The 72089-nt window shown below is 41.8% G+C and overlaps 1 protein-coding gene across 1 annotated transcript; it reads left to right on the top strand.

The window, feature by feature from the left end:
* Positions 1–26225: 26225 nt before the first annotated feature.
* LOC142204429 (uncharacterized) lies at positions 26226–64753 on the top strand. The gene is made up of 14 exons (XM_075275740.1): positions 26226–26810; positions 28260–28850; positions 35415–36005; positions 43560–45645; positions 51755–51853; positions 53512–53630; positions 54637–54695; positions 55596–55747; positions 56869–56928; positions 58184–58349; positions 59766–59930; positions 61099–61190; positions 63014–63093; positions 63880–64753. Exons 1-14 carry the CDS (start codon positions 26226–26228, stop codon positions 63946–63948), a joined length of 4914 nt encoding a protein of 1637 aa, XP_075131841.1. The 3' UTR covers positions 63949–64753.
* Positions 64754–72089: the final 7336 nt, after the last annotated feature.

Genomic DNA, 72089 nt, shown 5'->3' with positions numbered 1-72089 from the left:
GGTTATGTGCACCCACAATTTTTACTACTGGTATATAGTGCCATTGTCTGACTGGGAATTCAAAGAATATATGGGGGTTATGTGCACCCACAATTTTTAATACTGGTATACAGTGCCATTGTCTGACTGGGAATTCAAAGAATATATTGGGGTTACGTGCACCCACAATTTTTGCTACTGGTAGATAGTGCCATTGTCTGACTGGGAATTCAAAGAATATATGGGGGTTACGTGCACCCACAATTTTTAATACTGCTATACAGTTCCTTTGTCTCACTGGGAATTCAAAGAATATATGGGGGTTATGTGCACCCACAATTTTTAATACTGGTATACAGTGCCATTGTCTGACTGGGAATTCACAGAATATATGGGGGTTATGTGCACCCACAATTTTTAATACTGGTATACAGTGCCATTGTCTGACTGGGAATTCAAAGAATATATGGGGGTTATGTGCACCCACAATTTTTACTACTGGTATACAGTGCCATTGTCTGACTGGGAATTCAAAGAATATATGGGGGTTATGTGCACCCACAATTTTTAATACTGGTATATAGTGCCATTGTCTGACTGGGAATTCAAAGAATATATGGGGGTTACGTGCACCCACAATTTTTACTACTGGTATACAGTGCCATTGTCTGACTGGGAATTCAAAGAATATATGGGGGTTACGTGCACCCACAATTTTTAATACTGGTATACAGTGCCATTGTCTGACTGGGAATTCAAAGAATATATGGGGGTTACGTGCACCCACAATTTTTAATACTGCTATACAGTTCCATTGTCTCACTGGGAATTCAAAGAATATATGGGGGTTATGTGCACCCACAATTTTTAATACTGGTATACAGTGCCATTGTCTGACTGGGAATTCAAAGAATATATGGGGGTTACGTGCACCCACAATTTTTAATACTGCTATACAGTTCCTTTGTCTCACTGGGAATTCAAAGAATATATGGGGGTTATGTGCACCCACAATTTTTAATACTGGTATACAGTGCCATTGTCTGACTGTGAATTCAAAGAATATATGGGGGTTATGTGCACCCACAATTTTTACTACTGGTATACAGTTCCTTTGTCTCACTGGGAATTCAAAGAATATATGGGGGTTATGTGCACCCACAATTTTTAATACTGGTATACAGTGCCATTGTCTGACTGGGAATTCAAAGAATATATGGGGGTTATGTGCACCCACAATTTTTAATACTGGTATACAGTGCCATTGTCTGACTGGGAATTCAAAGAATATATGGGGGTTATGTGCACCCACAATTTTTACTACTGGTATACAGTGCCATTGTCTGACTGGGAATTCAAAGAATATATTGGGGTGACGTGCACCCACAATTTTTAATACTGGTATACAGTGCCATTGTCTGACTGGGAATTCAAAGAATATATGGGGGTTACGTGCACCCACAATTTTTAATACTGCTATACAGTTCCTTTGTCTCACTGGGAATTCAAAGAATATATGGGGGTTATGTGCACCCACAATTTTTAATACTGGTATACAGTGCCATTGTCTGACTGGGAATTCAAAGAATATATGGGGGTTACGTGCACCCACAATTTTTAATACTGCTATACAGTTCCTTTGTCTCACTGGGAATTCAAAGAATATATGGGGGTTATGTGCACCCACAATTTTTAATACTGGTATACAGTGCCATTGTCTGACTGGGAATTCAAAGAATATATGGGGGTTATGTGCACCCACAATTTTTAATACTGGTATACAGTGCCATTGTCTGACTGGGAATTCAAAGAATATATGGGGGTTACGTGCACCCACAATTTTTAATACTGCTATACAGTTCCTTTGTCTCACTGGGAATTCAAAGAATATATGGGGGTTATGTGCACCCACAATTTTTAATACTGGTATACAGTGCCATTGTCTGACTGGGAATTCAAAGAATATATGGGGGTTACATGCACCCACAATTTTTAATACTGCTATACAGTTCCTTTGTCTCACTGGGAATTCAAAGAATATATGGGGGTTATGTGCACCCACAATTTTTAATACTGGTATACAGTGCCATTGTCTGACTGGGAATTCAAAGAATATATGGGGGTTATGTGCACCCACAATTTTTAATACTGGTATACAGTGCCATTGTCTGACTGGGAATTCAAAGAATATATGGGGGTTACGTGCACCCACAATTTTTAATACTGCTATACAGTTCCTTTGTCTCACTGGGAATTCAAAGAATATATGGGGGTTATGTGCACCCACAATTTTTAATACTGGTATACAGTGCCATTGTCTGACTGGGAATTCAAAGAATATATGGGGGTTATGTGCACCCACAATTTTTAATACTGGTATACAGTGCCATTGTCTGACTGGGAATTCAAAGAATATATGGGGGTTATGTGCACCCACAATTTTTAATACTGGTATACAGTGCCATTGTCTCACTGGGAATTCCACAAATAATTTGGGGATTCATTCACCCTACATCTCAGGCTCTTGCCATATTCACCCAGGTTGTCAGTGCTGCACCAGCTCGTTCCCAGACAGCTCGGCCCGAAAAACACGTTACCTATATAGAGGATTTGGACAATGAAGACAACATGTTCTAAATCTAATGTCTGCACCTTCTCCAGAATTAAAATAAAGGCAGCGTTTAACTTTCAAATAGCACTGCACAAAGGAAGAGCTTATCAGCTTGTCTCATGACATGCTACTGAAAAGTTTCATTTGTGTATCTTAATGTAAATATAGTTGTATAAGCTTTTTGGGTTTTAGGCACTGCCAAGTTATTTATTACCACCCGCTCCCTTATAATGATGATGACGCCAAAGTCACTGTGGGTGTTCAGAGCTCACAGCTTTGGGTGACATTTGTCTTGCTCTCTGTCGGTACCAGCTGTCTTTTTGGATACCGTAAAGTTATGTTGACTTTATTAACAGCTATAGAAGCTTTAGCCAGGTTGTGACGGTGTGTAACCCTAACAACACTAAGTGGGATACACATTAATAGTCAGTCTATGTACGCTAAACGTATCACTGAAGTAATTTTTTTTCCCTCTCCCCTAATATAAGAAAGGAACAGACATTAGACCTAGACCGGGGTTCGAGGCTTGAAAAAATCCAGTATTATTTGTTCTTCATGATGTGAAATATGTGTTGAAAAGCAACCCAAGATGAAGTCAGCCATGTGTGCCAGTGTGTTACTTGGCATGCCTTTGCTGGCCCCAACTGTAAGGGTCACTCTCCATTTCCTCCATTTTCCACTCCCCTTCACACCATTTGTGGTGAAGCAATGGGATGCACTGAAGTGCACCCTCTAGCCTCGTGTGGGATAGGGACATCAGATGCCACTCCAACCCCCTCGTCTTCCTCCGCCAGCCAACGGTGCGAAGATGAGAGGAGTGTGCTCTGAATGTTTTCTGCCTAGCAGAGGCTAGTTCTCACTTACGAAAATGGCCCCACTTTGACCTGTATATCAGGCACAATGGTGTAGGTTTCAAAGAAACATGGCACCAACAAGTTGGAAAACGTGGGCCATGCGTGGACCGTGTTTGAGTCTGGCAAGCTCCAGATCTGCTACCAGGTTCCAGCCATTATCACAGGCGCAAAAATGCCAGGCCCCAGGTGTAGCAGGGAAAAAAAAAAGCCATCTCAGCCAGGATGGCATCCCTGACCTCGGAGGCACTGTGCTGTCTGTCCCCCAAGCTGATCAGTTTCAGCACGGCCTACTGACATCTCCCCATGCCAGTGTTACAGTGTTTTCCGCTAGTAGCTGGGGTGGAGGTTGCAGCTTCGTAGGGTTTCAGTCTACTCCTGCCATGAATTTTGGCCTGGGAGAGGAGATAGGCCACCCCAGTTTGCACCCGGGGAACAGACTCCACCACATTCACCCTGCCTGTCATTAAAGATAAGCACTGCAGCATCCCTGACCACAGGCGCTTGTCCATGTGTCGGTGGTCAAGTGGACCTTGCAGCAAAGCGCAGAGCTCTGGGCCCGACTGATGTTATGGGACACATGCAGGCGCAAGGCAGAGACAGCACACCAAGAGAAGTAGTAACGGCTAGGCCCAGCATAGGGAGGTGCCCCAGCTGCCATCTGCTGACGGAAGGCCTGGGTCTCCAGAAGCATAAACAAACACCAACATCTCCAGGGCCAGCAGTTTATCGATGAGGCTGTTACAGGCTTGGGCATGGGGGTGGGTTGTATTGTACTTCTGCCTGCAATGAAAAGCTTGGGAAATGTGGAGTGGCTGGGAAGAGGCGCATGATGGTGCAGGCCAAAAGGGCGCATGAGGGTGAACTCCCCAATGTGTCAGAGATAGGTGTGTAGGTGTCCTTGCATCATATACTTGCACCATATTTGGCTTTGGAAGTTAATTTTGTGCCAAAAAGTGGTTAAGACAGCGATCCCTCAGCTACTCCCGTTACACTGTCTATTGAAGTTACCATCTGTGGAAGTGGACCACCATTTCTAAGATCCCAAAGGAAGCAGGCAAGAGATGTGCAGTTCAGAAAAAAAGATGAGAAAATAAGTTTAGGCTGTAGAGCACAGAGGGATCGGAGAGGACAGAGCTGGTGTCGGCCAGGTATTCCCACAACATGCGCCTATACTTGTCCCTCCTGGTGACACTAGGCCCCTGAGTGGCAGTAATTTGTCCAGGGGGGCCATTAACGTGTTCCAGACCTAGGAATAAGTCTTCCAACAGGGTAGAGTTTTGCATGCCTTTGCTTCTACCCACTGTTTTTGCTGCTTAGCTTCCCTCCACATCTACTCTGCTTTCACCCCTAAACATCACCCCAGTTTATGCCTTTGCTTCTACCCAGGTTTTTTGTTGATTTAGCTTCCCTCTACATCTACACTGCTTTAGCCCCTAGACATCACCCCTGTCCATGTGGGGTCGGTGGCCTCGTCATCCACCAACTCCTCTTCCAATTGCGCACTGCCCCCTTACTGCAAACCGCACATGACCACAGCTTGCCTTGATGGCAACTGTGTCTCATGATCCCCACTTAGGTCCAGACAAGTCGGTGGCGGGTCCAAAACCCCAAAATTGGAAGGAAATGGCAGATGCTGCAGTATTTCTAACACCTGTTCCTGGTGCTCGGGCCTGGTCTGTGTTGTACCCTGCACCCTGCTTAACGCATCTGCCATATCCGAAGTTGTGCTGAGCGCATGCTAATGTTTCGTGTCCAGTGCAATGGATGGGATGGGATTTCACATAAGTCTGCCACCCATGGCCACTCATGGTTGAGCAACTGAGGGAGTTGACTTTGACGAACCCGAGGGTTTTGGAGTTGGAACTACATCAAAGGTCTGTGCTGCTCACACACTCTGCTCAACACATGATATGTTTAGTGCCAGCAGTGTGGAGACGTCGCACAACAGCCGTTGTTCCAGCAGGTACAGGCGTTGTAGGAGTGCATAGAGGCTAGCAGCGGCAACTATACACTTTAAAAACTATCCGCACAAGCGCCACACTTTCACCAGTAGCTCAGGAACATTGGGGTACCTTTTTCAAAAGATTAGCAGCAATGAGTTAAAAACGTGGCCCAGGCATGGAATATGTTGCAGGCTGCCAAGCTACAGAGCCAATCCCAGGTTACGGCCATTATCACACATGACAACATGCCTGGGCCCAGGTGCAGTGGCAAAAACCACATTGCCGTCTCATCGAGGATGGCATGACTCACTTTGTAGGCAGTGTGCTGTCTGGCCCCCAAGCTGATGAGCTTCAGCACGGCCCGCTGACGTCTCCCCACACCAGTGTTGCAGCGTTTCCAGCTCGTAGCTGGGGTCAATTTAACAGCAGAGGAGGGTGGTGTTTCAGCCCTCCTCCCAGGAATGTTGTGTGGGGAGACAAGTCAGGCCACCACATTTTGCGACCCGGTCCACGCCTCAACTACATTCAACCACTGTGCCCAAATTGAAAGGTAGCGTCCCTGTCCGCATGCACTTGTCCATTCGTAACTGGTCACATGGAACTTTAGGGCTAAGCGCTGAATTTAGGGACCGCCTCATGTTTGGGGGAAAGTGCTGGTGTGGACGGCACAGTGCGGTGGCGCAGTAGACACTCTGCCCAAAAAGGGCAGAGTGTCCCCCAGCCGGGATTCCAACATCTCCTGGGCCAGATTTCTTGAGATGAGGCCGTTGAAGCCTTGGGCATGTGGGTGGGTTGCGCTGTACTTTAGCATGAAATGAAAGGCTTGGGAGATGGGGAGTTGCTGGGAAGAGGCGCATGATGGCGCGGGCAAAAGGAGAAATGGCAGGAAAAGGTGAGGATAAGGGTGAACTCCCCAAAGTGTCAGAGGCAGATGTGGAGGTGTCCTGGCTCCTGGTCTGGACTGCAGCGCCAGCCCTGTCAACAGTGGAAGAGGCAGTGGCCGCCAGGCCAAACGACGATTATCCTGCGCTTGCTCTCACCCACTGAGCCCAGGGCTTGCCTTCCAAATGATGGCACCCGCAAGAGGTGGTGAGATTCCTCTCCGCAGATCTCCAAACCATCTTGGACTTGCAAATTGCACTAAATTTGTCATGTAACTGACATGTATATGATGAGTCTATCCATTGTCTGTTCATTTTGGTGAAAGTCAGCCTGTCAGCTGACAGACAGCTGTGCTTGTCAGTGATGATGTCACCGGCTGCTTGTACCCCCAGTTTTTGCTGCTTAGCTTGCCTCCACATCCACACTGCTTTTGCCCCTACACATCACCCCTATCCATGCCTGTGCCTCTAGCCATAAGTCTGCCACCCATGGAAACTCATGGTGCAGAAAGTGAGGGAGCTGACTCTGAGGAACCCTTGGGTTTTGTAGCTGGTACTCCATCAAAGGTCTCTGCTGCTCACACACCCTGCTGAACATACGGTATCTAGGGTTAGAGCGTGTGGTGACCTCGCACAACAGTAGGTGCTTCAGGCAGATGTAGGCCTTGCTGGAGTGTATTGCGGCTAGCTCCAGGTACTGTAGACTTGGGAAAGTGGGTGTCCAAGTGCCGCACTTTCACCCTTAGCTCAGCTAATTTGGGGTATGTTTTTAAAAATCATTGCACCACTACATTGAACATGTGGGCCAGGCATGGAACGTGTTGGAGGCTGGCAAGCTCCAGAGCCCTCCAACAAGCTAAAAAACCTGGCCCCAGGGGCAGCGGGGATAAACAAATTGCCATCTCATCCAGGATGGCATCCCTGACCTCAGAGGCAGTGTGCTGTCCGTCTCCCAAGCTGATGAGCTTCAGCCCAGCCTGCTGACGTCTCCCCACACCAGTGTTGCAGCGTTTTCAGCTCGTAGCTGGGGTAAATCTAACAGCGGAGGAGGAGGAGGGTGGTGTTTCAGCCCTCCTCCCAGGAATGTTTTGTGGGGAAACAAGTCAGGAAAATTCTTGAAACGGGAGAGTTTTGCATCTTTGCCCTTGCTGCCTATGGACATCCCTTTGCCTCTAGCCACCATTTTCCCTGCTTTGCTTGCCTCCACATCCACACTGCTTTTGCCCCTAGACATCACCCCAGTCCATGCCTTAGCTTGTACCCCCAGTTTTTCCTGCTTAGCTTGCCTCCACATCCACACTGCTTTTGCCCCTAGACATCACCCCAGTCCATGCCTTAGCTTGTACCCCCAGTTTTTCCTGCTTAGCTTGCCTCCACATCCACACTGCTTTTGCCCCTAGACATCACCCCAGTCCATGCCTTAGCTTGTACCCCCAGTTTTTCCTGCTTAGCTTGCCTCCACATCCACACTGCTTTTGCCCCTAGACATCACCCCAGTCCATGCCTTAGCTTGTATCCCCAGTTTTTCCTGCTTAGCTTGCCTCCACATCCACACTGCTTTTGCCCCTAGACATCACCCCAGTCCATGCCTTAGCTTGTACCCCCAGTTTTTCCTGCTTAGCTTGCCTCCACATCCACACTGCTTTTGCCCCTAGACATCATCCCTATCCATGCCTCTTCCCCTAGCCATAACTCTGCCACCCCTGGAAACTCATGGTGCAGAAACTTTGGTTGCTGACTTTGAGGAACCCTTGGGTTTTGTAGATGGAACTCCATCAAAGGTCTGTGCAGCTCACACACCCTGCTCAAGATATGGTATTGTAGGGTTTCAGCGTGTGTGAATGACGGACAACAGCCTGTGTTTGGACAGATGTAGGCCTTGCTAGAGTGTTTTTAGGCTAGCAGCGACTCCTGTGCACTTGCAAAAGTGGGCGCACAAGCGCCGCATTTTCAACAGTAGCTTCGGTACATTTGGGTATGTTTTTAAAAAACTTTGCACCACTAGGTTAGACGTGGGCCAAACATGGAACGTGTTGGAGGCTGGCAAGCTCCAGAGCCGCTACCAGGTTCCAGCCATTATCACAGGCGTAAAAATGCCAGGCCCCAGGTGTAGCAGGGAAAAAAAAATGCCATCTCAGCCAGGATGGCATCCCTGACCTCGGAGGCACTGTGCTGTCTGTCCCCCAAGCTGATGAGCTTCAGCACCGCCTGCTGACGTCTCCCCACACCAGTGTTTTAGCGTTTGCCGCTAGTAGCTGTGGTGGAGGTTGCAGCGTCGTAGGGTTTCAGTCTACTCCTGCCATGAATTTTGGCCTGGGAGAGGAGATAGGCCACCCCAGTTTGCACCCGGGGAACAGACTCCACCACATTCACCCTGCCTGTCATTAAAGATAAGCACTGCAGCATCCCTGACCACAGGCGCTTGTCCAAGTGTCGGTGGTCAAGTGGACCTTGCAGCAAAGCGCGGAACTAAGGGCCCACCTGATGTTGAGTGACACGTGCTGGTGCAAGGCGGGGACGCCACACCGGGAGAAGTTGAGACGGCTAGGGACGGCATAGTGAGGTGCCACAGTTGCCATCAGGTCCGGGAAGGCGGGAGTTTCAACAAGCCGGAACGCCAACCTCTCCTGGGCCAGCAGTTTAGCGATGTTGGCGTTCTAGGCTTGCGTGGGTGGGTGGTTAGCGGTGTATTTCTGCCGGCGCTCCAATGTCTGAGAGATGGTGGGTTGTTGTAAAGAAGCGCCTGATGGTGCCTTTGATGGTGCAGGAGAAGGAGATAAGACAGAAACAGGGGAGGATGAGGGAGAAGTCAACAAAGTGGCGGAGGCAGATGAAGTGATGTCCTGGCTCGTCCTCTGGAGTGCATCGCCAGCACTGTGAGCAGAGGCAGTGGCATGAACGGCGGGCGACGTTTGTCCTGCCGTTGCTGCCTGCCACTGATTCCATTGCTTGGATTCCAAATGACGGTGCATTGAAGTGGTGGACAGGTTGCTCTTCTCAGGGCCCCTACTCGATTTCGAGAGGCAAATTGTGTAGACGACACTATATCTGTCCTCGGCGCATTCCTTGAAAAAACTCTACACCTTCAAGAAACGTGCCCTCGATGGGGGAGTTTTTCTGGGCTGGGTACAAAAGGGAACATCTTCGGACATTCCGGGTCTGGCCTGGCTTCGGCAAAGCAGCTGACCTCTGCCTCTGGACATGTCTCTGCCTCTAGCTACCCTTTTTGGTGCTGCACCTGCCTCAACATCCACACTACTTTCCCAGCTTGACATCTGCCTTGTCCAGGTGGGGTCGGTGTCCTCGTCGTCCACCACCTCCTCTTCCAACTCCTGTCTCGCCTCCTCCTCCTGCACAATGCGCATGTCAACTGGCTGCCCTGACAGCAACTGCGTCTCATCGTCGTCGATGAGGGTGGGTTGCTGGTCATCCGCCACCAAATCGACCGGAGATGGAATGGAGGAGACTCTAGTGTTTGAGCATCTGGACACAGATACTCGTCTGTTAGGTCCGTGGAATCGCGAAATGGAGGGGCAGGTTGCGGTACAGTCAAAGGAAGGGAGAACAGCTCTGGGGAGCAGGGACAGTTGGGGTTATTGTTCTGAGAAGATTGGGAATTTTGGGTGGAAGGAGGACAAGACTGTTGGGTAAGAGGAGGTAGAGGCTGACTGGCTGGTGGACAATGTGCTTTAAGCGTTATCCGACAGCCATTGCAAGACCTGTTCCTGGTTCTCGGGCCTACTAATCTTTGTACCATTCAGCCTAGTTAATGTGGAACTTTTGTGCAAAGCGCAGAACTTAGGGCCCGCCTGATGTTAAGGGACACACGCTGGTACAAGGCTCAACTCACCCTAAGTGCCAAAAACACTGCTGGTGCAAGGCTCTACTCATGCCAAGGGCCTCAATCTCTGCTGGTAGCTCAGCTTAAGGTCATGTAACTTTGTTTGGAAGGGCTCATGTTAAGGGCTAGAAAAGTGAATTTTGGAAGGTCTTACCACATCTCACACACACACACACACACACACACACACACACACACACACACACACACACTCAAAATGACAGTTAAGGGTGAGGGCTTTTGGAATTCCCATTGCCTATTCCATTTGTGGTTGTCATGGGGAACGTGATTTAAAGGGGTGGTTGTTACTGTTTGTTGAGCTTAAATTGGGGTTTGTGTCCATCCATTTGGGGAGTAAAGAAGGTTTCCAGGTATTTTCCCACTTTGATAGAGGTTTTTTTGAATGTGGAAAGTGTGTAGTTGTTAGGCAGTGATGTTGGGGTAATAGAGGGTCTTTGGTGTGTTAGATGCCCCCAGGCATGCTTCCCCTGCTGTCCCAGTGTCATTCCAGAGGTGTTGGCATCATTTCCTGGGGTGTCATAGTGGACTTGGTGACCCTCCAGACACGGATTTGGGTTTCCCCCTTAACGAGTATCTGTTCCCCATAGACTATAATGGGGTTCGAAACCCGTTCGAACACACGAACATTGAGCGGCTGTTCGAATCGAATTTCTAACCTCGAACATTTTAGTGTTCGCTCATCTCTACTAAAGATACTTTCACCTTCATGTTAGTAGAAGATACAGAATAATCTTACTGCTTTGTTTATCCAGATGGGAAAAGTCTATGAAAACTTGGAAGGTTACAAAGATGTCGTCATTTTGGGCATAAGGTAAGATTCTTCTTCTTGCAGGAGATATATTTTGGTCTGAAAAGCACTCAGATGTTCTACACAATTGTAGAACTTTCACCATTAACTCTAATGCTAGCTCTTCAACCCGAGCAATGGGTGTATCCCATACATGCTACAGAAATAATAATAGTTATTACCCATCAGTCAGAAAATAGGGCAAAATCCGCTCACCTGCTACCAAGTAGCACTTTCTTCTTCCTGGGTCCCATCTCCCAGCCGCTACTATGTTGTGGGCTTGGCTACCTACAGATGCAGCCACTCGACTACAGCACCTCCCCGTAAAGGAGAAGACATAGAGAGGGCACAGAGCCAATGCCACACAAAGTCTTTAAAGAGAGAGAGTGCCAGTAAGATTAAGACCCACTGACTCTGCACCATCAATTGTGAATGTAAGTTAGGGTTAATAACCTTAAGCCTAATTCTAGCCTTAAAGGGACCCTATCATTAAAACTCAATTTTTTCTGCCTAACATGTAGGAATAGCCTTAAGAAACGCTATTCTTCTCCTACCTTTAGATGTCTACTCCAGGCCACTGTTTGGTATATAATCCTGTTTTCATCTGTATGCAAATGAGTTCTCTCGCAGTACTGGGGGCGGTCCTCAGCGCTCAAAAAGCACTGGGGGCGTCCCCAATGCTGCAAAAGAACTCTCCAGCGCTGCCTCATCTTCTTCAGGAACGGGTCTTCTTCGCGTCTTCTTCCGGCAGTGGCTTCAAACTTCTAGGCCTAGGGCAAAGCTGACTACGCATGTCCGCCAGCCACAAGATAATTGCCGCTTACACAGTATTGTAAGTGACCATTTTCTTGTGGCCGGCGGGCATGTGCAGTTGGCTGCCCGAGGCCTAGAAATTTGAAGCCACCGCTGGAAGAAGACGCGTGAAGAGGCCGTTTCTGAAGAAGATGGAGGCAGTGCTGGAGAGTTCTCTCGCAGCATTGGAGACCCCCCCCCAGTGCTGTTTGAGCGCTGGGGACCGCCCCCAGTGCTGCAAGAGAACTCATTTGCATACCGATGAAAACCAGATTATATACTGAAAGGCAGCATGGAGAAGACATCTAAAGGTAGGAGAAGAATAGCCTTTCTTAAAGCTATTCCTACGTGGTAGGCAGAAAATATTGAGTTTTAATGATAGGATCCCTTTAAGAAAGGCTATTCTTCTCCTACCTTTAGAGTCTTCTCCGTGCCACCGCTCGATAGATATTCTCGGTTTTCGTTGTTATGTAAATGAGCTTTCTCTCAGGACCGGGGGCACCCCCTGTGCCACTTGAAAACGCTCCGGTGCTGCCTCATCTTCTTCTGGCACGCCTCTCCGCCACGTCCTCTGCGATGTCTGCTTGCATCAATTCTGTCTTCTGCATCTGAATACAGCGCATGCGCAGTCGGCTCTGCCACGGATAGAGCTGACTGCGCTTGTCTGCTTACACGAGCGTACTGCATGCACAGTAAACTTCCAGCTGTCATAACAACCAATGGGCCTCCTTTTCTTATGATGATGCCCCCCCATCATAAGAGACTATATTCAATATAATTTTTGGGTGAACAAACATGAATGGCTATCTATTTGTCATTTATATATTATTTTGGCAGGGAAGGGAGCATCATAGTGGACCATGAGGTGATTTTAGAAATTGAATATGAAGACATTCTATCAGGAAAGTACGATGATATCTCAACAATAGTGGAAAATGAATTGAAGGCTGTAGAACTAACTAACTGCACGGAAAACGGTAAGTGCATCAACGTCGTCATCTACGTGTTAATATGTGGGTCAAACATCTAAATACAACCCGAATATTTTTGATGGAATTATAGTCTGTCTCAGATTACAAAAATCTTTAGCTGTCACATAACTGAAGGGAAGAAAACGGCAAGGACAATGGCAAAGTGCGTATAGGCAGCACCCAGGTAGTAGACGGATGTCGGGTGCTAGTTCCGGGTGGGGCTGACCACCTCCCAACTAGACAACGTGTAGGATCAGAGAAAAATACATCCATACTCCATATGTAGTTATACTTTTGAATTTCACTCATTGGTGTATAAAGTACGTTTCGTTTCAGGTATACAACCTTTCATCAGGTAGTTGTAAATAGACAGCATGGAAGAGATCGTTTACAGATGTCGTAGTGAAGACATATGGAAGACAATAGAAATGTAGTGCATTTCAATTAATATCGAATCCAGAGTGGTAGGGTTTCACCGCGAGGTCGATAAGGACACTTGTGTGGCATCTTATTAAGGGTTAGACTGCAGGTATACCACACAAGTGTCCATAGTGACCTGGTGGTAAGTTCTTCTAAGGCTCACCGGCCCTACCGCTCTGGATTTGATATTATTTGAGATTATTCAGATTACTTTTAGACAGAGATTGACATTATTGATAGTGTTGAGCGATTAGGATCGGGAAAGATCGGATCCCAATCGACAATCGAGCAAATTTTCATGATCAGGATCGGTCGGAAAATCAGATTTAAAAACGGTCCTGAAATCTCAAGATCGGCTCAACCCTAACTATTGTAGAATATGATATGGATTTATGACTGCATGGAAGACAGCAAAGGATTAGGGGTCAGCTTCATTCAGAAAAAAAAGAGCTCTAAATAGATAAATAGATTTTGTCAAATTCATCAAAAAAATTAAGCTTTTAATATATATATAGATATAGATATTACAATTCTGCCCATCTGTAGCCACCACTAGAGGGAGCTCAGGTTCTCATTGCATGCAGATTTATAACATAGCACAACAGAAGCTGTGTATAGCGATCTTCAGCAAGCCTCCCTATGAGGTAGTCGCACTGACATTATGGATGGATATGTGTAGGGAATTTGGAGTTTGAAGATCAGAGGTCTGACACCTATGAACATGTGACACTATCAGTATCGGTATCTGATGCCATCTCTCTGTCCTGGCCGTGTACAGTTAGACTTTTAATACTTTGTTCTTATCCCCACAGATAACTCCACCGGGTTCTGTTTTGATCCAGACTCTGTAACTGTAGCAGGGGGAGAATTACCAGATATCAGTAAGAATAAAACCACTTACATTTAGGACTATTTGTGATATGTTACTTGGTATAAACTTTTTGTTACTTTTCTTTACAGATTCTTATTGTGACAGTAAAATCACTGAAGGGTTTCAGGAGTATTACATCCCAATGTTGATGGATGAAGGTCTGACCTGCGTTTCTCACTGCGATCCGATATCCGACAAATTCTATAACTGTAATGAGGGTCGATGTGTGATACAGAAGGGGACAGGTCCACAATGCTTGTGAGTGTACAGCTAGACCTGGTGTAGTATATAGTGTGACATTACTATCTTCTACTCACATGATAGGAATAAAAAGAATCTTTGGTGAAAATTAGACATCTAATGAAAGTCTCATCAGAATTGTATTAAAGGTTATTGAAGGGTTAAAGTGATTGTCTTATAAATGCAAGCCTTGTCCATAATCTGGATGTCACATAGGGGAGTCCTTAATATATGTAACATGTAATATGACTGTAGAATTAGCATAGCAAGGCTGAATCAGCAGGAGCCGGATCTGGTACAATGCTTACCAAATTGGCAATTTTGGAAAGCATTGCTTTACAAGTCAGTATCATTTCGACGGCTTTGCATACCTTTATTACTCCTGCTATGATCTTTCCAAACACATGAGGCTTAAAACGGGTTATCTTATTTGCACACACAAAAAAAATTAGAACACAAAAGTACAAAAGTAGAAAATTATTATGAAACACAAACACATTAGATATCCCTGTGTCTGACAGTGCCCGGTCTACTGAATATAGGGGATCTGCAGTGCTCCTGTTCCGTTGGGAAGGGGTTAATAGGAGCACTGCAGATCCCCTATAGACAGCCAGGCTGAATTCCAAGTGGGGGAAGAAAAAAACCCAGTCCTCAAGCTCAGGGAAGGAGCAGACAGACAACCAAAACACCCCCTCCCCTTCCCCTTCCCCAGTAACCACTGCACCCAAAAACTCCGACGATTTTAATTTTTGAAATTTTCCAGTAGCTGCTGCATTCCCCCCCCCCCCCTCAGCTTATACTCGAGTCAATAAGTTTTCCCAGTTTTTTGTGGTAAAATTGGGGGCCTCGGCTTATACTCGGGATGGCTTATACTCGAGTATATAAACGGTATGTAAATTACTTAAACATCTATGAAAATACAGTATATTGGCCTATGCTGCTGACAATAAAGAGCCAACATGTGCCCAAATGATGTATGCTCAATCACATATACTGTAGTGCCAATGACTACAGAGAGCCCAACAAATTGTTATATTGTGTTACCGCCAAAAAACCTGTAAGTACAAAAGGTACCTTAGAGCTAAAGCTTAGAGGAAGCCCCGACATCTTTACTGACAGCTCAACACTAACGAATTAGCGATTTAGTGGACTTTGTTGTGATGGGTAGGGTTGAGCCAATCTTGAGATTTGAGGATCGTTTTTAAAATTCGATTTTCGATCATTTTCCAGCCGATGCCGCTTATGAAATCTGCTCGATCGCTGATTGGGATCCGATCTTTCCCGATCCTGACTGTTCAACCCTAGTGATGATACATTTGCCTTCAAGGATAATAGTTATAATTTATAAAATGTTTATCCCAACACAGTTGTCCAAAGACAGATTTCTATGTGTACACCGGCCCTCGATGCACTGGGAGAATACTAAAATCAGGAGTCTACGGAGGTGTTGGAGCGGCCATCGTCATCCTCTGTATTATTATTGCCATTGTGTTATTCTTCTTGTTCCATGGAAAGAAGGAGAAAAGTTGGTAAGTTCTGCTGTAATATAGTTTATCATCTAAGACTAGATCTGTACCTAGTCTACGTTCGGGGTTTCCATCCCTGAATCCACTAGAAAAATGCAGAGAGAAAAGTCTTGCTCTGCATTTTTTTTGGCGGAAATCCATTACAGTCTATGGGGTTTCTGTAGGTTAAATTTTGGTGCTCCCAGTGATGATAATTAGCCTATAAGTTTCCCTTATCAAAGTGCAACTCCTGGAAAATAACCTCAGCATGGAGAAGCCACTCTCATCACTTTTACAAGAGCGGCTGTAAATGACAGTGACTGCAGAGCGGGGTATGAGAGCAACATGAGATGCAAGAACATCGAAACAGCTGTCCTTGGCTGAGGGACTACCTGGTATAATCCCAACATCATTGCAAACAAAGGCCTCTGAGAAGGTCGGCATGATGTTAAAGGGAGCGCCCTCTATAGGTTTGCTTGACTGAGGCTCTGTCTTCCTAATTACATCATGGAAGATAGACTTGCACATTCTCAGTGAGCGCCCTCTATTGGTGTGCATGCCTGAGGCACTGGCTTCCTAATTACATCATGGAAGTCAGATTTGCATATTCTTCCCATATTCCTTTGCACAGTGGAGCGCTCATGGCTTAATAAGACTCCACACACCTTAATGGTGGTCTCTCCCTATGGAGTGACGATATCCCCTCAACCCCTTTAGAATGATGGACATGTAAATATAGAATGAGTATGATTTTTCTGTAATATAGGGGACCAGCAGATTTTCATTTGGTTGACTACTTATGTTTCATATCTTTAGGGACCGGTACAGCATAGATGATAATAATAAATGGTACGGTAACAATGAAAATGAATGGAGCATTGAGCGCGGATTCACCAATGTGAACCTGCAGGAAGAAGATAATGAGGAAGGTGAGTGTAATATGACTAGAAGTGCTATATCTATATACATTGTGTATTACATCCTGTATTTGCCAACACTCCTACCAATGGACCACAAAGGAGCAGCTGTACATCAGAAGGGGAGATTCCTACGGTAATGGTGGCGCTACCGCCCCCAAGTATCTCAGTCTATAAATGGTTGGCCATATGGTTAGAATACTTGTGGCCTCGGCTCTTCTTCATACCTCACTGTTACTTTCCTCATTTCTTCAGATTCACCCGCAGGCAGTCAGTCCAATAGAGAGAAATTCACGCCGAGACTGGAAACAGTGGACACATCTCTTAAGGTACTGTTTATAGGCTTCATTTTACTTTTGTTATTCCTACCTATTACTAATGTATATCTGCGAGGTGTCCTGTAGCTAAACCAGGGGAAAGATTATAGTGGTCTACAATACAGACAGTAATTCAGTGTTAGTACAAGACAAGTAATGGGTCAGCTGGTACAAATTCCAAATTCCTGACATCCATGGTAGGTGTGGAACTAGGGTAGAAAGGGTCCCATAGCAAGCTATTGACTGGGGCTCTTGAGACACACATACTATAATGCTCTCTCACCATCTTTACTGGCCCCACACATTATAATGCTCCTTTTAAGGCCCCACACACAGTAAATTGCCGCTTTTTCTGGTCTACACACAATATATTTCCCTTCTTACTGGCCCGATACAGTAACTACCCCCTTTATTGACCCCATACAGTTTTACAGCTCCTTTTACTGGTCCCACACAGTGATTGCCCCCTTTCTGGCTCTCAATTACTATACTGCCCATTTATAGGCCCCCAAACAGTAACTGCCCCCTTTACTCGCTTCTACAAATTGACCTTAGGTCACTACCTACTGGATTATTCCAGAAAGTAATAGTTGATATTCATATATATATATATCTTCTGGATTTCAAACTTTAGGATCTTTGCAACAAAATATGATTTCCGGAATTCTGGTTTTCTTCTCTATTCATACACATAACATAATTTTATTTTTTTTTTCATTAATATAGATTAAAATCCAGAGGCCTGAAGTCTCTTATGCGTGATACATCAACAATATAAACAAGAAAGCTAAATAGGCCATTTGGGGAGAAGATTATAGAATCCAAAGAGCTCTAGATGTATCATCCTGAACTGATGGACTGAGATGTGAGGATTATGACTGGAGAAGACATGCCTTTGAGGGTGAAATATAACTCGCCTGGTTATGTTGAGAAAGAACAGTTCAAAAATAGAACAACAACCAATATGGCTGCTCTTTAGATTGCAAATTTGCACTTTGGGGATTCGAAGACCTCCCTTTGGATCCTCTCCAATATTGTGCATTCTACGTACCTTATTGAAAGATGGGCAATCCAACCAAAGCTGTCTACATCTAAAGACTGTACAGGTTTCTTCTTCAAAACTCAAAAATTATGGATGAAGTCATTGTCGTGGAACATATGGAAAACCTCACAGGCATTAAGACAAACTGAAGGTAGTTGGTGGGGTTGAGCCGATCTTGAGATTTCAGGATGGTTTTTAAAAATCCGATTTTCGATCATTTTCCAGCCGATCCCGTTCGTGAAATTTACTCGATCGCCGATCGGGATCCGATCTTTCCCGATCCCGATCGCTCAACCCTAATGTTAGCTCTTCCCACAATGACTGACCAGTAGCCAAGCATTGTGGGAAATAACCTCCGACCTCGATCCCGCCGGAAAAGATCGGGATTGGAATTCCGATCACGATCGTGAAATTTATTTGATCACCAATCTGAATCCGATTTTTTCTGATCCCGATTGCTCAACCCTAGTAGTCGGTGACTTTGTGCTCATGGTTATCGCTACCTTTTCTACAAACTATTTATGCAAAATTTTAGAAAATTTTCACAATGCGCAATTGTTATGTTCTATAAATAAATGTCAACTATAAATTATTATTCTTAATGAAAATAAATTTGCTTTTGTTATTAAATTGAAATTGAGTTACGAGGTTGAAGAACATTATAATTACAAGGGGTTATCCTATAAAAAAATATGTATCCTCCATCCATAGGATAAGGGATACATTTCTGATTGGTGTAGGTCTGACTGCTGAGACCTATGCACAGAGCAAGAGGTGTTTCACCTCACTTGTGACGACTGATAGACCCCTGGTGGACTCAGATGAACCCCAAACCCCATAAACTTCTGGCTAGTTCCAGCTCTTCAAATGACGTGAATGGGAGTAGGGGCACATCTGCATCCACCAGAGGTCCACAATATGGGTAAAACTTACCTGTTCTCAGGATTGGTGTGAGTCTTAGGGCTAGTTCACACGGGGTTCCGCGTGAACACATTCCGTCGCAGCTTTCCGCTTCGGATTAGGACCAAATGAATGGGCCTAGTCCGGAGGGTGGTGTCAAGAGGCGGACGCAGTGGCTGAATCAGTCGCGGAATTCGCCTGAAGAAAGGGCAGCTTGTGGAAAAAAAATGACCGGCTCCCATTGATTTCAATGCGGATTCCGCGTCAAAATCCTGACCATTGTCCCCCATGTGAACTAGCCCTTAGTGGTCAGAACCTCGATCTAAATAGAGGATAAATATTTTTGTAGCAAAACCCCTTCAATGTAGATTTGGAAAACAATTGATTTGTAGATGACAAGAAATGCAATACAAGTTCTAAGATTTAGTAAAATAACCATAAAATATTATGCGATCATTTATACTATGTAACATAATAAGAGACAATTTCCTAACATCACTTTGTGGGCTGTTAATAAAATAACATATTGCATGAGAATGACGGTGACATATCTCATCAATGCTAGCAGATAGTGATCACTTTATATTATTCATGTTTGATATACTGACTACAGTTATTTGGTAGAATGTCCTAATCCAAACGTATTCAAAATACCTCCTATAGGTAGTCTATATGGCTGATATGGGGCCAATTGGGCGGGGGGGCGGGGACAATTTTAAGAACAATCATATTGAGGTGCCTTCACGAATTAGTGAAAGTTCTGAAGTCATGCAAATCAGATGGTGTACCAAGACCTTGTCTCGAGGACAGTAATGGCATCAAAAAGTGTTTCGATATTTTTTCCTTACGGTTTTATGTTTTTGAAAACTTTATTATTGCCGTAGTAATAGCTGCTGATTGACAGCATCCATCTATAAGGTGGGGTATAATGTTAGCCGCTAAAAAGGTTCATAGACGTGCTCCGGTCTCCATTCTTCAGGTCCACTTGGGAACCCAAAAAACAGAAACCCAATCCACTTAAAAATGGGATGGGGACCAAATTACCGAACTTAATGTAAAGATGTGATTGCCATAGGTTCGCCATCATGGTCCTAGAGCTTCCTCTACAGGTGACACATCACAAATGGGCTAAGCGGAAGTGCAAATATGACTCGGCAAATTTTGATGTGAGTTTGTGACATTACAATAAAGTTCCAGTCGCATAATTTCAAGATTTCCTCTAACCTTTCATGTGGGCAGAAGATTTAGCTCTCTCACTGGGCTACTGATTTAGGTCCATACATTCTCCTGGCACTGGGATGGTAGCATGGCATATGAGCAATATATTTCATGTTACTGTCTGAGAAGAGGAGTTAGTGCAGCCTCCTCAATTCGCTGACCGATGGGGAGCACCACACCTCAGACCCCCACAATCTGATATTGATGATCTTTCATTGCATAGTCTTGGAAAACCCAACACGTGAAAAACAATCTTTCCTTCCTCCTTGGAAAGATTTATTATGCCCTGATTTATTACTTCCCCTTGATATGAAAATATATTACCCTTCCTATTATGAATTGCGTTATGAAGCAGGTACGAAGATCAATGTTATATCAAGCCGAAGCCTGGAAAAGTCCCTCATTTCTTATTCATACGCTTCGGGATTACTGCAACCCTAATGTTGACGGTAAAGAAATATCTTCAGACATGGGGAGAGCGCTGCTCTGTTTACTGGCAACTGCAACTATACTGACAGGTAAGGACCTACAGCTTCCACTTTAAGCCAATGGGAATATGTTTCATATGGCCAGATGTTATGTACCATGAAAGGTGTCAATTAGGACGTCAAAGGCTAGATCAGGAGTAACCCGGGACACTGGACATTACAGGACAGAGGATTTTTTTGCAGGTCTCGTATCGTGTTTTGTAGTGTGAAAATGACTGGTCAATATCAGATTATATAATAAATCTATTACAAGGGGACAGGTCATTCAGACTTCCATCAAGCATATGCTAGTTCTGTCTGCATATGATCGTGTACTGGGTACGGCAACCATTGAGCAAGACTTTTGGTCCCAAATGGTTAGACTTTGTTGTGACCTTGCTTACCAAAGAAAGGTGCTAAGTTTATGCTCTAGTCATACATTGTGGCAAACAATGGTTATAACCCCACATTATGCAGTAAAGACTTCTGGGAAAGTCGGGCATGATGTTCAGGGTGCTTCCCACAGCGGGCAGCATAACAGAGGCATTGTCTCCCTGTTTACATCTTGATAGACAGATTTGCATATTTGCATATTCTTCCCATGTTCCCTTGCAGTGGAGCAACGATGGCTGTATAAGTCTCCACACACCTGAGAAGGTGGTCTCTCCCTAAGGATAGACGTTATCCCCACAATCTGGTCTCTCGGCCTCTCACTTCTACCAAATCAGTTCTCTCTAGGCTGCGCTGATGAAGTCCAAACAGACAGAAATGGTGCCGTCCGTAGCTGAGAAACTGATTTGGTTATAACCTCGCACATGCAGTGAAGACTTCTGGGAAAGTCGGGCATGATGTTCAGGTTGCTTCCCATAGAGGGCAGCATAACAGAGGCACTGTCTTCCTGTTTCCATCTTGGGAAACAGATTTGCATAGTCTTCCCATTGTGGAAAAAGTCATGAGGAGGGGATTTATTATTCCTATTATGTTAGAAACTGCACAGTCCAGTCACATGAATGTGACCACCTGTAAAAATCCAAAATAACCACCTTTGGCAGAGCGGACCGCTGCGAGACGTGCAGGAAGAGAGGGGATGTTGTGATGATGTCACTGGGATGTTGAGCCATGCCGACTCCAGTGCCGTGGTCAGTTGCGCTAGGTTACGCGGTTGAGCATCCATGGCGCGAACAAGCCCGATCGTGGTGGTCCCACAGATTCTCAATAGGGTTCAAGTCTGGGGAATTTGCTGACAAGGGAGTACGGTAAACTCATCCTGTTGCTCCTCGAACCACGCACGTACACTGCGAGCTTTATGACACGTCGCATTGTCCTGCTGGTAGATGCCATCATCCTGAGGAAAAACAATTCACATGTAGGGGTGAACATGGTCTGCAAGGATAGATGCATACTTGTGCTGATCCATCGTGCCTTCCACAATGATGAGTGCACCCAGATGGCTGATGACACGTGCCTTCTGCCATTGGTTATTTAACGTTGACATCAAAAGTAGGCGGTGGTCACATTAATATGACTGGACTGTGTAATATAAAAAAAAAGTCTAAATTTTTTGCAATTTTTTTCTGCTTTCTTTTCCTTGGCCTGAAGATTTATTATCATTTACAATCTCTTACGACAACGTCAAACTTTTGTAATAGACTTTTCTCACCAAGGGACTCAAAGTTCAAAGAGCAGTGTGGAGTAGGGGAGTTAGTGACATCCATACTGGTATCCACCCCCAACACCCACAGGGGTAATTTTTTTTTACAGGATTAAGTGCAACTCCAGGGAACAAGGGATCAAGACTGGAATGGGAAATGCCTTGTGTCTTGATAAAAATAGAAACTATAGAAATTTAAAGTACTTTTTCAAAAAATTTCCTAGAAATATGATTCTAAAAAAAAAAAAAAAACAGCCTGGCAAGAATTCAACATGAATTTTGAACAAGAGAATAACTTTGCTGGTGACATATTATATAACACAACACTAAGCAAAAAGACCTGGGAATTGATTTGGCTGTATCAAACGATCACAAAGTAAACTTTAGCAGTTGATGCCAGTGAGCTGCTGCCAAAGCAAATAAAATCAGGAGAAATAGAGACTGTGCATGTGACGGATTTCACTGGACTGTCCTCTAGATGGTGTCATAGGTATAGGATAGAGTTACAGTGAGCACGCTTGACCACTAGTCTATTTAACCATGACATAGACCCAGTGGTTTATGACATATGATTTTCTACTTTTATATATATATTCTAGGGACAGGAGGTGATTTAGAACTTTTATTTATTTTATATTTTTATTATATATTTTTAAAGCTTTTTTTTTTTTTTTTTTTTTTTTTTACTATTTTATTCCCCCCCGGGGGCTTGAACCTGCGGTCACTTGATTGCAAGTCCCATAGACGGCAATACAACTGTATTGCCGTCTATGGGACATTCTGTCTATTAGTATTACGGCTGGTCATAGAGACCAGCCGCAATACTAATATAGCAGTGACAGGCCTGGGAGCCTCATTAGGCTCCCGGCTGTCACCCGAACAGGTCGGCTCCTGCGATATCGCCGCGCAGGAGCCGGCCTGCAACTTTTCTCCCCGGGGGAGAAGGGGCCACCGATACTGACCCGGCATCCGCTGTACTAGAGAGGCGGATGCCGGCACGGGATAGACGCCGGGGCCTGAGACATCGCTGCGCTCCTCTGCCCTGCATGGAGCCAGCGGCGGGGGGACGGAGGAGCGGAATAGCATCGCCGCTGCTGGCTTCATGCAGGGCAGAGGAGCGCAGCGATGTCTCAGGCCCCAGCACCTGCATCTATCCCTTGCCGGCATCCGCCTCTCTATTACAGCGGATGCCAGGCGCCACATTCAGACTATAAGACGCACCCTTCTTTTCCCCAAAAATTTTGGGGAAAAAAAGTGCGTCTTATAGTCCGAAAAATATGGTACTTTTTTCAGCAATGCTATGATTAAGGGATGTCACATCCCGAAACGCGTTAGATGCAGTTTTAAATCTTCTTCACTTTGTATCTTCTATCTTTTTGCACTATGTTGTATATATTTTTTAATTTTGCTATGAAATAAACACTAAGTTTTATGGAAGTGGGGTAGTGGAGACGCCCATCCTTTTGTTTTCTCCATGAAGTATTTGTACTTGGCAGCCATTTAGATAAATGGTTATTCATATACGTAACACACGACTGGCTGGAGAGCTGCTTATAGAAGGGGGATACTAAGCCGGGAGCCCCTTCTACCCATTGTATCCATGTCATATTATAGAGCTATGCCCTGAAAGGAGAACCCCACCAATATATAGTGGATATAAGTAACCTACTGACTTGGATATTTTAATGTCACACATTTTATCAGACGATTCTAGAGTTGCAGCCAGAACAAAGGTTAGCACGATGTGACTCTTTGTCAAGTGCGTAATAGAGTTTCGATGGGAATGGAATTACTTTATTAGGATCAATAAAAAGTCATATAAAGACGTTTAGGAATCAAGGAAATTGTTATATTTTAACCATTCAAGGACTATTTTTGGCCCTTGTGGATTTTTATAGATTATTATTGTTATTAATGGATGGGAACACCTTTTAATGAGAGATTGTTTTTGCCAAAATGAACTGTAACTCCAATCATTAGACCTAGATTTTGGTTATATAATACAGGCATATAAATCCTGCTCGGAATCCCAATATCGGTGCTCCTGCCTCTCCTACTTGCATCCATTGTTCCTCTTAGTGCGACATTGCTCACAGTTGTCACTTTATACTAACTATACCTACCAGTCAAACTTTGGCTGGATCTACTCGGCCAGTCAGTGCTTGGAGATGCAGAACCAATCAGATTGGTGCCTCATTGTCCAATCCTGAGCTGAGGCAGGGTATTTCAACTTAGAATTTAGATGTGGCCATTGCCAGTGATTACGTTTGTATTTTGGTGCTATGTTTTCAACTGATTCCCTGGTTATTGATTTTGCCTTGTTCTCCTGATTATAAGATCTCTTTTTGATTTGGCTTTGTCCGTGAACCCTGACTTGGACTCTGGTATTCCTTTGCTATTGATTCGGATATTCATGTGCTCCTGGGTTTTGACTCTGCCTTGTGTGTTGTTCTCTCGCAGCTGTAGAGTTTCTGATTTGATTTTTAGTGCACCTGTTTTCTGGCATCTTGTCTTGGGGTTGCAACCTAGGTTCCGAAGCAGCCAACTTCACGCTACTTTGTGGCAGGCTCTGGAGAATACCTTGGATCAACCTTAGGCTCTATGAACTAACTATGTGTTGGATTATAGGTAGCTTGCTTGACTTACTGTCTTTTATCCTGTCAGCTAGCTGCTACAAATTAGGAAATTGCTTACGTTAGGTTCACACTAGTGTCACCATCGGGGGGCCCAAACAATGGAAAGGTGACAGGGACACCGCTGAGGCCTGTGATCGGGCTTAAGCCATGACACTGGCACACTGAATGTCATGATGCTCAGCGTGCTTATGTGACTGCTGTGGGCCTATCACAGCCTTCAGTGGTGAATGTGGGCTGATAACATCACGAGTAGAATGCCCGACACTGTAAAGAAGCCTAAAAGAGGCAACAGAAGGTATGAGTGTCTTTTATTTTTTTTTTCACATCCTCTAGATTTCCACCTATTACACTCGGAAGAGATCCCAGAGTGTAATAATCTACACAATACATGTGGAGACAACCATATTGTTCATCTGAAATGAATCCCAAAATGTTTTATTTATTGAAAAACCGAACAATTTGGAATATTTGGCTCAACCTGGCCTATGCTGAAACAGTTTGCCTATCTCTGTGCTCCATAAGTCATATGTTACATGCAGATTATTAGTATTCAAGTGCAGAACTTTACATGTTTTCCACTCTTATAAGCCAAGTGGATGCCATGACATCATTATGCACATCTTCCATAGACTGCACTATACTACACAGCCTGTTGTCATCTTCACACACTCAGACATTGACATTGGGGTTTCTACTTCAAAAGCTTGCTATGTGGCCCCTCTGGTCTGTAGAAGTCTGGGCAGTTGGGTGAGGGGCTAGGGACCTGGCGCTCAGTTTAGGAGTACCTGCTCTGCTCTGTAGGAGTCCCGGAGGAAAATATGTGCTGAGAAATAACTGAACTGAAATAACTAGGAGACAGGAGCAAGATGGGGCTACATTTTGGATTTGGTTATTTCTCCATTAGTTGCCCAGCAATAACCTACAGCCCTCTTTCAAAATGGGTAGTAAGTTTTTCCTTGTGCTAGCCTGTGTCAATATCCCCAATTACGACATTGAGTGGGGTTTAGAAAGGACCACTAGAAATGCCCGAGAGGCTCCAAAGCATAGACAAGCAGGCCCGGGTTCAGAGACAGAGGTCAGGAAAACAAGGAAAGTCGTAAGTAGTGACCATAGTCAGATAGGCAAAGGGTCAGGTAACACTACAGTGCTTTACAGTCCTCCGAAAAGGTTAGCGATCTCCAGACAATACCAATAGACAAACAGTACCCAAAATCTCCACATACTACCTAGATAACTAATAGCTGTTACAATCTTTAGTAAATAACAAAAAGCATGAACATTAAGAGAAAGCTGCCAGTAATGTATCTATATTTCTAGGGATGAGCTCAGCGACACAATCATGGCCGATAACTTACATCAATATGGATGGAAATTACACCAAGAGACTCACAAGAGTGGATGAAGTAATGACAGAAGACGTCAACTATACTGATACAATGTTACTGACAACGACATCTCCAGATTCAGATACATCACAAATGGTAACATCTCTAGAATCTGAAACATCACAGATGATAACAAATACAGATTTTGACACATCACAGACGGAAACATCTCCAGAATTGGATACATCACAGATCATAATAACAACTCTAGACTTTGATACATCACAGGCGGTAACATATCCAGAATCTGATACTTCAGAGGTCATTACATCTCCAGAATCTGATACATCCCAGATGGTAACATCTCCAGAACCTCATACGTCACAGACAGTAACATCTCCAGAATCCGATGCATCACTTACAGTAATACCTCCAGAATATGATACACCACATACAGTAATATCTCCAGAATCTGATACATCACAGATGGTAATATCTCCCGAATCTGATACAATACATACAGTAACATCTGCAAAATCTGATACATCACAAACAGTAACATCTCCAGAATATGATGAATCACAGATGGTAACATCTCCAAAATATGGTATATCACAAACGGTAACATCTGTAGAATCTGATACATCACATACAGTAACATCTCCAGAATCTGATACATCACATACAGCAACATCTCCAGAATATGATACATCACATACAGCAACATCTCCAGAATATGATACATCAAATATAGTAACATCTCCAGAATCCCATACATCACAGACTGTAATATCTCCAGTATCTGATACATCAAAGACAGTAACATTTCCAGAATCTGATATTACAGAGTCTGTAACATCTCCAGAATCTGCTAAATCACATACAGTAACATCTCCAGAGTATGATACATCAAATACAGTAACAACTCCTGAAACTGATACATCAAATACAGTAACAACTCCAGAATCTAATACATCACTGACAGTAACATCCCCAGAATCTGATACATCACATACAGTAACATCTCCGGAATATGAAACATCACAGATGGTAAAATCTACAGAATCTGCTACATCAAATACAGTAACATTTCCAGAATATGATACATCCCATTCAGTAACATCTCCTGAGTATGATACATCAAATACAGTAACAACTCCTGAAACTTATACTTCAAGTACAGTAACAACTCCAGAATCTGATACATCACATACAGTAACATCTCCAGAATCTGATACATCACATACAGTAACATCTCCAGAATATGATACATCACAGAGGGTAACATCTCCAGAATATGATACATCAAAGAGGGTAACATCTAAAGAATCTGATACATCACATACAGTAACATCTCCAGAATATGAATCATCAAATACAGCAACAAATCCAGAACCTCATACACCACAGACAGTAACATTTCCAGTATCAGATACATCACATACAGTAACATATCCAGAATATTCTACATCTGATACCGTAACATCTCCAGGATCTGATACGTCACATATGTCAACATCTCCAGTATTTGATAAGATACTGACAGTCACATTTCCAATTTTTGATACACTGCATACAGTAACATTTCCAGAATCTTCTACATCTGAGACAGTAACATCTCCAGAATTTTCTATTTCTGAGACAGTAACATCTCCTGTTACTGATACACCACAGACAGCAACATCTCCTCTATCTGATACATCACACATGGTAACATCTCAAGATTCTAATACATCACATACAGTAACCTCTCCAAAATCTGATACATCAGATACGGTAACCTCTCCAGAATCTGATACATCACATACAGTAACCTCTCCAGAATATGATACATCACAAACAGTAACCTCTCCAGAATATGATGTGTCACAAAAAGTGACCTCTCCAGAATCTGATAAATCACAAACAGTAACCTCTCCAGAATATGATACATCACAGAGGGTAACATCTCCAGAATATGATATATCACAGAGGGTAACATCTCCGGAATCTGATACATCAAAAACAGTAACATCTTTGGTACCTAATACATCATATACAGTAACTTCTTCAGAATCTCATACATCACAGATCATAACATCTCCAGTATCTGATACATCGCAGATCGTAACATCTCCAGAATCTTACATTTCTGAGTCCATAACATCTTCAGAATCTAATACATCACAGACGATAACATCTCCAGATTCTGATACTTCAGAGACAGTAACATCTGTAGTAACTGATACAACTCAGATAGTAACATTTCCTGTACCTGATACATCACATACAGTGACATCTCCAAAATCTGTTGCATCAGAAACAGTAAAATCTCCAGATTCTGTAACTTGGCAGACATCTCCACAATCTCATACATCACAAACGCTAACATCTCTAGCATCACATACTTCACAGATATTAACATCTGCAGAATATGATACATCACAGACAGTAACATCTCCAGTATCTGATAGAATCCAGACCGTCACATTTCCAATTTTTGATACACTGCATACAGTAACATCTCCAGAATTTTCTAAATCTGAGACAGTAACATCTCAAGATACTGATACATCACAGAAAGTAACATCTCCTCTATCTGATACAGCACAGATGGTAACATCTCCAGAATCTGATACATCACAAACAGTAACTTCTCCAGAATCTGATAGCTCACATACAGTAACTTCTCCAGAATATGATACATCACATACAGTAACCTCTTCAGAGTCTGATATATCACCTACAGTAACCTCTCCAGAATCTGATACATCACCTACAGTAACATCTCCAGAACATGATACATCACATACAGTAACATCTCAAAAATATGATACATCACAAACAGTAACCTCTTCAGAATCTGATACAGCTCATACAGTAACATCTCAAAACTATGATACATCACAAACAATAACATCTCCAGAACATGATACATCACAATCAGTAATATCTCCAGAATCTGATACATCACATACAGTAACATCTCAAAAATATGATACATCACAAACAGTAACCTCTTCAGAATCTGATACAGCTCATACAGTAACATCTCAAAGATATGATCCATCACAAACAATAACCTCTCCAGAATCTGATACATCACATACAGTAACATCTCCAGAACATGATATATCACAATCAGTAACATCTCCAGAATCTGATACATCACCTACAGTAACATCTCCAGAACATGATATATCACAATCAGTAACATCTCCAGAATCTGATACATCACCTACAGTAACATCTCCAGAATATGATACATCACCTACAGTAATATCTCCAGAATACGATACATCACAAACAGTAACCTCTCCAGAATCTGATACATCACATTCAGTAGCATCTCCAGAATATGATACATCACAAACAGTAACCTCTCCAGAATATGATACATCACCTACAGTAACATCTCCAGAATCTGATACATCACCTACAGTTACATCTCCAGAATATGATACATTACAGACAGTAACATCTCCAGAATCTGATAGCTCACATACAGTAACATCTCCAGAACATGATACATCACAATCAGTAACATCTCCAGAATCAGATACATCACATACAGTATCATCTCCAGAATATGATACATCACAAACAGTAACATCTCCAGAATATGATACATCAGATACAGTAACCTCTTCAGAATCTGATACATCACAAACAGTAACATCTCAAAAATATGATACATCACAAACAATAACCTCTCCAGAATCTGATACATCACCTACAGTAACATCTCCAGAACATGATACATCACAATCAGTAACATCTCCAGAATCTGATACAGTGCCTACAGTAACATCTCCAGAATCTGATACATCACAAACAGTAACATCTCCAGGATCTGATACATCACAAACAGTAACCTCTCCAGAATCTGATACATCACCTACAGTAACCTCTCCAGAATCTGATACATCACCTACAGTAACATCTCCAGAATATGATACATCACAAACAATAACCTCTCCAGAATATGATACATTACAGACAGTAACATCTTCAGAATCTGATAGCTCACATACAGTAACTTCTCCAGAATCTGATAGCTCACATACAGTAACTTCTCCAGAATATGATGCATCACATACAGTAACCTCTTCAGAATCTGATACAGCTCATACAGTAACATCTCAAAAATATGATACATCACAAACAATAACCTCTCCAGAATCTGATACATCACCTACAGTAACCTCTCCAGAACATGATACATCACAATCAGTAACCTCTCCAGAATATGATACATCACAAACAGTAACATCTCCAGAATATGATACATCACATACAGTAACCTCTTCAGAATCTGATACATCACAAACAGTAACATCTCAAAAATATGATACATCACAAACAATAACCTCTCCAGAATCTGATACATCACCTACAGTAACATCTCCAGAACATGATACATCACAATCAGTAACATCTCCAGAATCCGATACATCACATACAGTAACATCTCCAGAATCTGATACATCACAATCAGTAACATCTCCAGAATATGAAACATCACAAACAGTAACCTCAGCAGAATCTGATACATTACAGACAGTAACAAGTCCAGAATATGATACATCACAAACAGTAACATCTCCAGGATCTGATACATCACAAACAGTAACCTCTCCAGGATATGATACATCACCTACAGTAACCTCTCCAGAATCTGATACATCACAAACAGTAACATCTCAAAAATATGATACATCACAAACAATAACCTCTCCAGAATCTGATACATCACCTACAGTAACATCTCCGGAACATGATACATCACAATCAGTAACATTTCCAGAATCTGATACATCACATACAGTAACATATCCAGAATCTGATACATCACATACATTAACCTCTTCAGAATCTGATACATTACAGACAGTAACATCTCCAGAATCTGATACATCACATACAGTAACCTCTCCAGAATCTGATACATCACCTACAGTAACCTCTCCAGAATCTGATACATCACCTACAGTAACATCTCCAGAATATGATACATCACAAACAATAACCTCTCCAGAATATGATACATTACAGACAGTAACATCTTCAGAATCTGATAGCTCACATACAGTAACTTCTCCAGAATATGATACATCACATACAGTAACCTCTTCAGAATCTGATACAGCTCATACAGTAACATCTCAAAAATATGATACATCACAAACAATAACCTCTCCAGAATCTGATACATCACCTACAGTAACATCTCCAGAACATGATACATCACAATCAGTAACCTCTCCAGAATATGATACATCACAAACAGTAACATCTCCAGAATATGATACATCACATACAGTAACCTCTTCAGAATCTGATACATCACAAACAGTAACATCTCCAGAATATGAAACATCACAAACAGTAACCTCACCAGAATCTGATACATTACAGACAGTAACAAGTCCAGAATATGATACATCACAAACAGTAACATCTCCTGGATCTGATACATCACAAACAGTAACCTCTCCAGGATATGATACATCACCTACAGTAACCTCTCCAGAATCTGATACATCACAAACAGTAACATCTCAAAAATATGATACATCACAAACAATAACCTCTCCAGAATCTGATACATCACCTACAGTAACATCTCCGGAACATGATACATCACAATCAGTAACATTTCCAGAATCTGATACATCACATACAGTAACATCTCCAGAATCTGATACATCACATACATTAACCTCTTCAGAATCTGATACATTACAGACAGTAACATCTCCAGAATCTGATACATCACATACAGTAACCTCTCCAGAATCTGATACATCACATACAGTAACATCTCCAGAATCTGATACATCACAATCAGTAACATCTCCAGAATATGAAACATCACAAACAGTAACCTCACCAGAATATGATACATTACAGACAGTAACAAGTCCAGAATATGATACATCACAAACAGTAACATCTCCAGGATCTGATACATCACAAACAGTAACCTCTCCAGGATATGATACATCACCTACAGTAACCTCTCCAAAATCTGATACATCACAAACAGTAACATCTCAAAAATATGATACATCACAAACAATAACCTCTCCAGAATCTGATACATCACCTACAGTAACATCTCCGGAACATGATACATCACAATCAGTAACATCTCCAGAATCTGATACATCACATACAGTAACATCTCCAGAATCTGATACATCACATACAGTAACCTCTTCAGAATCTGATACATTACAGACAGTAACATCTCCAGAATCTGATACATCACACTCAGTAACATCTCCAGAATATGAAACATCACAAACAGTAACCTCACCAGAATCTGATACATTACAGACAGTAACAACTCCAGAATATGATACATCACAAACAGTAACATCTCCAGGATCTGATACATCACAAACAGTAACCTCTCCAGGATATGATACATCACCTACAGTAACCTCTCCAGAATCTGATACATCACTTACAGTAGCCTCTCCAGAATATGATACATCACAAACAGTAACCTCTCCAGAATTTGATACATCACCTACAGTAACATCTCCAGAATATGATACATCACGAACAGTAACCTCTCCAGAATCTGATACATCACATACAGTAACATCTCCAGAATATAAAACATCACAAACAGTAACCTCACCAGAATATGATACATCACATACAGTAACCTCTCCAGAATCTGATACAGTGCCTACAGTAACATCTCCAGAATCTGATACATCACAATCAGTAACATCTCCAGAATATGAAACATCACAAACAGTAACCTCACCAGAATCTGATACATTACAGACAGTCACCTCTCCAGAATATGATACATCACAAACAGTAACCTCTACAGAATTTGATACATTACAGACAGTAATAACTCCAGAATATGATACATCACAAACAGTAACATCTCCAGGATCAGATACATTACAGACAGTAACTTCTCTAGAACATGATACATCACATACAGTAACCTCTTCAGAATCTGATACAGCTCATACAGTAACATCTCAAAAATATGATACATCACGAACAATTACCTCTCCAGAATCTGATACATCACAATCAGTAACATCTCCAGAATCTGATACATCACATACAGTAACATCTCCAGAATATGATAAATCACAAACAGTAACCTCTCCAGAATATGATACATCACATACAGTAACCTCTCCAGAATATTATACATCACAAACAATAACCTCTCCAGAATCTGATACATCACATACAGTAACATCTCCAGAACATGACACATCACAATCAGTAACATCTCCAGAATCTGATACATCACATACAGTAACTTCTCCAGAATCTGATAGCTCACATACAGTACCTTCTCCAGAATATGATACATCACATACAGTAACCTGTTCAGAATCTGATACAGCTCATACAGTAACATCTCAAAAATATGATACATCACAAACAATAACCTCTGCAGAATCTGATACATCACCTACAGTAACATCTCCAGAACATGATACATCACAATCAGTAACATCTCCAGAATCAGATACATCACATACAGTAGCCTCTCCAGAATCTGATACATCACAATCAGTAACATCTCCAGGATATGATACATCACAAACAGTAACCTCTCCAGAATCTGATACATCACATACAGTAACCTCTTCAGAATCTGATACATTACAGACAGTAACATCTCCAGAATCTGATACATCACATACAGTAACCTCTCCAGAATCTGATACATCACATACAGTAACATCTCCAGAATCTGATACATCACGATCAGTAACATCTCCAGAATATGAAACATCACAAACAGTAACCTCAGCAGAATCTGATACATTACAGACAGTAACAACTCCAGAATATGATACATCACAAACAGTAACCTCTCCAGGATATGATACATCACCTACAGTAACCTCTCCAGAACATGACACATCACAATCAGTAACATCTCCAGAATCTGATACATCACACACAGTAACATCTCCAGAATATGATAAATCACAAACAGTAACCTCTCCAGAATCTGATAAATCACAAACAGTAACCTCTCCAGAATATGATACATCACAAACAGTAACATCTCCAGAATATGATACATCACCTACAGTAACCTCTCCAGAATATGATACATCACATACAGTAACATCTCCAGAATCACAGACTTCACAGATCATAACATCTCCAGATTCTGATACTTCAGAGACAGTAACATCTGTAGTAACAAATACAACACAGACAATGACATCGCCAGAATCTCGAACATCAGAGATGATAACATCTCCCGAATTTGATACATCACACACGGTAACATTTCCAGAATCCAATACATCACATACAGTAACATCTTCAGAACTTGATACATTACAGACAGTAACATCCCTTGTTTTTGATACATCACACACAGTAACATCTCCAGAATCTGATACATCACATACAGTAACATCTCCAGAATATGATACATCACAGAGGGTAACATCTCCAGAATATGATACATCAAAGAGGGTAACATCTAAAGAATCTGATACATCACATACAGTAACATCTCCAGAATATGAATCATCAAATACAGCAACAAATCCAGAACCTCATACACCACAGACAGTAACATTTCCAGTATCAGATACATCACATACAGTAACATATCCAGAATATTCTACATCTGATACCGTAACATCTCCAGGATCTGATACGTCACATATGTCAACATCTCCAGTATTTGATAAGATACTGACAGTCACATTTCCAATTTTTGATACACTGCATACAGTAACATTTCCAGAATCTTCTACATCTGAGACAGTAACATCTCCAGAATTTTCTATTTCTGAGACAGTAACATCTCCTGTTACTGATACACCACAGACAGCAACATCTCCTCTATCTGATACATCACACATGGTAACATCTCAAGATTCTAATACATCACATACAGTAACCTCTCCAAAATCTGATACATCAGATACGGTAACCTCTCCAGAATCTGATACATCACATACAGTAACCTCTCCAGAATATGATACATCACAAACAGTAACCTCTCCAGAATATGATGTGTCACAAAAAGTGACCTCTCCAGAATCTGATAAATCACAAACAGTAACCTCTCCAGAATATGATACATCACAGAGGGTAACATCTCCAGAATATGATATATCACAGAGGGTAACATCTCCGGAATCTGATACATCAAAAACAGTAACATCTTTGGTACCTAATACATCATATACAGTAACTTCTTCAGAATCTCATACATCACAGATCATAACATCTCCAGTATCTGATACATCGCAGATCGTAACATCTCCAGAATCTTACATTTCTGAGTCCATAACATCTTCAGAATCTAATACATCACAGACGATAACATCTCCAGATTCTGATACTTCAGAGACAGTAACATCTGTAGTAACTGATACAACTCAGATAGTAACATTTCCTGTACCTGATACATCACATACAGTGACATCTCCAAAATCTGTTGCATCAGAAACAGTAAAATCTCCAGATTCTGTAACTTGGCAGACATCTCCACAATCTCATACATCACAAACGCTAACATCTCTAGCATCACATACTTCACAGATATTAACATCTGCAGAATATGATACATCACAGACAGTAACATCTCCAGTATCTGATAGAATCCAGACCGTCACATTTCCAATTTTTGATACACTGCATACAGTAACATCTCCAGAATTTTCTAAATCTGAGACAGTAACATCTCAAGATACTGATACATCACAGAAAGTAACATCTCCTCTATCTGATACAGCACAGATGGTAACATCTCCAGAATCTGATACATCACAAACAGTAACTTCTCCAGAATCTGATAGCTCACATACAGTAACTTCTCCAGAATATGATACATCACATACAGTAACCTCTTCAGAGTCTGATATATCACCTACAGTAACCTCTCCAGAATCTGATACATCACCTACAGTAACATCTCCAGAACATGATACATCACAATCAGTAACATCTCCAGAATCTGATACAGTGCCTACAGTAACATCTCCAGAATCTGATACATCACAAACAGTAACATCTCCAGGATCTGATACATCACAAACAGTAACCTCTCCAGAATCTGATACATCACCTACAGTAACCTCTCCAGAATCTGATACATCACCTACAGTAACATCTCCAGAATATGATACATCACAAACAATAACCTCTCCAGAATATGATACATTACAGACAGTAACATCTTCAGAATCTGATAGCTCACATACAGTAACTTCTCCAGAATCTGATAGCTCACATACAGTAACTTCTCCAGAATATGATGCATCACATACAGTAACCTCTTCAGAATCTGATACAGCTCATACAGTAACATCTCAAAAATATGATACATCACAAACAATAACCTCTCCAGAATCTGATACATCACCTACAGTAACATCTCCAGAACATGATACATCACAATCAGTAACCTCTCCAGAATATGATACATCACAAACAGTAACATCTCCAGAATATGATACATCACATACAGTAACCTCTTCAGAATCTGATACATCACAAACAGTAACATCTCAAAAATATGATACATCACAAACAATAACCTCTCCAGAATCTGATACATCACCTACAGTAACATCTCCAGAACATGATACATCACAATCAGTAACATCTCCAGAATCCGATACATCACATACAGTAACATCTCCAGAATCTGATACATCACAATCAGTAACATCTCCAGAATATGAAACATCACAAACAGTAACCTCAGCAGAATCTGATACATTACAGACAGTAACAAGTCCAGAATATGATACATCACAAACAGTAACATCTCCAGGATCTGATACATCACAAACAGTAACCTCTCCAGGATATGATACATCACCTACAGTAACCTCTCCAGAATCTGATACATCACAAACAGTAACATCTCAAAAATATGATACATCACAAACAATAACCTCTCCAGAATCTGATACATCACCTACAGTAACATCTCCGGAACATGATACATCACAATCAGTAACATTTCCAGAATCTGATACATCACATACAGTAACATATCCAGAATCTGATACATCACATACATTAACCTCTTCAGAATCTGATACATTACAGACAGTAACATCTCCAGAATCTGATACATCACATACAGTAACCTCTCCAGAATCTGATACATCACCTACAGTAACCTCTCCAGAATCTGATACATCACCTACAGTAACATCTCCAGAATATGATACATCACAAACAATAACCTCTCCAGAATATGATACATTACAGACAGTAACATCTTCAGAATCTGATAGCTCACATACAGTAACTTCTCCAGAATATGATACATCACATACAGTAACCTCTTCAGAATCTGATACAGCTCATACAGTAACATCTCAAAAATATGATACATCACAAACAATAACCTCTCCAGAATCTGATACATCACCTACAGTAACATCTCCAGAACATGATACATCACAATCAGTAACCTCTCCAGAATATGATACATCACAAACAGTAACATCTCCAGAATATGATACATCACATACAGTAACCTCTTCAGAATCTGATACATCACAAACAGTAACATCTCCAGAATATGAAACATCACAAACAGTAACCTCACCAGAATCTGATACATTACAGACAGTAACAAGTCCAGAATATGATACATCACAAACAGTAACATCTCCTGGATCTGATACATCACAAACAGTAACCTCTCCAGGATATGATACATCACCTACAGTAACCTCTCCAGAATCTGATACATCACAAACAGTAACATCTCAAAAATATGATACATCACAAACAATAACCTCTCCAGAATCTGATACATCACCTACAGTAACATCTCCGGAACATGATACATCACAATCAGTAACATTTCCAGAATCTGATACATCACATACAGTAACATCTCCAGAATCTGATACATCACATACATTAACCTCTTCAGAATCTGATACATTACAGACAGTAACATCTCCAGAATCTGATACATCACATACAGTAACCTCTCCAGAATCTGATACATCACATACAGTAACATCTCCAGAATCTGATACATCACAATCAGTAACATCTCCAGAATATGAAACATCACAAACAGTAACCTCACCAGAATATGATACATTACAGACAGTAACAAGTCCAGAATATGATACATCACAAACAGTAACATCTCCAGGATCTGATACATCACAAACAGTAACCTCTCCAGGATATGATACATCACCTACAGTAACCTCTCCAAAATCTGATACATCACAAACAGTAACATCTCAAAAATATGATACATCACAAACAATAACCTCTCCAGAATCTGATACATCACCTACAGTAACATCTCCGGAACATGATACATCACAATCAGTAACATCTCCAGAATCTGATACATCACATACAGTAACATCTCCAGAATCTGATACATCACATACAGTAACCTCTTCAGAATCTGATACATTACAGACAGTAACATCTCCAGAATCTGATACATCACACTCAGTAACATCTCCAGAATATGAAACATCACAAACAGTAACCTCACCAGAATCTGATACATTACAGACAGTAACAACTCCAGAATATGATACATCACAAACAGTAACATCTCCAGGATCTGATACATCACAAACAGTAACCTCTCCAGGATATGATACATCACCTACAGTAACCTCTCCAGAATCTGATACATCACTTACAGTAGCCTCTCCAGAATATGATACATCACAAACAGTAACCTCTCCAGAATTTGATACATCACCTACAGTAACATCTCCAGAATATGATACATCACGAACAGTAACCTCTCCAGAATCTGATACATCACATACAGTAACATCTCCAGAATATAAAACATCACAAACAGTAACCTCACCAGAATATGATACATCACATACAGTAACCTCTCCAGAATCTGATACAGTGCCTACAGTAACATCTCCAGAATTTGATACATCACAATCAGTAACATCTCCAGAATATGAAACATCACAAACAGTAACCTCACCAGAATCTGATACATTACAGACAGTCACCTCTCCAGAATATGATACATCACAAACAGTAACCTCTACAGAATTTGATACATTACAGACAGTAATAACTCCAGAATATGATACATCACAAACAGTAACATCTCCAGGATCAGATACATTACAGACAGTAACTTCTCTAGAACATGATACATCACATACAGTAACCTCTTCAGAATCTGATACAGCTCATACAGTAACATCTCAAAAATATGATACATCACGAACAATTACCTCTCCAGAATCTGATACATCACAATCAGTAACATCTCCAGAATCTGATACATCACATACAGTAACATCTCCAGAATATGATAAATCACAAACAGTAACCTCTCCAGAATATGATACATCACATACAGTAACCTCTCCAGAATATTATACATCACAAACAATAACCTCTCCAGAATCTGATACATCACATACAGTAACATCTCCAGAACATGACACATCACAATCAGTAACATCTCCAGAATCTGATACATCACATACAGTAACTTCTCCAGAATCTGATAGCTCACATACAGTACCTTCTCCAGAATATGATACATCACATACAGTAACCTGTTCAGAATCTGATACAGCTCATACAGTAACATCTCAAAAATATGATACATCACAAACAATAACCTCTGCAGAATCTGATACATCACCTACAGTAACATCTCCAGAACATGATACATCACAATCAGTAACATCTCCAGAATCAGATACATCACATACAGTAGCCTCTCCAGAATCTGATACATCACAATCAGTAACATCTCCAGGATATGATACATCACAAACAGTAACCTCTCCAGAATCTGATACATCACATACAGTAACCTCTTCAGAATCTGATACATCACAAACAGTAACATCTCAAAAATATGATACATCACAAACAATAACCTCTCCAGAATCTGATACATCACCTACAGTAACATCTCCAGAACATGATACATCACAATCAGTAACATCTCCAGAATCTGATACAGTGCCTACAGTAACATCTCCAGAATCTGATACATCACAAACAGTAACATCTCCAGGATCTGATACATCACAAACAGTAACCTCTCCAGAATCTGATACATCACCTACAGTAACCTCTCCAGAATCTGATACATCACCTACAGTAACATCTCCAGAATATGATACATCACAAACAATAACCTCTCCAGAATATGATACATTACAGACAGTAACATCTTCAGAATCTGATAGCTCACATACAGTAACTTCTCCAGAATCTGATAGCTCACATACAGTAACTTCTCCAGAATATGATGCATCACATACAGTAACCTCTTCAGAATCTGATACAGCTCATACAGTAACATCTCAAAAATATGATACATCACAAACAATAACCTCTCCAGAATCTGATACATCACCTACAGTAACATCTCCAGAACATGATACATCACAATCAGTAACCTCTCCAGAATATGATACATCACAAACAGTAACATCTCCAGAATATGATACATCACATACAGTAACCTCTTCAGAATCTGATACATCACAAACAGTAACATCTCAAAAATATGATACATCACAAACAATAACCTCTCCAGAATCTGATACATCACCTACAGTAACATCTCCAGAACATGATACATCACAATCAGTAACATCTCCAGAATCCGATACATCACATACAGTAACATCTCCAGAATCTGATACATCACAATCAGTAACATCTCCAGAATATGAAACATCACAAACAGTAACCTCAGCAGAATCTGATACATTACAGACAGTAACAAGTCCAGAATATGATACATCACAAACAGTAACATCTCCAGGATCTGATACATCACAAACAGTAACCTCTCCAGGATATGATACATCACCTACAGTAACCTCTCCAGAATCTGATACATCACAAACAGTAACATCTCAAAAATATGATACATCACAAACAATAACCTCTCCAGAATCTGATACATCACCTACAGTAACATCTCCGGAACATGATACATCACAATCAGTAACATTTCCAGAATCTGATACATCACATACAGTAACATATCCAGAATCTGATACATCACATACATTAACCTCTTCAGAATCTGATACATTACAGACAGTAACATCTCCAGAATCTGATACATCACATACAGTAACCTCTCCAGAATCTGATACATCACCTACAGTAACCTCTCCAGAATCTGATACATCACCTACAGTAACATCTCCAGAATATGATACATCACAAACAATAACCTCTCCAGAATATGATACATTACAGACAGTAACATCTTCAGAATCTGATAGCTCACATACAGTAACTTCTCCAGAATATGATACATCACATACAGTAACCTCTTCAGAATCTGATACAGCTCATACAGTAACATCTCAAAAATATGATACATCACAAACAATAACCTCTCCAGAATCTGATACATCACCTACAGTAACATCTCCAGAACATGATACATCACAATCAGTAACCTCTCCAGAATATGATACATCACAAACAGTAACATCTCCAGAATATGATACATCACATACAGTAACCTCTTCAGAATCTGATACATCACAAACAGTAACATCTCCAGAATATGAAACATCACAAACAGTAACCTCACCAGAATCTGATACATTACAGACAGTAACAAGTCCAGAATATGATACATCACAAACAGTAACATCTCCTGGATCTGATACATCACAAACAGTAACCTCTCCAGGATATGATACATCACCTACAGTAACCTCTCCAGAATCTGATACATCACAAACAGTAACATCTCAAAAATATGATACATCACAAACAATAACCTCTCCAGAATCTGATACATCACCTACAGTAACATCTCCGGAACATGATACATCACAATCAGTAACATTTCCAGAATCTGATACATCACATACATTAACCTCTTCAGAATCTGATACATCACATACAGTAACCTCTTCAGAATCTGATACATCACATACAGTAACCTCTTCAGAATCTGATACATTACAGACAGTAACATCTCCAGAATCTGATACATCACACTCAGTAACATCTCCAGAATATGAAACATCACAAACAGTAACCTCACCAGAATCTGATACATTACAGACAGTAACAACTCCAGAATATGATACATCACAAACAGTAACATCTCCAGGATCTGATACATCACAAACAGTAACCTCTCCAGGATATGATACATCACCTACAGTAACCTCTCCAGAATCTGATACATCACTTACAGTAGCCTCTCCAGAATATGATACATCACAAACAGTAACCTCTCCAGAATTTGATACATCACCTACAGTAACATCTCCAGAATATGATACATCACGAACAGTAACCTCTCCAGAATCTGATACATCACATACAGTAACATCTCCAGAATATAAAACATCACAAACAGTAACCTCACCAGAATATGATACATCACATACAGTAACCTCTCCAGAATCTGATACAGTGCCTACAGTAACATCTCCAGAATCTGATACATCACAATCAGTAACATCTCCAGAATATGAAACATCACAAACAGTAACCTCACCAGAATCTGATACATTACAGACAGTCACCTCTCCAGAATATGATACATCACAAACAGTAACCTCTACAGAATTTGATACATTACAGACAGTAATAACTCCAGAATATGATACATCACAAACAGTAACATCTCCAGGATCAGATACATTACAGACAGTAACTTCTCTAGAACATGATACATCACATACAGTAACCTCTTCAGAATCTGATACAGCTCATACAGTAACATCTCAAAAATATGATACATCACGAACAATTACCTCTCCAGAATCTGATACATCACAATCAGTAACATCTCCAGAATCTGATACATCACATACAGTAACATCTCCAGAATATGATAAATCACAAACAGTAACCTCTCCAGAATATGATACATCACATACAGTAACCTCTCCAGAATATTATACATCACAAACAATAACCTCTCCAGAATCTGATACATCACATACAGTAACATCTCCAGAACATGACACATCACAATCAGTAACATCTCCAGAATCTGATACATCACATACAGTAACTTCTCCAGAATCTGATAGCTCACATACAGTACCTTCTCCAGAATATGATACATCACATACAGTAACCTGTTCAGAATCTGATACAGCTCATACAGTAACATCTCAAAAATATGATACATCACAAACAATAACCTCTGCAGAATCTGATACATCACCTACAGTAACATCTCCAGAACATGATACATCACAATCAGTAACATCTCCAGAATCAGATACATCACATACAGTAGCCTCTCCAGAATCTGATACATCACAATCAGTAACATCTCCAGGATATGATACATCACAAACAGTAACCTCTCCAGAATCTGATACATCACATACAGTAACCTCTTCAGAATCTGATACATTACAGACAGTAACATCTCCAGAATCTGATACATCACATACAGTAACCTCTCCAGAATCTGATACATCACATACAGTAACATCTCCAGAATCTGATACATCACGATCAGTAACATCTCCAGAATATGAAACATCACAAACAGTAACCTCAGCAGAATCTGATACATTACAGACAGTAACAACTCCAGAATATGATACATCACAAACAGTAACCTCTCCAGGATATGATACATCACCTACAGTAACCTCTCCAGAACATGACACATCACAATCAGTAACATCTCCAGAATCTGATACATCACACACAGTAACATCTCCAGAATATGATAAATCACAAACAGTAACCTCTCCAGAATCTGATAAATCACAAACAGTAACCTCTCCAGAATATGATACATCACAAACAGTAACATCTCCAGAATATGATACATCACCTACAGTAACCTCTCCAGAATATGATACATCACATACAGTAACATCTCCAGAATCACAGACTTCACAGATCATAACATCTCCAGATTCTGATACTTCAGAGACAGTAACATCTGTAGTAACAAATACAACACAGACAATGACATCGCCAGAATCTCGAACATCAGAGATGATAACATCTCCCGAATTTGATACATCACACACGGTAACATTTCCAGAATCCAATACATCACATACAGTAACATCTTCAGAACTTGATACATTACAGACAGTAACATCCCTTGTTTTTGATACATCACACACAGTAACATCTCCAGAATCTGTTACACCAGAGACAGTAACATCTTCAGATTCTGTAACCATGCAGACTGTAACATTTCCAGAATCTCATACATCCCAAACGGTAACATCTCTAGCATCAGATACTTCACAGATAATAACATCTCCAGTACCTGATATGTCACAGACTGTAATATTTCCAGTATCTGATACATCACAGACAGTAACATCTCCGGTATCTGATAAGTTACAGACAATTACATTTCCAATATCTTATACGTTGCATACAGTGAAAACTCTAGAATCGCATACATCACAGATGGTAACATCTCTAGAATCTCATACATCACAGTTGGTAACATTTCCAGTATCAGTTACATCACCAACATCTACTACAACCGAAACACCAACCTCTACTACAACCGAAACACCAACATGTACTACAACCGAAACACCAACCTTTACTACAGCCGAAACACCAACACCAACTGCAACCAAAACACCAACATCTACTACTAACAAAATACCAACATATACTACAACTGAAACATCAATCTCTGCTACAACCGAAACACCAACCTCTACTACAACTGAAACACCAATCTCTACTACAACTGAAACACCAACATCTACTACAACTGAAACACCAATCTCTACTACAACCGAAACACCAACCACTACTACAACCGAAACACCAACATCTACTACAGATGAAACACCAACATCTACTACAACCGAAACACCTACATCTACTACAACAGAAAGACCAACATCTACTACAACAGAAAGACCAACATCTACTACAACTGAAACACCAATCTCTACTACAACCGAAACACCAAACTCTACTACAACTGAAACACCAACATCTACTACAACCGAAACACCAACCTCTACAACAACCAAAACACCAACATCTACTACAACAGAAAGACCAACATCTACTACAACAGAAAGACCAACATCTACTACAACTGAAACACCAATCTCTACTACAACCGAAACACCAAACTCTACTACAACTGAAACACCAACATCTACTACAACCGAAACACCAACCTCTACAACAACCAAAACACCAACATCTACTACAACAGAAAGACCAACATCTACTACAACCAAAACACCAAACTCTACTACAACCGAAACACCAATCTCTACTACAACCAAAACACCGACCTCTACTACAACCGAAACACCAATCTCTACTACAACCAAAACACCGACCTCTACTACAACCGAAACACCAACATCTACTACAACCAAAACAACAACCTTTACTACAACCAAAACACCAACATCTACTACAACATCAACCATTACGAGTCCTACCACAATCACCTCAACTACCAAGACCACCATTTCTACCACCAAGGAAATAAGTAAGTACTAATACAAATCCTTTTAGAATCATTATTATGAATTTTTAATTTCATAAAATGTAAATTCTGTAATTTTCAGTTGAGCGGTTTTCGGCCTCCCTCTCCCTTAGTTAATGGGAGTTGTTTTTGTGATATCTATGGACTATGCGCTCCATTTTTCAAGATCCATGAAAAATCTTTAAATCTACTACGATCTTAGAAGGATAGTGATTAGAGATGAGCGAACAGTAAAATGTTCGAGGTTCGATATTCGTTTCGAGTAGCCCCTCAATATTCGACTATCGAACCCTATTATAGTCTATGGGGGTTAAATGCTCGTTTCAGGGGTAGGCAACGTTCGATCAAATTATACTTACCAAGTCGACGAGTGAAGGTCGGGCTGGATCCTCCGAGAAGTCTTCTCCTTACAGTATCCCCGCGGCATCTTCCAGCTCTGAATTCACTCTGCCAGGCATCGGGCCTGGGCAGAGCCGACAGCGCATGCCCGCACTACAAGCGGGCATGTGCAGTCGGCTCTGCCCAGGCCCGATGCCTGGCAGAGTGAATGAAGAGCCGGAAGACGCCATGGGGAAGCTGCACGTAGAAGACTTCTAAAGGTAGGAGAAGAACCAGCGTTGATTGGCCGACTGTATAGCATTCGGCCAATCAATGCTGGTTCTGCATCGAACTTTTACATTCGAACAGCGAGTGGTACTCGATCGAGTACGAGTATTTCGAATACCGTAGCATTCGATGGAATACCTACTCGATCGAGTACTACTCGCTCATCTCTAATAGTGATATGTCCCCAAATGGTGTGCGTTGTGGTGCAGACCTGACCTACTTAATTTGGAAGCGTCCAAGTTTACATAGATTTTGGGCTGATATATGAATATTTTTGAATCATACATAAACATTTGAACAACTTTTGTGTCATTAGCAAATTTTGTAAAATAGTTTATTAACAAATTATGGTTCCTTTCTGTGAAATCTTGAATGAAATCCACTCTCTCTGTATTATTTATTATTTATCACTTTGTTTTTTCATTGAGTACGGATGGCGGGGTGCCCCTGTACAACACAGAGAAGCTGAGGATGGGTGGGGGCTCAATCTATGGATACGTTAACGTGGAGGAATTTGGAGATGATTGCTCCACAAAATATCCTGATTCCGCCCCCCAAAGTTTTCAATGAAAGGCAGTGACAAACGCTTTTCTCTGAATAAAGAAGGGCCCTGCTCAATCTTGCTGTTAGGATGGGATCCCGCAGATTTGCCTTCCGGCGCACAGCGCCACCTGCGGGCCAATCCAACCCTCGCTCCCGGCGGCGTGCAGTGAAGTCTCTGGAGACTAAGACTCAGTTTTCTCCGACTGAGCATGCTCGGACTTTTTGGAGTCGCTCACAGCCTAAGTGCCAGTTCTCCCCGACTGAGCATGAGCGGTGAGGTCATGGCCACCGCCTCTATTGGGTGGGGACTTCCCTTTAAAAGGAGTGAGTCGACGCCCGCCCGGTGCTCACACTTTATCTGAAATTTACTAGTCCTAATGACAGTAGTCCCAGGGAGAGTCTCCAGTGTTCATGCAGGTTGCAGTATAGGGAGCTTTTAGACAGACCAGTAAATCCTGAATGTACTGACAGCTCTACACCAAGGCCTAGAGCAATAGACATTGTTCCAGCCTGTGGAGCTGCAGCAGGTTTGGTTTCCCATATAGCCGTGCCCGCCCTGTCTAACACTGTTGGAAGCTCCTAGCTGTGTGCAGGAGCTCTCCTAGCTGCTGCAGGGGATTATGTTTGTCGCTGACCTGGGGTGAGTGTTAACCCTGGGCAGCTGTCTTGTTTGTTTCCAGCCTGTTCACATTCGGAGCTGCACTGTCATTTACTCAGTGAGATTAACTGGTGAACTTGTGTTGCTCCCAGTTCACACTGTGCTGTACCGCCGTACTGTTGCATATTGACATACAGCCGCCCATAGGGCCTGTGGACCTCGCTGCAGTGCCTTTGCAGTCCAAGAGGTTCTGCGGTTTAAAAATATTATTTTTATATAAATACCCAGAACCATAACACTTGCCTTAGTTTTCACAGCCGATTCAGCATTAGCCCCATTGTATCTGAGGCTCATCATGTGCAAAACTGGGTTGGAAGGCCTTCTCAAACTCTTGTTTAAATTTCACTACGTGAACCAGCCCTAACAGTCATATTATAGGCATGAAAAATCCTAGAACGGTGGTTCTGGTGTCCTATAAATGCTCAAATATCCTAACTGTGTTTTAAACTTGTGATAATTCCTGAAAAAGTACAGGTAGAATTTTGAATCTTTCATATGACACCAGAATGTGTTTGTAAGTTTTATGAAATATCTCCCATAACGTTATTATGAACTTATGGAGGTCACAATGTGAAAAAAAATTGAGCTCCATTATCAGACCAATGGTTTTAGTCCCGCTTCTTGTGACTTAACACGAAGGATCTGGGGATAATATCACTCCATAAGGAGTGAGCACCTTCATAGGTGTATGGAAACTTACAAAGCCATTTTTGCTCCACTGGGGAATTGTGGGAAAAATATGCAAATCTGTTTTCCAGGATATAAATAGGAAAACAGTGCCTCTGCTTGGTGCCCTCTAGGGGCATAATTCCCCAGTGGAGCGAAAATGGCTTGTAAGTCTCCATATGCCTGTGAAGATGCTCACTCCTTAAGGAGTGTTATTATCCCCTGATCCTGGTCTATAGTCTTTCACTCTGCCAAACCAGTATTCCTACACTGTGCTGATGAGATCCAACAGATCAAAACAGTTTTGTCCACAGCTGGGAATCTGTTCCTTTTGGAATAGATTTACTGATTTGGCTAAACCTCGCACCATAGCATTAAGGCTTGTTGAAAAAGTCATGCATGATGTTAAGGGAGCCACCCCTAGAGGCAACAAGCAGAGGCACTGTTTTCCTATTTACATCTTGGAGAACAGATTTGCATATTTTTCCCATAAAATGATCATAACAGATAGGGAAAAATATATTTTAACCCCTTCAATTTTCATTTCTGCATTTCCGTTTTCTTATCCCCACATTCCAAGACTCTTCATTTTTTAATTTTTCAGTTTGCAGAGTCACATGATGGTTTAATTTTTGCAAAACAAAATGTACTGCATAATGGCATTATTTAATATACTGGTAAGCTGCAAAAAAAAAATCAGAAGGAGCTGGTTTTGGGAAAAAAAACGGATTTGCAACATTTTTTATGGGTTTGTTATACGGCATTCGCTATTTGGTATAAATTACGTTACCCGTATTCTGTGGGTCAGTACGATTATGGTGATACCACATTTATAAAGTATGTTTAATGATTTGATACCATTGAGTTTTTTTAAGACACATTTCCCTTTCAGCTTTTACATTTTCCGAGATATTAAAAAATAAAAATTACATAAAAATATAGCGCTATTTATTTTTACCTGGTAACAAGCTGTTCATCACATGACCATGGACTTATTTTTATCCACTGGAAGTAAGCAGTGAATCACAGCAAGCAGACCCCTTAAACTTAGCAAAATCCTTTAGGCCGTGGCCTCACGTTGTGAAAACGCAGCGTTCCACATTGGAAAAAAGTAGCTGCAAAGTGGTTAGGATTCTGTCTTAGCTTATCCACACATTGCAGAAAAAAATCCGCAGCATAAAGGCTGCAATTTCAAAAACTGTCACATGTCAATTATAGCTATGGAAACGCTGGCCTATGGTTCACTACTTGGGGCCTTAGCCTGAGGGTAAGTTCACATGGGCTTTTTGAGTCAGGATTTAGAGGCCGTATCCGCCTCAAAATCCTGACCAAAAAGACGGCTCCCATTGAAAAAAATGGGAGCCGGTCAGCTCTTTTTTCCGGGAGCTGTTTGTTCCGACTCCTGGAAAAAGAAGCAAGATTCTCATTCTTCAGGCCGATTCAACTCGCGACATTCGCCTTAAGACACTTCCTCCTCCCGACTAGGCCTATTCATTTGGGACTAATCCAGAGCAGAGTGCACGACTGGATGCCGGTGCAGTGCACTAGCATCCAATTACAGCTACCTGTATTTTGGACCTGAACCTGAGGCGGCCCCCCTCGGTGGATGGATGATTTTTTTAATGTTGCAATTTAGGTTTGATTTGTCCATCTCACAACTGTGAAAATTGCTCCGGCTACCGGAGGTGCAAAATTTCCAGAGGACACTGGCAATAAAAGGGTTAAAAACAAAACCCGAAAGAAAATATAACTGAGTTTTTTGGATTTTTTTTTTATCAATTTCATTTAGACATTTTCTCCGGATCCAGCCTCCCATATGGAATTTTATATGGTGCCATTAGGGTGAGTTCGCAATGTGGAAAAGGAAGAGAAATCTGATCTTCGTCTCAAATTCCTCTTTCATTTCCGCCCCTTCAGCTTTCCGTTGAGCAGGATGCTTATTTTTTTCAGCGTCCCGTGTCAATCTCTTTCTCCCACTGAATACGATGGGGACAAATTCAGGAAGGAATTTGACACTTATTTTGAGGTTGAATCCTCATCAAAATCAGTACCAAAATCCACTGTTTGAACAAACCCATTGAAAATACAATTTGTTCTACAAGAAACAAGTCCTCATACAGATCCAGGCTCCACTAAATCCAATGCCTCGAAACTGAAGTGCTATTACATTTAACCCCTAATATGCCATTCCTCAAATAATAAACTCCACCCCCTCTTTTATAGCTTTGTTAAATGCATTGTGGGAAGCTGAGATATGGTAAAGTTACAGCAGTAGGCAACACTGCACAGACACCCTGGATTACCTATCCCAGCCCCACCTGCCTCTCTGTGCCCCTGCCACCTAGGGGAGGAGCTGCAGAGGTTTGGGGGAGAAGGGGATTGTGGGTCAAGGAAAAGCAGGAAAGAGATGAGGGGACCGCATGGTTGGGAGAGCAGAGAGTCCAGCACCTGCAGACACAGGGCAGAGCTCCAGAGACAGTCCTGCCAGCACAGCAGCTAAGGGCTAGTTCACATGTGGGCAAAGGGGCGGATTTTGACAGCAGATTTCGCTTCAAAATCCGCCCCTTTACAATGGTGGTCTATGCAGACCGCCAGGCTTCTTTTCTCCGCTAGCGGCGGGCTGCTGCTAGCAGAGAAAAGAAGCGACCTGCCCCCGGCAGCACCCTCCTATGTCGGCTCATTCATTTGAGCCGAAAGCGGAGGGGAAAGCCGCGACCGCGATGGTGTGAACTAGCTCTAAGACCAGGAGAGGAGGTCACTCTACAGCTAGACAGCTCTACAACTTGGCTCTGGAGAGACCCCTTCAGACCTCACTCTATAGGAAGGGTGTGTGTATCTTTAAATTCGCTATGGCGCAATGCCTCCACCCGAATCTTTCTCGGAGCTCTGTAGGAAGGCAGGAGGGTTGTCCTCTTCTGCCAGGGGTTGACTCGGGAAACCCCTGCCTAAGCTCAGTACACACTCACAGAAATAGGGGTAAAAGAACCGGGGAATATTTATTGGGATAGAATTAAATAGGAATGTGCTCAGGATAGCAAATTGCAAAAGTAGAAAGGTAAGATACGCATATAGCATAGCATATAAATAATCCAGCGGTTGCTCCTTTGTAACCATGAGCTATAAATGCATGCCAAGCCAGGCAGATATAATAGTATAAATGGATTCCCTAATACTCTAAACTCTGGGGAACACAGGGTTAATGTACAATGACCTACACATAGTACATAATTCTCTCATACACTCCACATAGCTAGCTGAATGTACCAAATCTCCCCTAATAAAGCTGCAGCAACATAAATAACTCAGTCCATCAGTTGGGGCCCTGTTGCCGCGGGCGTTGGCGCGCTTGCTGGAACCGTTGGTGCACTTAGGATTACAGTCCTCAGAAATAATTCCCACAACAAGTCTATAACACAGTTCAGCAGCGGCTACTCACAACTCCCAGACACATAGGTGCATCCACTTCCAGAATTCTGCTTGGCTCTGCAGCAATCAATTCCTGGTGGAGTGGGGCAGGGTCCGCCTGTGTGATGAGACAAGGGGTGTTACAAACATAATATATTATGTATTGTGTTGTGTAGTTTCAGTTGAAATCTTAATTTTCTAATTTTTTTTTTACATTTTTACTCTGTTTTCAAGGACAATGCCAGAATGGTGGAACGTATGATGGAATTAAGTGTATCTGCACAGAATTTTTCTATGGTCCTTTTTGTGAATCTATCCTTGAACGAGTTCCTAGTAAGTCTAAACTAAATTTTCTTGAGATTAGCTTTCTTTTGGTTTATCAAATCTGAACTCTTGGTACTAGAAAAATGTATTCAATTCATCATAAAATGGTACCAATAAGAAGTACAACTTGTTCCACAAAAAACAAGTCCTCATCTAAATCTATGTATGGAAAAATTAAAAAGTTCTGGCTTTTGGGAGCCAGGGAGTATAAAATAAAAGGGTGAAATCAAAAAATTAAAAATCTGAACCCCACTAAATACAATACCTCAAAATCAAGGTGTTACTGCATTTAAGCTCTACTATCCAAATCACAAACCCCCCAACGCTACCCCCGCCATTTATTTATGAGATATGAAGAGCTGTTTAAGCCTTTCCCGTCTATGGTCCTTTATGTGAATATATCCTTGAATGAATTCCTCCTGGTAAGTCTTAACTAAACTTTTGAAATTAGATTTTCTTTGGTTAGTTAATAAAAACTGAAAAATATGGAATTTGGTTCAGTATATGGTCCTGGAAATATATGGTCAATAAAATAACAATATGCCTTTAATACGGTCAGTACTATGTTGCCTCTGAAGTCCTTACATGTTATTTTTAAAATTTTGAAAGAAAAAAAGAATCAATCCAGAAAAATGTACAAAAAATTTGCAAACTTCGGCAAAAGTTTCATTTGAGAAATTTGTAATGTTTTAGTCTGTAATCTGCTCTTAATCTGTATTACTCCTGAAACATCTTATTAGGTCTCATTCACATGACATGCCGTTTTTGCAATGTCTGTCACACAGCCGTTTTGAGACCACTCTTGGGAACATTTAAAGGGATTCTACCATTAAAATCACATTTTCTCTCGATCACACGTAGGAATAGCCTTAAGAAAGGCTCTTCTTCTCCTACCTTTAGATGTCTTCTCCGCACCATCGTTCGGTAGAAATTCCAGTTTTCATCTGTATGCAATTAAGTTCTCTTGCAGCACTGGGGGCGGGCCCCAGTGCTCAAACAGCACTGGGGGCTTCCCAATGCTGCGAGAGAACTCTCCAGTGCTGCCTCCATCTTCTTCAGAAACAGCCTCTCTGCGTGTCTTCTTCTGGAACTGGGTTCAAACTTCTAGGCCTCTGGCAGAGCCGACTGTGCATGCCCAAAAGCCACAAGAAAATGGCTGCTTACTTACTGTCTAAGCAGCCATTTTTCTTGAGGCCGCAGGTATGCGCAGTCTGCTCTGCCCAAGGCCTAGAAGTCTGAACCCAGCTCCAGAAGAAGACACACAGAGAGGCTGTTCCTGAAGAAGATGGAGGCAGCACTGGAGAGTTCTCTCGCAGCATTGGGGACGCCCCAAGTGCTGCGAGAGAACTCATTTGTATACAGATGAAAAACAGGATTTCTACCAAATGGGGGCGTGGAGAAGACATCTAAAGGTAGGAGAAGAATAGTCTTACTTAAGGCTATTCCTACATGTGAATCCCTTTAACAATACTCTCTCCAAAAATTTAAATTAAGTTAAAGTTGAACTTTTTGCAAAGTTTTCTAGGACATAAAAATTATTTCTGACCAACTCCTTGAAGTGTCGACATATCTGTACATTGCAGCTCTCCAAAATGACCACGGCTTCTGAGCCTGAATATCCACTTCTGCTGTACGTGTAACCTGTATATGTCCCTTTCTCTGTACAGTCGAAGCAGTTACCACATCAGTGGACGTTGAAGTCAGATTTGAGCAAGAATATAATGAAGAGCTAAATAACACCGAATCCGAACAATATCAGGAATTCGAAAAGGAGTTTAAAGCAACGGTAAGATGGGATATTATTCACCTAGTTATTATTTATAGGACTGTTTTCAGAGTCCATAATGCCCTTGTTACTCATCCCCATTACACTCCAATATCCTGGGGTTGTCTCCCGCACCCCCTTATCCTAATAAATCAAAATCTCCTGGCTTGACTGGTCTCATCCTTTCCCCAAACCCAATCAAATTCAAGGGAGATTTTCCACAACCATTTCCTTTGTTTACATCGAGAGATGGACAAACCTCAAAAATTTGTTTTGATGAATATTCATGAGGTTCTCCCTCTCTGTTTCATTTCGGGTTGAAAGTGTCCTGGTATCCTAGATTTCAAAGTATAAATGGGAACACCAGACACCTATGAGAGTTGAGGCAAATTGAATATAACAGTTTATCACCTCCCCTGAGTCTTCATGTATTATACTGTTGGTTCTGGGGGACCCCAGAGTATCAGAGTGTTTTATGGGTGTCGAACCCCAAACGTTTCCAGTTCTATCCCCATTAACACCCAGGACAAACGTAGGGCGAATGTAGACAGTTATAATGTGACTGTATTTTACAATCCATACAACGACCTCAAGCCTTGTCCTTCCATCTAGGTGGGTTTTTGATATTGATGACCTACCATAAGGATAGCAGACTAGTAGGGATCCAAGAACCAGAGACCCCATCAATCAACTGTACATAGACATATGGCCAGACAATGTTCTACTTTGTGCTCCACCCATTGTATAGTCCTGCCCCCAAAAGCAGCCAAGAATATTTGATTGGTGGGTGCTGGCAGAGGCGGGGCTTGAGCAGGTGCAGGGGATGCAGTTGCACCCAGGCCCAGGAGCCTAAAGGGACCCATAAGGTGTCCTTTTACATATTATAAATACCTTATACTTGGGGAGTTAAATACATATTTTGCAATGAGTACTGAGAGCTTTATGTTACACATAAATATATATAATTATTTTATTATATAATACAGTCTGGAATTGCATATACTCCCTGCCTACATTCTCCTTACAGATGATTCCTGTCTATCAAAATATCACAGGCTTCAAGGAGGTGATAATCCTCTCAATTCGGTAAGTTTGCACTAGGGCGCTTCAAGCTACTGTATGTTTATACTACTGCAAAATGACATTGTTTTGCAAAGCTGCTCATCTTGTGGCACGTACAGTGGGTGCGGAAAGTCTTCAGACCCCTTTAAATGTTTCACTCTTTGTTTCATTGCAGCCATTTGCTAAAATCAAAAAAGTTCATTTTATTTCTCATGCATGGACACTCAGCCCCATCTTGACGGAAAAAAAAACTGAAATGTGGATATTTGTGCAAATTTAGTAAAAAGGAAAAACTGAAATCTCCCATGGTCATCAGTATTCCGAGCCTTTGCTCAGTATTGGGTATTTGCCCCTTATGAGCTAGCATAGCCAGGAGGCTTCTTGGGAATGATACAACAAGTTTCTCACATCTGGATTTGGGGATCTTCTGCCATTCTTTCTTGCAGATTTCCAGTTCCGTCAGGTTGGATGGAGTCATTTTCAGGTCTCTCCATATATAAACTCCACTCCAAACTAGTCCCTATAACACCTTACGTAACATTGGCAGTGGAGTCAATAGACCAAACCACCAACTCCAACTCCTTTATTTTTCCACAGCCCACATCCAACTCCAACTCTGTCTCCTTCATAAATGGGTGACGGCCAGGGTCAGATGGACACAGTAAAGATCCTCTAATTCATGCAAATAATTGTATAAAATCACTCAAAAGAATCATTTTATATTGAAGTCGGAGTTGGTATCTTTTTTTTCTGACTCCACAACTCCAATTCCACAAGCCTGGCTGCAGTGCATGTAGAAAGTTGGCAGTATATAGTATCTTCACATGGGAAGGGGGAGAAGGAAACTTTGTCATGTACAAAAAAAATAAAAGACATATCCGAAACCCGCCTGTGTATACGTAATTGTCCCTTTATGTGTTACAGAAGTGGCAGCATTATCGTAGACCATAAAGTCATTGCAGAAGTGAAATTGAACGAATACGTAAATGTGACTGCGGAGTATGAGAAGATTGTCCAAGAAGTTAACACAACCCTGGAGGCCAAGCTGGAGGAAGATAAAACCAACAACTGCACTGGTAAGAGCTCTTGTGCTTAAAAACTCTGCTGTTGGAGCTATAAGTGTTTTACAGCCATCTTTTGACAAAATAAAATGAGTATGTTATTTATTCTACATAATAAACGCCATAAACATTAAATTCCGAGGCCAGAATCCATGTTTTCTGATCACCTCAAAATCAAAAAGTAACAAAAACCGATTGAAAGGTCTTCTGTTCCCACAAAGTACAGGCTATAGCCAAATACATTCTTAAAAAGATGGAATGGAGAGGGCGATACTTGTTACTGGTTTTAGGCTAAAATGTGTTTGATCACTAAAGGGTTAAAACGTACATAAGACACCTGAGTTATGTGCCAGGAATATTTACCGTATATACTCGAGTATAAGCCGACCCGAATATAAACCGAGGCCCCTAATTTTACCACACAAAAACTGGGAAAACTTATTGACTCGAGTATAAGCCGAGGGGGGGAAATGCAGCAGCTACTGGAAAGTTTCAAAAATTAGTTGCTGGGGAAGGGGAGGGGGTGCTTTGGTTGTCTGTCTGCCCCTTCCAGGAGCTTGAGGACTGTTTTTTTTTTCCCCACTTAGAATTCAGTCTGGCTGTATATAGGGGATCTGCAGTGCTCCTATTAACCCCTTCCCGACGGAACAGGAGCACTGCAGACCCCCTATATTCAGTAGAACGGGCACTGTCAGACACAGGGATACCTAATGTGTTTGTGTGTCACAGTCATTTTCTTCTTTTATATGTATTCTAGGGAAAGGAGGGATTTACAACTTTTATTTATTTTATTTTTTAATTATATTTTTTTAAGCTTCTTTTTTCTCACTATATTATGGGAGATTCTATGCATTACTATTTCAGCTGGTCATTTTTTTTTTTTTTTTTTGCTTGACTCGAGTATAAGCCGAGGGGGGCTTTTTCATGACAAAAACTGTACTGAAAAGCTCACCTTATACTCGAGTATATACGGTACTTGTGTTTTAAACCGGTGATATCTCCGGATATAACAAAGGTAGAATAACAGAATCTCCAGAATCTCCACATCTGGTATATTAGTAAATGTGAAGCACAGACTAAGAATTTTCTAGAATCAGTGGACAATATTCACAACACCTTCTATTCTTGTTATACAGGGAGCCTGTGTATTCTAGATGTTGCACCAGTGAAGCCAGAACCCACTGTGACCTTGGATGGTAAGTGAGGGTTCACCCATAGTGAACTTGCTGCGGATTTAGGGACAGATTCCACCCCCAAACCAGATCCAGATCCTGCCCACAAAATCCTCTTGACTTTGTGAGAACTTACCGTAAGACATATTATTTACGGCACACTGTAGGTTTTTTTATACCATAGTAGGGAATGAATGACTTTGAAATCCCTTTTTATTAAAATTTGTGGGAGGGGAAGGGGCGAAAAAAACATCAATTTGGGCATTTCCATTCTTCCCCGCTATAGTGTTCACCATGTGGAATAAAGAAGGGGCTGAACCTGTGATCATTAAATCGCATATACCGTATTGCAACTCATGGCAAAGACCCGGTATTATTATTGAGACCTGCCATAGGCAGGTCTCAATAGTAATGTTCCTAAGGCAGGCCTGGAAATCTTCAGAAGGTCCCCGGCTGCTGTAGCAACCAAACTGCTCCCAAAATCTTGCAGAATAGGAGGTGTTTGGATAGGAAAAGTACTGTGAACCCCATCGATGCCACTATCACATCTGACCACAGAACCTGAGGTGTTAAGTGGCTGTGATCAGTGATGTCTCTGATTGAGGGACTACTGCGATGTGTTTGCTATGTGAAACAGCAGAGACCCCACAGCTATGGTGTCTGCTCAGTTCCTGAGAGGGACCATGTTTAAATGGAGTTCTGGCACTTGCTATATATGAATGGCAGATGTCGGAAAGCGTGAGGAAAAGTCTTGTGCGTATTAATAGCCAAGAGACTTAATGTGTAGAATCACCTGTATAGGCACCTATGACACCTTTGGAGCCATCATTGCGACCTCTGCTTACATAAAGTACAACTTTTTATAGTTTTTACATTATCCCCATATTTCTTCATGCTCCAAAGTCAAGATTAGATTATTTTTGGGTCTACGTTCAGTTAACTCTAGGAAAAAAAAGGGGCAACAGAGCTCAACCGTACAACATCAACTATGGTCCTACCACCAAAAGTCAACCCCTGCAGCCACCACACAGTAGTTTATGCACTAACTTTTTGCCATTATTTTGCACCCCATCTACCACCAGTATGTGCCCACTGTCTATTTCTAATGTCACTACCATGGGGTCTTCTACTAAAAAGTTTGGTTAGGTCTTGTTCAATAAAGTAAGAGATGGAGAATGATAAGAGAAAATGTGAAGACATTCAGAGCCTGGGGGAGGTGTTAGAAACCCAAGGAGCCATCTGGATGACCAAAGTGCAACTTACTATATTTTTGGCTTAGGTATCTGCAGACAAACTATCCCCGAAGGGTTTGGTGCTTACTACACTCCTTTCTTAACCTCGGATGGGCTGACTTGTTTGTCCTACTGTGAAGAACAATCTCCCAAACATATGAACTGCAATATTGGTAAATGTTACATCGAGAAACATGAAGGGCCACGATGCTTGTAAGTATCCCATGGGGTTAAGTCTTGGCCTTCTAGTCCTCTTCTCAGATTAGCAGCTTCCATGCTTGAACTATTAGTATTATGACAATATCATTGATGAGGAAGGTTCTGGTGATACTTTATTTTCTGAAGGTGTAGTGGATGTGTAACTAGAGTCCTATGAGCCCAGAGCAAACTTTAGACCTTGGCTATCCAACCCCGCAGTATTCCAAAAATACTTTGCCCATAACAAATGGAGGTGAATTCTTGCACTTGTCCCTTTTCAATCCCTTGTGTCTAATCATGGTGACAGTTAATTGATCCCTGGTCAATCAAGGGGGGCGTTGATAGACCCACTGCTGCTTTGGCTTGTGCCACAAGGTGTCAATGGCTGGAGAGAGAGACCAACCATTGCAAGTAAAAACTATTTGTTGCTGGGTTCTTGGACATGTTATCATTGGGGTTCCAGTGCTAGCAAACCATATGCTCAGCCCTTCCACCATAGAATCATATGTCTACCAGGGCAGACAAGCCACAAAGAGCTTCAAAAGTTACAATGTCACAGTCTACCACATTGGCTGAATTTTTGAAAAGCAAAATTTGAGACCCTAAAAATGTATACAGATATAGTCAAGTTTAACATGACTTTAAATGTGTTAAAAGAGTTCAATAGGTATGTCCTCTGGTAGAAGTTGTAAAATAAAAACCTGCACCCTGTGCTAGTCCCCGGTTGCGGGAGAGGGACTGATGATATCACTGACATAGGTCACCGCTTCTTCTCCAGTGATGATTGGTGTCTATAATCATGTGAATCCAGGGCTTCCGGCAAATCGACCCTGGCATGGGATGATAACGGTACCAGTGGAAAACAACGGAGCACCAAGGACAGGTGCTCCAATTTGTGAATGACCTCATAGGGTAAGTTCACACGGAGATTTTTGGTCAGGATTTTGAGGCCATATCCGCCTCAAAATCCTGACCAAAAAGACAGCTCCCATTGAAATCAATGGGAGCCACTCAGGAGTTGTTTCCGGCTCCAGGAAAAAAGAAGCGAGGTACTCATTCTTCAGGCTGAGTCGCCTCGCAAATCGGCCTGAAGACACTCCCCTCCTACGGACTAGGCCCATTCATTGGGCCTAATCCGGAGCAGAGTGCGCAGCTCGATGCCGGTGCAGTGCATTGGCTTTCAGTCACAGCTACCCAGCTTTTGGACTGGAACCTGAGGTGGCCTCCGCCTCAGGTCCAAAAAAACCCTCTGAACTTACCCTTAAAATAAAAAATTAGTAACTACTTTAACTTAACTTTTTTTTGCATTGCTTCCAATGCCCTGTGTGAGTTAATACTGAAACAAGCTTTTATTATAAATTATTGTACATAAAGGTTTAGAAAACCAAATTTATATTTTTCAAAAATTATTTTTTCCCCCTATTTATCCAGGTGCCCAGACACCAATGAGTACATATATACAACTTCCGACTGTTCCGGAAGAATATCCAAACCAGGCTTGTATGGAGGGATTGGAACGGCCATTGCAGTGCTGGTTATAATAGTAATTACTATCAGTGTCTTACTGTTCAGAAAAGATAAGGAGAGGATAGCGAGGTGAGTGGACATCCTACTTGTTTCAGATCCTACCTGGCTTAGATTTCAATTTTAGCGTAAGAACCTGCGACAGATTTATGAGAAGGTTCAGCCAGTTGGGCCTTTCATTAGGACTGGTGTACAATACATTTACTATAATGAGTGTATAGCAAACGAGTGATCTCCGGACAAAGTTTAAGATGGACTTCCTACAATGGTTCTGGGTTTTGCCACCACCCAAGACCCATGTTTGTTTTGTCTTTATTCATCCTTCTCAAGACCCTTAGGCCAATTTTCTTTTTAATTACAGTAACATTGAAGTTCCTTGGAGTCTTCCCGAGATCTTTAGACACTAAAACACTACAAGATGAATATGCTTCAGCACAGACCTGACTTGTGTTTCGAAACAGAGCTAGCTTATGGTCAATAGTAGGGTTGAGCCGATCTTGAGATTTCAGGATCTGTTTTAAAATCCAATTTCCGATCCTTTTCCAGCCGATCCCAATCATGATCGTGAAATTTGCCTGATCACCAATCGGGATCCGATCTATCCCGATCGCTCAACCCTAGTCAATGCTTCTCTATGGGAAAAGTCACTTTCAGGGTTGAGCCATTCTTGAGATTTCAAAATCTGATTTCCGATCATTTTCCAGCCGATCCCGATCATGAAATTTGTTCGATTGAGAATTGGGATCCGATCTTTCCCGATCCCTCAACACTATTCAATAGGCATTCTTAGGAGAGGTCAATAATAAGTGGGCAGAATCTGATGCTCAGGACTCAAACCCATCCTTATATCCCTTAACTAGATCTACTCACCTGTCCCCAGTGCTCTGTCTGCCGCCCGTTCAGTCTCATGCCAACGCTCCACGTGACTGCTGAGACTAGTCAGCGGCCTCAACAGTTCCAAAAACAGGTGATGTATGTGGAGCCACTGGCTGGTCCTAGTGGTCGCGAAGGGTATCCTACAACAAGACCCTGGCATGAGCCTAAATGTATACCGGCAACGTACAACAGAGCATCAGGGACAGGTGAGTATGCCTACAATTCCTAGACAACCTCCTTCAAGGTAGACCATCAACATATAGCCCTATAATCCAGCCAAGAGAATAGGTAATGGAGGACACATACATACACCGGACTCTGTTAGTTTACACTCTTATCCATACCTTCCTTCTCTTTTGCCTAGGGATGAGTATGATAGAAGCATCCTGCAAAGTGAATATGAAACTGGGAACAAATATGCTGTCTCTAATACATTAGATGATTCAGAAGAGGAAGGTGAGTCCAACAATAACATCTCAATACAAGATCTTTTACTGTATATTTGACAGGCTGCAATCCACATCACAACCACTGGGTGGCCACACATAGACATGTATAGGATAGACAAAATCATGTTGTTTTGAAAAGCTGGTTACCTTGACACATTTATCTAGTTGTGAGTCTGGGCCATGGAAACAAGTCGCACTCCATTTTTATTATTCAATACATAATTGTAAGACTAAAGCTGAAAAACACTTGGAGATATTGGTGAACAATAAAGTTAATTTTAGCAACCAGTGCCAGGTAGCTGCTGCCAAAGCAAACAAATCATAGGATGCATCAAGGGAGGAAAATCACTCATGACAAGGACTCATATACGTGTCCCTATAGAAATCACATGGAAAATACTGAGCACAATTTTGAGTAGCTGTATATAGGAAAGACGTAGCTGAACTAGAAAAGGTACAAAGAGGGCGAACAAGGCAATAATATGGCTCAGGGGGCGACCTAATATCCTAATGTACAAATAGGCAAAAGGACAGTACAGATATCCTTCCAATAATGTACACCATGACATGTAACTGTGACAAGGGGGCAGAGGTTTTACCACAGTTATATGTGGGGATTCTTTACAGTAAGAGCGGTGAGAATATGGAGCCCACTACCCGGTGATGTGGTGATGACAAGTTTAAGAAGGGAATGGATGAATTTCTTGAAAGTAAAAATATCATAGGTTATGGAAACTAAAAATTTTGGACATGCCAATGCCCAACTCCAAATATGGCAATTGGACCAAGTCCCTGGATCAACACTCCAGGGACTTAGTCCAATTACCACATTTGGAGTTGGATTCTTTTGCCTTCCTTTGGATCAATTTGGTAGGTTTATAGGTTGGACTTGACGGACTTGGACTATATCCAACATGTATCTACCATTTCACTAAGTAGACATGTTCAGCCAAGAGTAGAGGTAAAGAAGGGTACAAAGGAGGTAGCATTATATGATTCCTTATAGTCCATGTCAAGGTGACATTGTAAACACTGTAACAATTGGAAGGGGGTTGTGGACTAACTGTGGCTTTAGACCACTCTTAAGCGTGCTGTCTAAGAAGTGTCCCCAATATTAACCCTTTAACCCCTCCACAGGTATCTGCATTTCAATGCAGTGAAAATACCAGGTTACTCTCCCTTGGAGGGGTCCCAGAGCTGGTGATCTAAACGCGGTGTGAGGCCACAGCGGTCAGGCAAAAGGGTAGTTCAAGTACAAGCCAGAAGTCAGGTTAGCTGGAATATATAGTTAGTCAGGAAATGGCAGATGGCCTAGTTGGGCAGAACAGGTTCAAAGGTCAGGGATGGGTCAGACATAGGAGATCAGCAGAATGAAAAAGGTCATAGTCAGGATATGGGTCAAGGTCAGGAACAGAGGAAACAAGCCAAGGGAAAGGATTAGCATGCAAAGAACCTTCTTAGAGATTAGGAATAGAGAAGGATTCCTATATTTCATCATCAAGGTGAGGGCTGAGCCATATTTATTGACAGGGGTAGCCTGGGATTTGCTGGGAGCAGACTTTAAGATGCAGGAAGAAGCACCATACACTGACCCCAAGGAAGAGAATAGAGGAGGAGAGCGAGGAGGAGCATGACAGAGGAAAGCTGCCGGCTACTGCCACCAATACTGAACACCAACGTTACAGACACCGTGTTGGGGATGGGTAAACTCTTAGCAATTACTTATGTCACTCTGTGGGGGAGGGGTGATTTCATATTTGTCTATTGTCCATGTTACTTTGGGGAGTAGAAGGTTGATAACATCTTATATCACCCTATTGTCCATTACAGAACACTTTAGGTACACCATTGCCACAAACGCAAAGATCGATTTCAAGCCGACTCTGGACAAAATAGACACAACAATGAAGGTAAGTTCAGTCAATTACTTACAATTCTCACCCCATAATATGTCATATACAGTATTTGAGGTTTAATGTTGATTAAAAACACTGAAGAACTACTGGTAGTTCTAGACCAACCTCAATAGACATCAAGATAAGGATAGGTCATCAGTATCTGCCCCCTCCAGGAACCCCCTTAAAGTCGTAGACACTGACTTTAAGCTATGTGTGATGTCACATCAAGATTCTCACTACGTTTAGGTAATCGGGAATTAGATCTTAAACCACTAGGTGTCGTTTCAGCTTATTGTATTACTAACGTAGAATGTGCTCCATGTAAATAATTGAAATCCCCTCTCTATTTACAGCACACCTTGTGGTCAGGCGTAGAATTGCATAAAAAATGTAGAATGTGCCCAGTAGAATTAATTGAAATCCCCACCAACCTTGTGGTCACACGTGGTATTGCATGCAAAAATTTTGTAATTTGGGGCCACACGGTGGCTCAGTGGTTAGCACTGCAGCCTTGCAGCGCTGGAGTCCTGGTGTTCAAATCCCGCCAAGGACAAAAAAACATCTGCAAGGAGTTTGTATGTTCTCCCCGTGTTTGCATGGATTTCCATCCCATATTCCAAAAAAGACATACTGATAGGGAAAAATCTACATTGTGAGCTCTATGTGGGCTCACAATCTACATAAAAAAAAAAAAAAATGTAATTTAAGTAGTTACAAAACCCCAAAATTTCATTTTTATTTTTTTTTGTTTGTTTGCTGAGAAATCCTTTATCATTTCAAATTTTTTCTCTTACACAGGTGACTATCAAGAGGCCGGATATTGTCCATATGACAGATGTCCCACATGAAATATCTCATGATGTATAACCAATGTACTGCGTGGGTATAAAGGGGGATTCAGGAGAATGTGATGAGACCACCGGCAACCTGTACAATAAGGAGGTCCTCTCTACTCTTCTCAGTGGACAAGTGGTCACAGAAACCTCATACAGATATGTTATGTATAATAGATGCCCCTCAGGCCTCTACAACAGGATCAGGTTTGGACATGGCCAAACACAACACTGCCCAGAAGAAGACAACTAAGACTCAAGTCGACCACTATCTAATGGGCTTTAATTCTTAAAGGGATATAACAAATGGGTTACGATGGAATGTCCACGGATCACAAGAATGTTCCTCTTTTTGCACGGGGTGTACGATGCTCAGCGATATCTGCTAATGTCAGAGAGTTGAATGGAGCGGCAGTGTGCAACCTCAACAAAACCGAAGCTTGGGATTCGGGGCCCCTTTACTAATCATTGGGGAGGCCCCCACCAATTTGGCAGTAATCCTGTATCCAGTGATAGGCAGCTGATCTTATAGATTTTGCAGGATCAGTTAACTATATTATATATATGGAAATGTAGTGACTCAAGATCACCCACCATCAGAGGTGTCTGCTAGTAGCTTATCATCGAGAGTACATGCACGCTCAACCATTGAGAACACATGCAGGATCAGTCATCGAGAACACATGCGCGCTCCGTCATTGAGAACACATACACAATCAGTCATTGAGAACACATACACGCTCAGTCATCGAGAACACATGCACACTCGGTCCAACCTGCTCAGTTCCGCTGGTCTAGATGTCTATCAGTCTCACTTATTAAAGCTGTCAATAAGTTTATATTTTATGGTAATATTTTCATATAATGTCAATATTGTAAATAAAATATCTTTCCTCTTTTTATTGTAACAGCAACTGTTTAAAAATGTATAATACAGAGCTCCGAATCTCCTGCACCCCTTCAGACAGCCCTAAAGTTACAGCGCATGAGAATATTCTTCTTACTTACAATTTAATGCATAAAGAAGTTTAATGTTTGATGTCTTCAGTGAGCTCCCCCTAGTGGTGATCGCAGGTAGCTAGAATTGTATCCATGGACTCTGCAGTTCTTTAACTTGTTCCGATAACATTGGAAATTAAATTATTATACTCTGGGGTCTATTCAGACCCCAGAGTATAATAGGTGGAGGCCCAGGGAAGGTGTAAAAAATAATGAACAGTTATACTCGCCTTCCCATATCTCTTCTGGGCCTCCTGACAGCATCCAATGCTCTCTCTGGCCTCTTGTGTCTCCCGGGTCATCCAAGAGGACTTTGATTGGACCTCACAGGCACCGGGCACATCACATCACCTAGAAGGCCAGACGAGGACCCAGAAAGAACTCCGGATGCCACAAGAAGGTTCAAAAGAGATGAAGGAAGGTGAGTACTCTTACTCCTTCCCAATCCAACCTCCATTCTGCTGACTCACTAATCCACCATTCACTTCAATTCTCATCTGCCTCTCCCCTCTGTCAATCTAGTCACTACCTACATATCATCCAGTAGATCCATCTGAAAGGGAGTCTGTCACCTCTGTTGCAAATATATGGCTGTTTTTGTCTTTAGAATATTATCTATACCACCCACAACCTGTCCCCTCCATACATCTCCTGATACCTTCCCATACATAATCTCCGATCCTCACAAGACCACCTTCCTTCTTCTCTTCTCCTCCACTCTTTATATAACCTCCTCCAGAACTTCTCTGCTCCATCCCCCATATTATGGAACTTGCTAACATAACACATTGAACTGTCGACCATTATCACATCCTTCAAGAGCAACCCCTTTAAGAAAGCTTGTAGGTTATAATAACTCTACTGCCACTATACTGTATCTCAGCAGCTTCTACCCTCATCTACTGTCTCCTTCCCCCTTTCCTTGTAGATGCTAAGCCTTCCTGGACAAGGTACGCACTCTCTCTCTGGAGTGGGTGGTCACTAAATTCACGTTTATTTTACTTGTTTTTGGCATTGGAGTGCAAGTCCTCAATAACAGTAAATTCCAGTGCTTACAGGAATGAACCCTTCAAACAAGGGCAGTATAGTGAACATTCGGAGTCCACCATAACCACTCGTAATCTACCATAACGACTTGGGAGTCTACCATAAGCACTCAGAATCTACCACAACCACTCGTAATCTACCATAACTATTCGGTACTTACCATAAATACTCATAATACACAATAACCACTCAGAGTCCGCCATAACCACTCGGAGTCCGCCATAAATACTCACAGTCTACCATAACCACTCGGAGTCCGCCATAACTACTTGGAGTCCGCCATAACCACTCGGAGTCCGTCATAACCACTCGGTGTCCGCCATAACCATTCGGAGTCCGCCATAGGTACATAACTTATTACACTGCACTTAAATATTTATACTCCCCACAGACTTGTCAACTTGAGCTGCAATGGAGATAAGTTAGACTCCCCATTCCATGCTCATTTTGAGCTTGTTTAGGATCCTCCCTCTCCACTTGTGCCCCAATGTCAACACTTTTTTCAAAATTTCACTCCCACTTTTGGATTAGCTATTACAATTAATTCCCTATATAACCTTGTAGAGAGAATCAGGCCTGTGGAGTCGATAGGCCAAACCTCTGACTACGACTCCTGCTCTGACTACATGGTCTGACAGCCATGGTCAGTCAGGAGCGGTAAAGATCCTCGAATTCACAAAAAAAAAAAAAAAAGCGGCTGAAACAATCTACACATCTAATTATAGATTAATTATGATTTATTACAAATGATAATATATACAATAACGATAATTCTATAAAATAATTTGAAAGTTTTATTTTGAAGCTGGAGTCAGAGACGGTAGTTTTTTTTCTGACTCCAATTCTGCCTTTCATCCAAAATTGGTCTGGACTAGGGTTGAGCTGATCTTGACTTTTCAAGATCGATTTTGAAATCCGATTTCCGATCATTTTTCATTCGAACCCGATCTCGATCCCAAATCCGACCCCAATGTAAGTCAATGGGATTTTTTTACGAATCTGAGATCGATTTTAAAAGCAATCCTATTCACTATACAGCATGGAATCTAACAATTGAACACTTTAATTGTTAGAATCTATGCTGTGTAGGGATTTTTTTTAATCACTAAGTAGCCAGAGGATTTTTTAAAATCCTCTGGCTACTTAGTCCCCCCTGGTGTCCACTTACCTGCAGAGATTGCTGGTCCGGTGCCCGGTGTTCTAGTTCTTTTTCGCCTCGCTGCCCCCACCTCACTTAGGAGAGTGTGGGCGGGTACTGGGAGGGGAGACGTCACATCTTCCCCCCCCCTGTACCCACCCACACTCTCCTAAGCCACAAACCCCGCCTTCTTCCTAGCTCTTTAACACTAACCTGGGAGGCGGGGGCAGCGAGGCGAAAAGGAACAAGAACACCGGGCACAGGACCAGCCATCTCTACAGGTAAGTAGCTACTAGAGATGTTAGCTAGTCTCCCATTAGAATGAATGGACGCAGCCGGCGCGCAGGGGGTTAAGGCTGTGTTCCGGCTGCTTCCATTCATTCCTATGGAACCGCAGCGGAACCTTCACACTGAGTATACACTCCGCTCAGAATGAGCGGAGCGTATACTCAGTGTGAAGGCTAACATTGTTAGCTTTTCCCACAATGCTTGGCCAGTAGCAAAGCATTGTGGGAAATAATCACTGATCCCGATCCCACCTAAAAAGATCGTGTTCGGAATTCCGATCGCGAAATTTTCTCGATTGCCGATCGGCATCCGATCTTTTCCGAACACGATTGCTCAACCCTAGTCTGGACTTAATAGCCCTGGAAGTAAAAAGCAAGGGAAAATAAAAGGAGATAGCAGCGGCTCTGCTTCTATAGGAAGCCTGGGTGACCATGTGACTAAACTATAGCTCCAAACCTACTGAAAATTACCCTGTAATTACGTCCCCAAATAAACCACAAGTGGAAGAACAGGCTAAGTGTGTATAAGATTAATAGATTAAGAAAACACAGCGATATAATAAGAAGAGGTTTATTTTTGTATGAAGAACTGTAGTCTGACGAGATATGTCAAAATGTACTGATGTAGCAGAGCTGTGTTTGCCATTTTGCATATGGTGGTAATAACATGAGGTATTTGTGGTTACTTTATACACAGAAAATCAAACAAATCAGTGATAATAAGAGCGGCTCTCTGATACAACTTGCAGTATAGCTGATCTATTCTAGGCAGCTGGCAGCTATATAGTTAAATGCCATCCACAAGCTGCACAAAGTACTGGAGATGGGAGTCTGCAATGCAAGTGATTCTGGGATTCTGAAAAACCCAATGCTAGTTGTCTTTGTAAAATAAGAGGCGGAGCCATCAGCAGAGGGTGTAGCCTTGGGCCCTGTTCATACGGTGGAATCTACTTCTGATTTTGTAGTGGAGTCTACCCCAAAATCATCAGCAAATTGATGATTGAAAGCAATGGGAGACAGAGATAGCAATAGGACGCAGAAAAAAAAATAAAATAATAATAATAATAATAATAATTAATAATAATAATAACAAAATATTAATAATAATAATAATAATTAATAATAATACCAAAATATTAATAATAAAAACAAAAATACTAGAAGTAATCATAATAATCAAAACAAAAATAATGCTAATAAAACAACAATAATGAAACTACTACTACTTATTAAAATATTTGTAATATATAATATAGAATACACATAATATAATAATAATAATAATTATTATTATTATTATTATTATTATTATTCCGCGTCAGAATCCGCGCCCGAAAACTACGTGTGCATTGACCCTAACATTGTAATGACTCCAGGTGGACACACGATGGCAGAGGCGGACCATACCGATTGCAATTCCCTTGTCCAGGTTGTTTATAGAGCAATAAACAAGAAACACGAAGCACCGATCACGAAACGTGACAAGAAAATCAGGGCTCACCGACAGATGGCTGGAAGTGGATGGTGGAGGAAATAGAGGATGGGGGGGCTATATATAAGACTGATCTATTACTGATAAGGGGGGACTACTATTTATAAGACTGATCTATTACTGATAAGGGGGGACTACTATTTATAAGACTGATCTATTACTGATAAGGGGGAGAACTATTTATATGACTGATCTATTACTGATAAGGGGGGCAGTACTATTTATAAGAGGGAACTATTATAAGGAGCGCGCCATTATAACTTATAAGGAGATACATCAAACTAAAAAATAACAGCGGCGTACGGGCTATCCCGGGGCCCATGATAGTGAATGGCGCCATTTACACGTCCATAACATTCCAGTAATGGTAGTATTTTTTTGTTAATTTAATTTTAAAAAACTGTGAAGCAAAGAAGCCAAAAACCGGTGATTTAGGTGTTATAGGCTACAGGGGCCACATTTGACAAACATATCTCCTACCTGTGAGACAAACTCGGCTCTGCTGCTCCGCCAGTCTCTGTACTCGGTATTATCAACTTTTTAGTGAGCCCGCTGTAAAAGCCTGGAAGGGTAAAGAGCGGAATTAGAGAACATTAACCTATTGACCCCTGGATGGCGCTGTTATATGTAACACTGCGTATGTGCGAGTTATCCTGTAACCGCAGCAGAGAGCCCTAGTCTACAATCATCTCACAGATCAAAATACTTTCAAAAATTTAAAGGGCAACTCCACTTATTGCTCCTCCTCCCGTTGTCCTAGTTACCTTTTCTGTTATATCTGGCTTGTAGGTTTGTGATATTCACCGCTAGGGTTGAGCCGATCTTGAGATCTCAGGATCGATTTTAAAATCCGATTTCCGAACATTTTCCAGCCGATCACGATCGTGAAATTTGCCCGATCGGCGTCGATCGCCGATCGGAATCCAATCCCCATCGCTCAACCCTAGTCAATGCTTCTCTATGGGAAAAGTTACTTTTAGGGTTGAGCCGATCTTGAGATTTTAAAATCCGATTTCCGATCATTTTCCAGCCGCTCGTGATCGTGAAATTTGCCCGATCGCCAATGGGGATTTGATCTTTACAGATCCCGATCGCTCCATCCTAGTCACCACATTCACTATTACTGTCCAGTCCACTAATTTTCTTGACAGGTTGTCACAGCTCCACCCCTTTCATCCTAATTCTCCCCAAACCCCACCTCTTTTTATGCACATATCACGCCCCTTTTTTTTAAGCACAATCCCTGACCCTTTTTGGGATAAGTCAAGTTGTTATTAAAAATTTGGGACTGTTCTGTAAGGTCTATGTATCCCTGCCAAATATCCCGAAACATTTGGGGAACCCCCTGGCATCCCAGAATAGTGGTCAGCTCTCCCAGTTATTATATTCTATGTGACTTGGACACTTTGTCTGTTGGTCACATCACAAAAATTGGACGCGGAGAGCGCATTTTTGGTTAATGCCACAAAAAAAGGGGTTTGGCACGAATTCGGGCCTGGTGGAGAGGCAAGGCTTTTGACGATCTACCCAAAAGTAGGCATTAGCCCCTCCCCCTCATCTTAGGGCAGTTATGGGGTGGGGCTTAAATGTCCTATTGTACCAGTGAAAACTGCTAAGTATGGCTAGTGGGTGGAGCTTGATGTAAAGTGATGACATCATCCAAGAACATGACCTCACCTACTTGTTAAATGACGTATCTAAGTCAGGGCTGGGAAATTATTCGTGAAATATTCAGAAGTGAATGTCCGAATGATTTTGCGCACACCGGTTATTTCAGTTCGGTTATTACAATATTCGCCAGGCTCCACCTGAAGGGTTTTTTTTTTCGGTCCGAACACGTCTGAACCCAAACTGCTATTACACTTTGGGGTCTCTTAAGACCCCAGATTATAATGGGCGGTCTTACATTGCAGTCTATGTAAACGGATGTGCTAAATGGGGGTAAAATCATGATGTGAATAGCCCCCACTTAGCAAAAAAACTCAGTGTGAACTGGCCCCGGTGAGAATACCTGAAGAGAAGATGGAGTCAGGCCGGAGCCCAGGACAGGTGAGTAATGTTTTTTTAGGTTTGCTCCCCCCCTCTGCTCATTATACTGTGGGGTCTGAAGAGAAGAGGCCTCAGGATATAATAGAAGTTTTGGTTTGATACCGCGAGGTGAACCTCACACGACGAATCTCTTCACGAGGGCGGCCAATACGTACTCCATATACCATGGAGGGCATAGCCTAAATAATCGCCATTCATCGTGGCCCTGTTGTCATGCAGACATGGCAGTAGATAAGAGACTTTCCAGTGACCCTTTAATAAAACCTGAGCCCCCAAGGACAATGTATAGGGAACATCCCTGGGGCTGCAGCTGCTCATGTGCGCATTTACCTGTCTATAAAATGGCCGCCACCGCCTCTGACTAGGCATGAAAATGGCTGACAGGACCACTAGCTCTGTTGCCCATAGCAACCAATCACAGCACAGCTGTCATGTTGTACTCTGTGTGTCAGAAATGAATGTGCTTTACACCCCCCTGTGTAGATTGTGGTACATCCCAGCAGGTAAAAGACCTTAGTGATGTCAAGACCATGTGACGATGTGTGGGGGGAGTCAGGCGCCATGTTGTGCTGCTGAGGAGATGCATGTAGTGCTCTGCACAGTGTATGACAATGAGCAGGATAAGGAGGTCTGATATGTATATGGACTGCTATATACAGCTCTGCACAGTATACACAACACACACTGTACAGAACACACACACAGCTCTGTATACAAACTGAGGCACACAGAGCTGTACACTATATGGATAATACACAGCTCTGTACTGTATACATACCTCCCAACTTTTGAAGAACTGAAAGAGGGACAAAATGTGTGGCGCGTGTAGCGGCGCCGTGACAAATTTAGCCCCGCCCACTTTTGTGTTGACTCCGCCCACTCGTTAATTTTTCATGTGCCCGCACACAGTATAATCCTCCTACAGTCACCCGTAAATTATATGTCCCCCCTCTATCTCTCCTCCAGTTTCATATACACCCTTCATCTGCCCCTAGTTTCATGTCCCTCCATCTCTGCCCCCAGATTCATGTCCCTCCATCTCTGCCCCCAGATTCATGTCCCCCCATCTCTGCCCCCAGATTCATGTCCCCACATCTCTGCCCCCAGTTTCATGTCCACTCCATCTCTGCCCCAGATTCATGTCCCCCCATCTCTGCCCCCAG

This window comes from Leptodactylus fuscus, chromosome 5, assembly GCF_031893055.1.
Source record: "Leptodactylus fuscus isolate aLepFus1 chromosome 5, aLepFus1.hap2, whole genome shotgun sequence".
Classification (NCBI taxonomy): Eukaryota; Metazoa; Chordata; class Amphibia; order Anura; family Leptodactylidae; genus Leptodactylus; species Leptodactylus fuscus.
The sequence above is the reverse complement of the archived record's forward strand: the minus strand, read 5'-3'. Positions and strand labels throughout refer to the sequence as shown.

Bases quoted from the DNA above. Each gene is read 5' to 3' on its own strand.
- LOC142204429 (XM_075275740.1), top strand. From the start codon at position 26,226: ATGGATGGAAATTACACCAAGAGACTCACAAGAGTGGATGAAGTAATG. The intron at 54,696-55,595 runs GTAAGTTTGCAC...TATGTGTTACAG, and splicing joins GTGATAATCCTCTCAATTCG to AAGTGGCAGCATTATCGTAG. The intron at 55,748-56,868 runs GTAAGAGCTCTT...CTTGTTATACAG, and splicing joins TAAAACCAACAACTGCACTG to GGAGCCTGTGTATTCTAGAT.